Source organism: Dermacentor silvarum, chromosome 6, assembly GCF_013339745.2.
Source record: "Dermacentor silvarum isolate Dsil-2018 chromosome 6, BIME_Dsil_1.4, whole genome shotgun sequence".
In the NCBI taxonomy this organism is placed as follows: domain Eukaryota; kingdom Metazoa; phylum Arthropoda; class Arachnida; order Ixodida; family Ixodidae; genus Dermacentor; species Dermacentor silvarum.
The window spans coordinates 185,039,962-185,100,909 of record NC_051159.1 but is presented as its reverse complement, the minus strand read 5'-3'; the positions used below and the strand labels follow the sequence as shown (position 1 = coordinate 185,100,909).

General features: G+C 46.7%; 1 protein-coding gene across 2 annotated transcripts; it reads right to left on the bottom strand.

The window, feature by feature from the left end:
- Nucleotides 1-795: 795 nt before the first annotated feature.
- On the bottom strand, nucleotides 796-45,803 carry LOC119456539 (uncharacterized). 2 transcript variants are annotated; one of them, XR_005193146.2, is made up of 4 exons: nucleotides 45,670-45,803; nucleotides 10,300-10,629; nucleotides 4,174-4,221; nucleotides 796-1,631 (listed from the first exon to the last, which is right to left on the bottom strand). XR_005193146.2 is itself a non-coding variant. In XM_037718370.2 (4 exons), exons 1-4 carry the CDS (start codon nucleotides 45,676-45,678, stop codon nucleotides 1,595-1,597), a joined length of 411 nt encoding a protein of 136 aa, XP_037574298.1. In that variant the 5' UTR covers nucleotides 45,679-45,803; the 3' UTR covers nucleotides 796-1,594. The 2 variants fall into 2 exon arrangements, 1 of the variants encoding a protein (XP_037574298.1); XM_037718370.2 differs by having other exon boundaries at nucleotides 10,313-10,629.
- Nucleotides 45,804-60,948: the final 15,145 nt, after the last annotated feature.

Below are 60,948 nucleotides of genomic sequence, written 5' to 3'. Positions count from 1 at the left end.
AAGCTAATGGGTCTATAATTCTTCAATTCTTTAACGTCTCCCTTCTTATGGATTAGTATAATGTTGGCGTTCTTCCAGCTCCCTGGTACACTTGGAAGTCGTGAGGCATTGCGTATAAAGGGCTGCAAGCTTTTCAAGCATGATATCTCCTCCATCTTTGATTAAATCGACTGTTATCCCATCTTGTCCAGGAGCTTTCCACCTGGTCATGTCTTTCAAGGCCCTTCTAACTTCATCGCTAGTTATAGAAGGAGCCTCTGTATCCTGTTCATCACTACTTCGAATGAAAGTAGCTTGGCTGCTCTGGGTACTGTATAGGTCAGCATAGAATTTTTCCGTTGTTTTTACGATGTCATCGAAATTTCTGATGATATTACCCTGCTTATCTTTCAGTGCATACATCTTGCTTTGTCCTATGCCATGTTTTCTTCTCACTGATTTCATGCTGCGTCGATATTTTACGGCTTCCTCAATCTTTTCCACGTTATAATTTTGAATATCCCACTGTTGTTGCATCCACTGGAACACTGTTATTGCATTCTAAAATATCCCACCTATGAGCTTTCATCGCGCCATATCCTGCGCCACTACTCGTCTCCATTTAGCCGAATAATTAACACACAAAATATCCTGGTGGAAGAAGGGGACTGACGTTCGAACACCGTATACATTTCATAATCGACTATTGTGCTACATGTTTTTCATTAGATTGGCTAGCGTCAGTTGGAACACCCTGTATAACGTTTACATAATGTAAGTGGACGCGAAGGCATCAGCAAAAAGTAAACGTGGCAGTTGTTGGACAATTCCTTCTTTTTTATTTTTGACAACATGGAACAAATATTAACAACAAACTAGCAAACAAAAGCCAACTTAAGATTGAACGAAAACAACTGGGTATAAAACCCATCAAACAAATGATTTGTAGTTGTAGCGCACGAGAGACCAGTGTTGGTAAACTATAGAGTGTGATTCCCAAATTCCAACTCTTGCTCACACGACGACGTTTAGAAGGAACAAGCGGAGAGTAAGAATGAGGACATATGCGTCTTCCTTCTTACCGAATTCTTTCAGAAACGGTCTATGTTGGTTGCTAAACAGCCTAGAGCGGTCATTACTCATCTTCTCATGTATTAAGGGCAGTAACTTGATCAACAGCGTCTCGACAAAGTAACACGCCAAAAAGGCGTGCGTATCAAGGATGTCGCAAAACTGATCATCTCTAGTTATGTTGCTATAGTTGAAATAAATTATTGTTATGTCTACTCCTTACTCGAAATGAAGTTTATGGGCGTTCAAAGATCCAAGCTCATGTAGAAGCTAAGGACGTCACGTATTTGCAAAGTTTTCAGATTTTGACTCCTGTGCTTCTGCGTAGATACATTTATAGGCATTTAAGATTACGGGCAAAAGTGTCAAAGGTCATGGAAGTTGTTGTTGTAGGTGAGCAGTTTGCAAATCTGTTGCGCCCGGTGCTTGAAAAAAATCATTAACACCGACAAATGGTGCTTCTCCAAGTGGTCATATCTTGCTTGTTTTGCGCTGTTGTTCTCTTTACGTCTGAGAGAGTGGCTGCTGCTGCAGGCGTCCGCCTTTAGACAATCCACACGACACCAGCAGGAACCATGTGACTGCAAAGATAAGGGAATGGAGCGAGATAGTTTTTTAATGTGAAAGCCAGTGCACAAACCCGTGCGATTCATGGAAGCAGTATTGTTTAAAACAGTGTTATACTATATAGTGGCCTCTGAACCGCAGATCAGGCGACCTAAGCATGTACTTTTTCAGGGCATATCAATCACAGTGTTATCATAGTCTTCTGTAGCATTTCCTTACCTTTTCCTGCAGGCCTTGCTGCAGACCTAGATGTTCTTTCGCAGTTATCAAAGCACAGCAGGTTGTGGCTAGAATGTACCGAAGGCCGAGGACTTGTGTGGGCTGTTTAGGACCGAAGTTTGACTAACAGTGCGGTTTTATGTAACTTGGCTTTATCTTCCCGTTTAGTAGGAAAATTATGCATAGGATATCATCATCATCAACAACAACCCATTCTTTTTTTTGTCCACTGCAGGACGAAGGCCTCTCCCTGCGATCTCCGATTACCCCCGTCTTGCGCTAGCTGATTCCAACTTGCCGCCTGCAAATTTCCTAACTTCATCACCCCACCTAGTTTTCTGCCGTCCTCGACTGCGCTTCCCTTCTCTTGGTATCTATTCTGTAACTCTAATTTCCCACAGGTTATCCATCCTACGCATTACATGGCCTGCCCAGCTCCATTTTTTCTTCTTAATGTGAATTAGAATATCGGCTTATCCCCGTTTGCTCTCTGATCCACACCGCTCTCTTCCTGTCTCTTAACGTTAGGCCTAACATTTTTAGGTCCATCGCTCTTTGTGCGGTCCTGAACTTGTTCTCGAGCTTCTCTGTTAACCTCCAAGTTTCTGCCCCATATGTTAGCACTGGTAAAATGCAATGACTGTACACTTTTCTTTTCAACGACAGTGGTAAGCTCCCAGCCAGGATTTGGTAATGCATGCCGTATGCACTCCAACCCAATTTAACTCTTCTGTAAATTTCCTTCTCATGATCAGGGAACCCTGTCAGTAATTGACCTAGATAAACGTACTCCTTTACAGACTCTAGAGCCTGACTGGCGATCCTGAATCCTTGTTCTCTTACCAGGCTATTGAACATTATCTTTGTCTTCTACGTATTATTCTTCCACCCCACTCTTAGACTTTCTCGGTTAAGGTCCTCGATCATTTTTTCTAATTCGTCCCCATTGTTTCTGAATAGGACAATGTCATCTGCAAACCGAAGGTTGCTGAGATATTCGCCGTTGACCCTCACTTCTAAGCCTTCCCAGTCTAAGAGCTTAAATACTTCTAAGCATGCAGTGAATAGCATTGGAGAGATTGTGTCTCCTTGCCTGACCCCTTTCTTGATAGGTAAATTTCTAGTTTTCTTGTGGAGAACGGAGGTAGCTGTGAAATCCTTGTAGATATTTGCCAAGATATTCACGTATGCCTCCTGTACTCCTTGATTACGCAATGCCTCTATGATTGCTGGTATCTCTACTGAATCAAATGCCTTTCATAATCTATAAAGCCATGTAGAGAGGTTGATTGTACTCCGCAGATTTCTCGATTAACTGACTGATGACATTGATATGATCTATCGTAGAATATCCCTTCCTGAAGCCAGCCTGTTCTCTTGGTTGGCTGAAGTCAAGTGTTGCCCTGATTCTATTGGAAGTTATCTTGGTGAATATTTTATACGATACTGAAAGCAAGCTAATGGGTCTATAATTCTTCTATTCTTTAATGTCTCCCTTCTTATGGATGAGTATAATGTTGGCGTTCTTCCAGCTTTCTGGTACACTTGAAGTCGTGAGGCATTGCGTATAAAGGGCCGAAAGCTTTTCAAGCATGATATCTTCTCCTTCTTTGATTAAATCGACTGTTATTCCATATTCTCCAGCAGCTTTTCCCCTGGTCATGTCTTACAAGGCCCTTGTAACTTCATCGCTAGTTATAGAAGGAGCCTCTGTATCCTGTTCATCACTACTTCGAATGAAAGTACTTGGCTGCTCTCGGTACTGTACTGGTTATAGGATATACAGGCCATTATTTATCAAATGCTTTCTTGGATCCACAAATTCATGTCATATATTTTTGATTCAGTAACCAAGAGCAGCTTAACAGAGGGCCTAGTTGGCATATACTTGACACCACGAAAGAAAAGTGGATACGGGACCACCGCCTTTCTTGTGTTAGAGTGTGCTACAATCTAGTACACTCCACTTTTGTCCACTCTTATTGCTTTTGCGTCCATTCCTTTTCTTAAAAAAGTGTATGCGAGACCACTCCTTTTCTGTCGTGGTGTTTTTTTTTTTTTTTTTTGAGGGCGGGGGGGAAGGGGGGGGGTGGGGGGGGGGGCTCTTTAATCACGTCAAGTGGAATATCTGTTGGCTCATAATTTGTTTACGCCGCTGTGGTGTAATGCAGGTACTATAAAGCTCACTGTTGCATTGAGAACGACACATTTTCTAGTGTTCTGACAATTTAGGAAGCAAAGTTTTCCAATTCCCATAACGGTTAGCTTAAAAAGATTGCAAATAAGTTTTTCTTTGTATGCAAACAATTCGCGCAGAAAGTGAGATATTCAACTCACCGCAGGAGATTCGCGCCAGACGGCCATGCCTGCAGATCTTCGGCAGCTCTGAAAAATATGTATATGCATAGTGGGCTTCTTGTACTGAATGTTTTTCATGCCGTTGATTTAAGCTGTTGTCCTGGTTACAGCGAAAGTGGTGACAACTATCGCTACTGTAAAAACATTTGTGTGGAAGTGAGTCAGTTCTTCATGAATACGAGAATTGCACAACACGTGTAATCACGGGTTGCCCCGTGATTACACTCCTTGCAGTGAATGTATCTTATATAAGAAAGCAAGAAAATGCGAAGCTTCTAGCATGCTGAAAAAGACGGTTCAGGCTCGCGCTCGAAAGCGGCCTCGACAAGGATTCGATAACGCGCCGTGGTTGCTTAGCGGCTATGGTGTTCGGCTGCTAAGCAAGAGGTCGCGGGATCGAATCCCGGTCACGGCGGCCGCATTTCGATGGAGGCGAAATGCGAAAACATCCGTGTACTTAGATTTAGGTGCACGTTAAAGAGCCCAGATGGTGCAAATTATTCCGGAGTCCCCCACTACGGCGTGCCTCATACTCATATCGTGGTTTTGGCACGTAAAACCCCATAATTTAATAATAAGGATTAGATACAAACTAAAACATTCACTAATAGGGAGAAGATACTTCCGAATCGTGTAAGTAAACATGATTAACATTATTAGTTATTTGCATGGTTGCTTTTATTGGCAACATTTTGCACGCAAGTGTTTTCGAACCCGTCTGTATTATCACAGTGCGGTGCCAAAGAACGGACCGGAACAACTACGAGCGTGGACTGCTCTCCCATCTTGTATGGCGCTTAAGCCATTGTAAAAATAGCCTGAAAATACATTTTATACCTCTGTCTGCTTTCCTTCAAATTATGGTCGTTCCTATAGCGAGTTATTGCGGTCGGGAGTGTTGCAGCAATCATTGAGTTATGTAGTATCAAAATCACCATTTGTCACAATAAATAAACTTACACTGACTTATGCTGAGAGCACGAGCATCAAGTTGTGTCATCAATAATAGCTGCGAAACGCTATGCCACTTTTGTTTTGTCTGCAATAATCTAATGCAGCGTATAGCTGGTATTATGAAATGATACTGACTTGCAGAAACGCGCAATTCATTGCTCGCTACAAGCACATGTAAAATAAAAGCTCAATGTCATCTCTCTGTAAATTGGTTATTTAGCTTCCTTCAAGCGTGAACAAATGTTAAGCGTTGTGTGCGCTTTTTGTTAAAATATATCTGGCGCTTTTTTTAGCACCATGCGTTCTTTCCTGTTTACCATCAAAGTGTGGGCATAATATTTGCCCAAGCAATTTCGCTAACCGGGCTTGTTGCACAAAGTCCGCATGCTTGCGATGAAAATATGGCCGCTTTTAGCTCTGTTATTATTATTATTATTGTTTTTTGAACGTGACGGAGTACTATAGTAAGTTTACTGAATGCTAGTTTATTTAATTGCTTAAGGTAAGAATGAACATGCACGTATCACCAGGCAACGAAACGTCTGGTGATACGTGAATGTTTGTGTGTGTTCCAACTTATTGACAAAAAAATATAAAGGATTGCGAGTTTCGCCCGAAGGGCGAAGCATTGAAAGAGATAGCCAGTTTATCGTTGCGCTGAAGCTCCTCGGAGAGCAGTTTAGTGTCAGTTTCGCTTAGACCAGCGCATGCATGCACACAGCAGAAACGCTGGTGTTTGTGCGCAGAACGCTCAAAGTCAGCAACGGAACACTGCCCTGGCTGCGATGCAGAGCCGACTGAGCAGACTGAAACGGTGAGTCCATTTGAATTCGTTGATTTTTTTCAGTCAAACGCGTTGCGCGACTACACCCCCCCCCCCCCCCCCCCCGCATTACTTCCTCCTCCTCCCACCATCTGGTTGGCTTTGGAAGGATGTGCCAGTGCCTCTTCCCAGCCTTTGACGTCAAGCTTAGCTCTCTCCACTTTCCTCCTACCACTCTTTCGTTTATCGGGGCGAGGAGGCCTAGTTTTGCCTCGGAGATAACCACAGTGCTATCGCATTAAAAAAAAAAAAAAAAAAAAAAAAAAAAAAAAAAAAAAAAAACGTGACATACACTCGTTCTAGCATGTGTCATTTACAGCGATAGGCTGTTAACTTCTAATGCTTCTACATTAGATTCGTTTTCACTCTGGAGTCTGCTGAACACTGTACCGCTTCCATTCTCTCATAACATCTCCTTGTGCGATGACGGCCTCATACGAGTATTACTCCGTTTTCGGTACTTAATCCTTCAAGTCTCAGTGGATACAAATGGAACGACACCATTTAGCTGCCTGCACAGATGTACCAAGGAAATTTTACAGAATAAAACTGAGATAATTAGAGAGGCTAAACTATAATTTCCCTATGCAGATAACACTACGCATATCATCAGCTGAATGCTGCCATTTGTATTATTCATCAAGAACTTCGCTGCGGTGGACTTTCACAAGTACGCGCACCGCATCGCGCTCTCATCTAATTACACCTAAGAAAAAGAACTTTTCCGATAGTGGTGTTTATTGAGCTATAAAAACAACTGGCAGCGGAGTATGTTAGAAACAAAGCCACCTGTCTCTCAAACAGTGCCTCAATACAGAGAAGAATAGGGTAGCAGTCATACCGTACATGCATGGATTGTCTCCTCGCCTCTAGAAAATAGAAAAACACAATAATATTCTTGTTGCGTTTTCAGCGCCTAACAAATTAAGCAATTTATGTAGGAGGACCACACCAGGAGGAGCAAAGAAGACGACCTGCGAAAAAGATAACCGGAAAAAGCTCGTAGGGTCAGGTGTCGTCTACCAGATACCCACAACCTGCGGAGCTTGCTGCATCAGTCAGACCGGTTACGTGAGCACAAATAGCGATCTGAACAAAGAGCAGGCCGGTGGTTTTCTTGCATAGCACTGCAAGAATTGCCCATGCCGGCCCCCTCTTTGAAGATACGGTGATTCTAGGAAAAAGCCTGAACGAGATGACCAGGCTCATCATTGAAGCATATCACATCGCCACCTTCGGTGGGTCTTGTATCAGCAAACCATCCATCTCATTATCAGGAAAAGAGGTGGAATTTATGCGCATGGCATGATTTTTTATCACAGACTTCCCATTCGGTCGCGAGAGGTGCTATCAGGTTGAAGGGAGCACGTGTGCAGGCGAGAGAAGGGTGCATGCCGTGAAGCGCCAAATGTGCCTGTTCTTCCCCTTGTGTCCTGTTTCTGATGCGCTACGCCTCCCCAAACAAACGTTCACACGTTCAGTCGTCGTCGTCATCATCATCATCATCAGCCTATATTTATGTCCACTGCAGGACGAAGGCCTCTCCCTGCCATCTCCAATTACCCCTGTCTTGCGCTAGCGTATTCCAACTTGCGCCTGCGAATTTCCTAACCTCATCATCCCACCTGACTTTCTGCCGTCCTCGACTGCGCTTCCCTTCTCTTGGTATCCATTCTGTAACCCTAATGGTCCACCGGTTATCCATCCTACGCATTACATGGCCTGCACAGCTCCATTTATTCCGCTTAATGTCAACTAGAATATCGTCTACCCCCGTTTGTTCTCTGATCCACACCGCTCTCTTCCTGTCTCTTAACGTTACTCCTAAGATTTTTCGTTCCATTGCTCTTTGTGCGGTCCTTAACTTGTTCTCGAGCTTCTTTGTTAAGCTCCAAGTTTCTGCCCCGTATGTTAGCACCGGTAGAATGCAATGATTGTACACTTTTATTTTCAACGACAGTGGTAAGCTCCCAGTCAGGATTTGGCAATGCCTGCCGTATGCACTCCAACCCAATTTTATTCTTCTGTAAATTTCTTTCTCATGATCAGGGTCCCCTGTGAGTAATTGACCTAGATAAACATATTCCTTTACAGACTCTAGAGGCTGACTGGCGATCCTGAATTCTTGTTCCCTTGCCAGGCTATTGAACATTATCTTTGTCTTCTGCATATTCATCTTCAACCCAATTCTTGCACTTTCTCGATGAAGGTCCTCAATCATTTGTTGTAATTCCTCTCCATTGTTGCTCAATAGGACAATGTCATCTGCAAACCGAAGGTTGCTGAGATATTCGCCATCGATCCTCACTCCTAATCCTTCCCAGTCTAAGAGCTTGAATACTTCTTCTAAGCATGCAGTGAATAGCATTGGAGAGATTGTGTCTCCTTGCCTGACCCCTTTCTTGATAGGTATCTTTCTACTTTTCTTGTGGAGAACCAAGGTAGCTGTGGAATCCTTGTAGATATTTGCTAAGATATTCACGTATTATTCACAATTAGTATGATTTAAATTGGATATGTTGAGAGGGTCATTTGCCATCTCTGCTGGACATGTTTGAAAGGGTCGTTGTAAACTCAAGTGGAATAATAAGAGTAAATTAAGCAAGTTGGTATTGATTCATATCGAAAAATGTTGTGCTAGAAAATAGACCAAGACGTAGGGAAGAGCGTTCCTGTTTTGTTTTCTTCCTTACGTCCTTTTCTGTCTACAGCGCTAAATTTTCCCACGTGAATGTAGTGTGTTATGGCTGTTCTTTCTTTTTTCATTTTTTGTGCATCTTACCAACAGAAAAAAGAAGTACTACAATAGATCGGGATGGTCAGCACTAGCTATGTTTATTGAAAAGGTGGCGAAAAAACACTGTTTTGCATTTATCGCGAGGTCGCGTTTCAGACATGCAGCTGGAGTCTTTATATGAAGAAGATAGAGAAATTCCATAATCTGAAAAATGCTAATAATGACGGCCAAATTTGATGGGTCTTTTATACGAGATAGATGATGGATGCAATGCATGAGCAGCATGCAATGCATTCCATTCAATGTATCAACAACATTCCCGGCATCATCAGCGTTAGCTCCGCTGCTGCAGCCTACGGACAAATAAGTAAATGTAGAACAATGACGTTACTCCACTTACAGGTCCCAGAAAGCTTGGTGATCCGACCCCTTCTTATCACTCATTCAAGTGCGACGAACTCATAATTTTGGTGCCACTAACCGGTGGTTCCAACTGGAATCACGCAGTAAAATGATACCTTTAAGAGCGCATAGTCGGTGATGTTTCTCTACCTGCTTCAGGGTTATTACATAACAGAATGGGCAAGTTTTCTGTTCCGGGGACAAATTTTGATGCCCATGGCGACAACTCCGATTTGTCGAAATGAGCGTGACGTTACGTCGCGCAGCTTACACACAAGCGTGGTTTCCTAGAACTGAATTAATTATTGCAATGAAATACTGTGAATGATAATGATCCTGGATGACGTGAATAGAGGTGGGTTCCAGGATTTATTGCCCGAATTTGTAAGCGTTGGTGTGATCTCGCGAGTAGGACTATTAGGCGACGAAGTACATGAGTGATGGACCATTGTTGCGGGGGAATGGACCTATTGCGTTGGCGCGGCATGTTGTCATGCAGAGGATTCGTCACGAGCGTATTGTTACTGGAGTTACGGACACATCGTGTGTCATAAATTTTCCTGTTGTAGCCTGAATTAAGACGCAGAAAGCAGTAACCGTTTTTCAGGAGCAAAATTGTAAACAGAGTAGTCGTCCGTCACGTTGACAGGGTGGCCGAAATGAAGTGCACTTTTATGCCAACATCGCATAAAAAGTTTGTTTACGAGGTGTGAATTTTACTTTTGTCGCATGCGTGATTTCTCGACACAGTCGATTTGACTCATCCTGGGCACCCGCGGGTACAATATTGCCGTACTTGGTGCCACATGCCGCGATGCTACGGCGAACAATAATGCTTCGAGTGCACCAGCTTGCTCACCTCCACGAACGTCAAAGCTGTGCGCAATAAGCGGGGAAGCCTCGACACAGCATCTCTGACACAGTTAACAGACAGGTTGCACAGAACGCCGCATAAACTTGGAGCAGAATAACGTGTGGGGTGCGCATCCAATGGTCGATTCTATTTTCTCGATCCGAGTTTGAAGGTAGACTGACACAACGAGCCCCATCTGCTGTTCTCAAGTTTGTCCAAATGCCCAGTGCATCGTTTAGTGGGAATCACCGCTCTGTATCGAGAGTGCGCGTCCTTTGAGGGTCGGCTGTGAGCAAGTTTGTCCGCCGTAGCGTCGCGTTGGGCCTCGCTACTCACGGGCGGTGCTCACTTCTTCTTCCGGTTGTGGTCGACGGTGTGTGTCGGCCTGCGGTTGGGGTCCCCTTGGTACGGAGTCACGTTCTCGCGGATGCGACCCCGCGTGCCGACGATGTCGGTGTGATGGTGGTTGATCTCGTCGGTGGCCGAGTTGAACTGGTACTGCTTCTGCAGCTCGCGCGTGCCGAACACGACGCCGAAGTTCGTGTACATGAAGGTGGGCTGCTCAGGCTCGTAGCCCGGCGCCACCCCCGTTAGGATGATGCCCGTGCTACCGGGCGCTACCAGACACCACAGAAGGGCTGCGGCCAACAGCAGCTGGAGGGAGCTCTGCGACAGTGGAAAGAATTGGTGACACGGGAAATTTGGTCAGCTGATGTTAAAACCGCGTGACCACCCCATGTGCATAAAGCATTAAATGTCTATATGGCTGGTTTTGCGCGAAAGAGAAAAAGAACTGGGTAGGATTGTTATTGGCAATCGCTTTCATCGGTGAAGCTTCATTTCACCGAATGCACTTATCGAATGTCGCGCTTGCAGTGTATGGCGCGTTACAAGATTGAACGAGGTACAAAACTTTCGATTCAATGTGCATTTGAGTCAACACTGAATACCAAAGTTTTGCGTGCACGGGAGCGCCTGGAGGAGATGTTGTAGTAATATGTTAACTGTGCAGTATGTTCAGCACACACTTCTTCCCAAACTGGTGGCGGAAATCAGAAATGTTCATGTATTTGACTGTAGAGATCGCCAGGCGTCCTATACAACTTACTGTGTAGCTGTATAGCTGTAGGGCTCGAATATTACTTTTTCACCAGGGCCGGATGATACCGTGTCTCCTATGTTAGCTTTAACGTAGATCGATGATGTGAGTGGCTCATTGAACTAGAATTGAATTTCAGATTCACTTATAACAAGGGTCCTTTTATTTGCTTTCAATTTCTCTAGAAGCCAATAACATTAAGCACTCAATTTTTTTGTCATCTAACCATTGTCTCTGTCACCGTGGAAAGAAGAAATTTCGAAGTTTACATTGCTTTCATAGCTGCGAACGAACCGTCCGTCAAATGAGCATTGAACATTTTCTAGCTTAGGCCATGTCTCGGAGCACAGCATTCTGGCATGCGTCAGTTTTCAATGGATATTACTGGGATTTCCGGTCGGCACATGTCCTACGACCAATGCACGGGAAATCGTACCTTGTGTTTGCTGCTTTAGGCGCACATATATTTACCTCTCCACCTGATCCCTTGTCTACATATCTAACATACATAAGCTCACTGCGCTCAGCTCAAAAATATATTATACATACCCTCACTGCACGCCGTGATTTGGCCTGGCCTGTAGCCAGCCCTAGCCTATGCCTCCCCGAAAACGGCCGTGGCGGGGCTCCTACTTTGACACGCTAGTGACTGCAGCGCCATCTAATTTGTTTCATAACATGGCAGCGATCTATAAGTCAAGCATAGACACGCGAACGTCCAGTGCGCTGTGGCACATTACCAAAGCTCATTTACCATCACAGCACAGAAAAGAAGGCAAAAAAAAAACTTACATACAGTGAAAAATACAGTACATTTATGTAGATACTATACGTGTTAGTGGCAGTAGATTCCACAGAAAGAAGACACATATATTACTTAGCAGCCCCGAGTCAGTGACTGGGCTAAGCAGCCTCACTTCAACGTACCCCTTCACTTAACATAGAAAACCCAGCCTTACAACTGAACGAATCTTTACATAATGAATGCTCAAAATTGTTCTTCGAGTGAACACCACTGCTCAATAACTGTTGTCACTTTGTACAGATTCATCTTACGCTTTAGCTCGGGGGCTCCAATCTAAACATTTGGAAACGGAGAAACCGCTTTCCTCGGCAACCACTGCACGGAAGTTGATTAGTTTTGTTGCGTTTAAAATAAACAAAAGTTAGAATCTAGTGACTGCAGGAAGTGGATTCTTGCCGCCATTTATTTTTTCTGCGGAGTAATAGCGAGGAACTGCCAAATAGTTGCCCGTTCTTGATTTGTGTTCTTCCGATTGTTCTTAGCCCCGTCGCGTTTTATTTTATCAGGACATTACTAGGCCAATGATCACTTTCATGAGGTTCGATATCAGTGGACCATTGTATTCAAGACTACATCAGACGAGAAGAGCGACCAGTCCAAGCATTCTGCATACGATGGTTCATTAAATGGTCGGTGATTACTGAGAACACAGATACTGTGATAATTAAAAAGTATTCCCCAAAAGCCTTCCTCAAGGATGACTGTATTCCACGCCACAGGGTGTGAGGGACATTAAAATCCTCTCAAATTATGCCACCAGGCAGTGAGTCTAAAAGGCTCACAAACGCGGCAGTTATTGTTCTTGTCTCATGTGATGGAGGGGGCGGTTGATGTCGTCTATATAATGACGACGTTTCTTTCTGCAAACTGAATTTTTCAATCCGCATATTCCGGAACTTCAGTGTCCGTGAACACATGATAGCTCGATTTGGTTCGTTGCTCGGCCAAGCAGAACGGAGAACGACATAATTGGAAAGCCGAAACAATCGCATACTTCAGAAATGGCTAAAACTGTGAAGTTCATAAATTAATTTCCCCCAACTGTCTCTCCAAGGGGTCCTGAACCACCCTTCGGGCTTGGTGAAAAAACGCAGTCCGCGGATAGCATACGCTGATGTGAAGATCTCAGCCAAATTTTGCAGTCGTGTACAGCGCGTGGAGCTCACAAACGGAGCGCGAAGTTACCGTTTTCTCGAACACATTCTTTTCAAACAAGGTCTTCTCACCCGCTTCGAAGCTGCCGGTGGCTTGCATAGGTCGTCATAGGCAAGATTACCATATACGGCTGCTATTGGCTTGATAAACCTTTTAGAGCGCAAACAAGAGACAAGGCACAAAAGGAAGGTCAAAAACAGGACAGGCGCTTTTGCTGTTGCTATTGCTTATGCTATTGGCTGACAGCTGACATTAATAAAGAATGATGTTTGGATCAGTCCGCTTCTTTCTACTGTTACTGTGTATCTTCGTTGACGCAGTTTAATAAAGAGGCTGAAGTAAGCGAAAATCTGCTTTCGTGTTTCCATAAGAATACTGTGCTTCCGGAAGAAGCCGACTCTTGTCGGCTCACGCTCGGCCTTGGCCGCCCGCATAGGAATTCAGTTTTGACCACCCTGCTTATTGTTGTCACAGCCATTGGGTCTCGCTAATTTGGTTAGTCCTCAACTAGCCTCGAACCATGCCAACCCTAAGGTCAGACCACACGTGCGCTCTGGCTAGACGCCTAGGCAGACATCGCTTCGTATTGAGATATTTACAGCGCTTCAAAATGTGCAAGTTGGATGTAGCTATTATCTGTCGGTCAAGCTGATGCAGGCCAAAGCCGGTCCGCACCACGTGGCACGGCCAGACTGGTGCACATGAGCGCGCACTCCGGCCCTATCGAGCACAAAGCAAACGCCGCGCACACGCACTACAGTTGCATGTAGCTGGGGGGTCTGCTACGTGGGTAGAGACAGCGGCCGCCGAGAGGTGCTGCGACGAGCCCGCTCGCTGAGCGTTTGGCGCGTCGTAAGCGCCAAAATCGGTACTAGTGGTGTCTATACGGGAACATCCAAAATCAAATTTGAACTGCGCGCCACGGTGGCGTTCAGCCGGAGCGTTGTGGGTACGCCCTGCTGCGCGTTGTGAGTATGCCTTTGCAGTACAAGGCATCGAAGGAGTGGGGGCACTGTGAAGGGCATCAAAAGTAACTGCACTTCTGCTGAACGCATTGAGGTACTTTTTTCTGCAATGTATTTCTCAAATAATAATAATAATCATCATCATCAGCATCATCCTATTTTTCAAATAGTATAGTTCAAATGCATTTCTCGACTTCGATAAAGAAGTCGCACTTTTGTCCGAAATGCAAAGCACCGATATTATACAGCTATACGAGGTAAGGATAGTATTGGCCCCATAAACATTCGCTTACTGACTAAATTAACAAGCATGGTGTCACGCGCGCACAGGCAAGCATGAACACATCTCACTCGATGACCGCGGCTTTGAAAACGCTGGCGTGATGCGGCAGCGAGCGAATCGTGCTGCCTCTCGCTTCAAAACAAACTAAGCGGCGAGAACATAGCGCACACGAAGCTATCAGCCCTCGGCGCTTCTAGACTCTGAACCCATAGCACATCGCTTTCAATATAGAGGCCGCGCCATACGCAGCCGCTGCCGGAGTTAACAGCCGATGTTATCGCACTTGGACGGAACATCCCCGCGACGCCGACGGTGGAAATTCGCCTGGAGTGTCCTTATAATTGCTATCGCAATAAAACTGTTTCAGAGCCCCTTTAAAGCTATTGGCGTTCCACCAGAGTAATAATGCATCTTGAAAACGGTTATTCATTATTGCCAAAGCTAACGGTAGCATTTATTGACTTGTTCATAATTGGTTTTAAGCCAGCAGAGCACGAACTCTCGGAAGAGAGAGCATCCTACCACTGTACCACGGCAGCTCGCTTGACGAAATAGGATACTGAGACGAGGTTATGGATCGAAACGCTGGTGTGGCAATGCAAGAGACTGCTCGCTTGACGAAATAGGATACTGAGACGAGGTTATGGATCGAAACGCTGGTGTGGCAATGCAAGAGACTTTGCATTTTGTTTATGCTATGCGGGGAGAGTCTAACGCTGTGTGTACTTGCAACCATGCGACTGCAAAAAGAAAGTTGCCCGATTACGGGATGAGACATTACGCGGTGTACGTACATACGTGTAGCGAGCGATACGGGGCACGCAAGATGACATGAGAAGGCGAACTTATCTGTCACTTAGCGTGCCCAGTTTGAGCTACATATCGCTTCACTTAAGTTCGTAATCTCCTTGGAACGGTTGGAACTATAGGTACTATTGACCAAGAACATGTGGCCGTCCATCAATGACTTGCGCGTTTAATGTGTATCGTTCACTTATGGCTTGCACATGAGTTCCATGTGTCTTCACACTAGTGATGTCCTCAATGTGTCGTCGAGTGCAGCAGATAATAGAGTCACTAATAAGTAGCCAAGATATTCACCGGAAGTCTCCTGTCCTTCCGTTCAAGTCCGCTTATAATACGCGGAACTGGCCTCTGACAAACACTACAAGTGCCTCTGTTGTGAACGCTTGGTCGAATCGAGAATGACCTCCTCTTCTATCGGCTTCACTTCTCCTGTGTCTGCGCACGTTGCGAACGACGGCAAATTCGCGTTTAGCTGGCGCCTCCCTCGACTACGGGCTTCAACGTGCAAGGATGAAAGCACACCCGTCCAAGGACGGTGCCGTGTAGTTAACGCTTGCACGAGCCGGGTTTTTGTACGCATTATAATGAGAACGGCGGCGAGAGGCTGCGAAGGGTACGATAGAGCACGCTAGTTTTACCGTCTTTTTTTATTTTCCTTTACTTTTATGATTGTGGCGCGGTGAAAAAGACGAATAACGGATGGAGTTGAGTGTAATAACCAACGCTCGAAGGCATATGTGGCGCCTTTCAGCTGACAGCGCAGAACCGGCGTGTGCGGTTGTGGCGGGTATTTTTCCGTTGCGAAAATCGGTCGCGCCTTGGCGCCAACGGGTTGGCAGAATGCGTGGGCCGGTCCTGGCGATGCAACACAAAAAATACAGGTTTTGTCCGAGCTGAAGAATCGGCGTGCCGCCCAACGCCTATGCGCCGCTGCTGCCGACCCAGCAGCACACTGGAAACGAGGGAGTGTATCTAAACATTTTGGGATTCTTCCTTTACACCAAATTTGATGAGGTTGGTTGCATTGAAAAAAAAAAAGTTTAAATCTATACCGACTATAGCATGCAGATTGTAACTCAGTAATAAATAACGATGTCATAATACTTTATACTGCACCTATTAAGGCTTAAGTTAAGTATTAAGGCTTAAGTAATTTTGTGAGCATTGTAGCGACTGCACGTATAAGGTGTCAACTCGTATGTCAAATTTGTCTGCTTTAGATGCTCTGGCAGATGCATCTTCGCAGAACTGATATTATTTCACTGATTCGCAAACTTCGTGCTTCAATTTTTTTAAACTTACCAATTTTCGGCAATATTCGTAACGTTATGAGGTCCTAAATCAAAATTCTGCTCTCCACAGTTACTACAATTCGCGCACTTCCGGAAAATGCTGGGCTACGATCGCCCATTCGCTTACAAAATGTTCGAAACTGACAAAGCGCCTGGGCCCTTATGGTGGTTGAAGTTCAATGCGACAAAAACAAAACGCGATGAAATGAGAGACAGAGAATAGAATGTAGAAGGGAAACAAAAAACTAGTGAGCACTGTAACGATGGCGACTTCTCGAGGCCGGATAAGATGATCCGCGTCAGAGGGTGTAGCAAACAAGAAAAGACTGTGCAGCACACAAGACAAGCAGCTGAGAGTACAGTGATGGCGAAAATAATCCCCATAGTGTCATACACGGTGACGACGGAATATAGACTGGGCCCCAGACAAGAGGGTTCAAGACAGTACACACCAAGGACAAGTCTAAAGAAGACCCGGAAGACGTCAGGAGGCATTTGGCTAACTAGTAGTAGTGAAGAGAAGCACCGCCGAAGGGATAGCTGACGCTCGAGGAACTGGTTTTCAAGTAGGCGCAGCAGGAGCGGGCGACCAGACAGAATGGGTCAGACCAGCAGAACTGCAAGTCACGGGAGCAGCAGCCGGAACAGCAGCGCACTGTTTACCTGTTCTTCGCAAGCAGCCACGCGTAAACACTGAGCTGGCAGCAGGAGCTACAAAGAGCCGAAAGAGCGAAAGGGTCAGGCGAAGGTCGACACGTAAGAAATAGTCACCGATGAAAATTTTGTATGCTACCATAGCAGTTACCAAACTGGTGCCTCCTTAGAAAGTGCGACAACGCCATCGACAAACCACGCTCGTCTCTCTGGACGACTAGCTAAAGGACTCGTCCGACGACCAATTGGGCGGAATTATTCCCCGAAAATCGCTGCCGCTACAGAAAAGAAACAACGTATCGTGCACATGAAGCTGTTTTTGAAAACCATCTACGAGGCGAAGCATAAAGAAGCTCTCTAAGAAGAACGATAGAATTCTTCCGTTTGTATATAGCGGCAAGCAGACGCCTTCTGCAGCGTACTGCACCACTGGCCAAAGAAGTTGCGTCGTTTTTTGGAGCATATGAGGCGTGCGGTGGCAGTTACGCTATTGATGCTCGACTTCGAGTAGACGCGATAATGACGTCAGCGTGACACAACAATGGCAAGAAAGGAATCGGGAGTCGACGCGGGTTCTTGTCACTGTTTCTGTTACACTGCCCTCATAATGAATCATGAACAACTATCCCAGTCATCAGCTCTGTTGGCATACGCAGCTGCTTGAAAATTTCAAGGTTAAGTAATTTGAAATTTAGACAACATCATTGCTGCTCGCAAACTAGACTAATGAAATTGCATTATTTGACCTGGTGGAAACAGTATAGAAACATCAGTTTCATAGATGTGCACTCAGTAAAATAGATACGCTAATTACCATTTAATTGCAGACATTTATATATTGTGAGCCCTAACTGTGCAGTTCATCATCGTCTTCATGTGTATATACCCATCCTCATAATCATCATCATTCTGTCGGATTGGTGTTCGTGGGCTGTCTCGCGCTGTGTGACAATACAAGAGCTCTGCCTTCGTCCCGGGCGTCGTCTCACATTTGATTGCGTTTTGATTTCCCGCTGAATCTGATCGCCAAAATATAATGTTGTTGCAGTTCTGAGTGGCACGGGCTTCGGTAAATCGGTGACGTACGATACGCTTTGTTTAACAAACATGTCCTGCTGCGGTCGACACAGCTATCGCTCGAAGAGTTGCGCCTTGCGGCTTGCTTTTATTTTAACGAGCGGAGTCGAGATGTGTGGAGATTTCTACGCCATAACTTTTCATCGAATAATCACCGCCTTCAACTATGAAACAGAATTATAATTCATTCCCATTTGTTTGCTATTGAACTGTCGTGCACTTCTGAATTGCTTTAGCGTGGCTACTGCCTGCTACTGCTGAAATAATGCGTTAGTGTGAATTTAATTCGCGCTTGATGTCGCTTACGAAACTGTGCGATCAAGTCTCACTAGCAGTTTTGCAGCACCGTGTGCGATTCACCCCGATCGGCTATAGTAAACGCAACGTGCGCAACCCTATACGCAGCGTTAATTATGCGCGAGAAAGTCAGTGGCGCTATACATATACGCCAGAGGCGAGCCCGCAGACGTTCCCAGAGCGGGCTGGTGGCCCTTGTTATGCAACTGCCTGTCTCGACGCGTGACGCGGTACTTGGGAATGCGCCCTTTCGCTGTGCGTATAGTGTGCGACCTAGATCTGAGGCGGGCACGACTCTTTCGCGGGGGTCACGCCGTCGTGAGCGTGGCGCAGATACTGAACGGGTTTCAGAAATTTACCACTCGGCAGCGCTTGCCGGAGGAGTGCAAACTATCAAAGCTTGTTTTACAGATATTATACAAAATGCACAGTAATCAGGGTGTAAAAGCCTCGCCACTTAATCCTCCATCACACCGCATAGCCCTCCAGCGCAAACTACCAATAAACGCGGCAGAAGCTCGACTTAGTGCTTACAACCGCAGCGGCCCCAAATGCTATACCTCAAGAACGTAACCGTAACCTAAGTAGTAGCAGTAGCAGTAGCAGTAGCAGTAGCAGTAGCAGTAGCAGTAGCAGTAGCAGCAGCAGCAGCAGCAGCAGCAGCAGTAGTAGTAGTAGTAGTAGTAGTAGTAGTAGTAGTAGTAGTAGTAGTAGTAGTAGTAGTAGTAGTAGTAGTGAAGACGTTTTATGAATACGAACAAATACCAACTCTGTCATGAAGTAGCACACGATAACGTAAAGCTATTCCATTCTGATTGTATTACATTTTCGCAATTAGCTCCCCCTATGATTCACCAAAAATTTTCAGGCCACGCCAACTTCGCCCGTCTTTTACGCGACGTCACGAAACCACGAAAACTCCCCGTTTCAAGATGACGTGTACACGCTGATTATGCAATATTACGCCTAAGAAAAGAGACAAAAAAAAAACATTCCCGATGCTATGTCTCAGTAGCCATTAATTAGCCGTCCGCGATTGGTCAACAATTTTTGGGCGCAGCACAAAGTCATAAAAACCGCGATAACTCACCACATCAAAGTAGTGTGTATGCGCTAATCACGCACGCCATTATTTCGAACAAGAGGACTGTTCTCTTTCCACATATAGCTGGAGCCTGCCCCTTTCCGAAAGGAATAGCAGGTGGCGCTGCCCACCAATTGCGCTGGCACTGCAGTTGTTCGGAGCCGCCGGCGAGAATAGATTTTGCCCGACGAGGCGTTTCGAAGGTTCATCTACTAGACAAGCCTGTGCAGTGGTTGCATTGGTTGCGTGACGAAGGGGCCAATGAACTCACTAGATATTCGATCGATAACGACATTTGTGGCTTTGCTGGTGAGTGGAGCGATTGACTTCCCTCGGCCTTCCATACCTGCTAGTGCGCTCTTGCGGACGTACACATTTATCGCATCCCAAACACGCAAAGCGGGCCATCAGAACTTTCCAGCGCATAATGTGGTTTTGGCCAGGACAATGCAAACTAATCGAAATCTACGCCTTTAAAAATCGGAATAATTGCATTTGCTTTGAAGTATATTCGAACCGATTTTGCTTTGAAAGGTTATAATTTCAGTAGCATGCAATTGTTTCGTTTATTGAGCGTTTCTGGAACTTAACAAGAAAAGCGATTATGTAAGGCTCACTGAACGCGATCCGAAGGAGGAGCCTGTCTGGACAACCGCGAAACATATACATGCGCCAGCCGTGGGCGCGCGTCAGCGACTGCGGTATTTCTCACGTACTTCAAATCAACGAGGGTATATATGCGGCATGCTCCGAGGCTTAACTTGGCGACTGCTGTGGTTGATAAACCAGCGTATGATACAGCTGTGTTTGCCAGTACCGGCTCTTTGCCCTGAAAAGTAGTAATATTCGACAAACATTGCATAAAAAATAATTCGAAGGCTTTTTGTCAGTACACGATTTCCGCAGAACAGGTAGTAGCGTGGTATATATAGGGCAGAAAAAAAATTTGGAGGACGCTTAAGCTTCGCCTTTAAGAGTGGAATGCGATAGCATTAAAAGATCCCTAGCTGCTTATCAGGTTTTTTTTTTTTTGTCGTATATTCAAATTACAATCCGACGCTATCACGTCTGTAGGTGGTGGTTAAGTCGTACTTAACGATTTTTCTGACGGTTTTACTTTGAGAAATTCAATTTTTGTTCACTAACGCCTTGCGTCACGTGAAGGGCCCGTCCGGTCGGGGTGGTTCGGGACGATTTGGTTCGGCATTATTATTTCCGCCAGACGCCGATGCTTACAGCGACGCCGGATTTTCGCGACACGGGGCCCTTGACGCTATCGCGTTCAAATATTTTCGTCTCGCGGCTGGTACGGCAAGTTCATATTACTAATGCAAACAATTTTGTTCGGAGGCAAGAACAGCGTCTAACAAAAAGAAACAAAATGTATCTACAAATAGCGCAGAGTTTAAATGTTGTAGATGTACACGTCAAAACCGCGCCCACCGTTGTTACGATGGACTCGTATGTCTTTTGCACTACTCATTGGTGCTAAACCACAGTTTAGGCAAAAATGCAGGGCGAATGTTGGAACGAGAGAGCCTTCCAGGGGCGAATTTGTAGAAACACAAATCACCTACGAGACCGACTGTAAGCTCAAAGAGGCGCACACGTATCGTAATGGGTGCTCCGTCCACCTCACCGATAGCAGGAACTCCGGCCATGTTCAATCAAATCGCTCTCAAGAATACTACTTCTCACAGACGGATTCTCAACAGATAAGACGTCACGTCAAACTATGTAGACCGTGCAAGCCTTAAAACAACCAGCAGCAGCTGCAGTCGCACGTGTATTATAGAGACCGAAGTTGCGTGCTAAAGGCCGTGTTGTGGGTGAGGCCAGCGACAAACATCCAACATCTTTAATCGGGACAGCGCACGCCTGGAGCGAACGCGCCTGATTGGAGGAGGGCGTCACGGCAAAGAGCATTCGCCCAAGACAGCTGTTCGGCGCAGCACCCGCAATGTGGCGACGCATTGGATAAATTGGTCTGTAATCCCATATCACTGCAGAACCATGCTCGAGTTCTCGTGTTGATAATAACACAGGATGACAAAAAGTCACAGGCCTGTGCGGCACACGCAGCACAGTCGCATCGTAAGCTGGTGGAGCGACTCAAAAGTAGCTCCAATTTCTGCACCACGCACAACAGGGTATTCGCGGCAGTCTCTTCGCCTCGTTTTGACGAGAACGATCTCGCCTGTCCGCTCGGCGTCGACGGCGAGCTGCAGCTTGTAATGCTCTCTGCACAGCAGTCTGCTAAGCCCAATGATGCCTGGTTGTTGCCGCGCACGTAGCTCTACGATTTGCTTCTTCAGCAGCGGTTCGTACCTTGCGAGGAGACACCATAAGGGCACCGAAGAGGTATCCAGAATACGTGGCGCACATCTCACATCCCTCGATCCGTGGCATGGTACGTTGTTGTTGATGATGATGATCGTTTATTGGAATCTTCAAAACGGGCTGGTGACAAATATTCACCTAGCCTGCTTGAGTTAACCAGGTACAGTTAGATGCAGCATGCAATTGCTATATGCAACTTACATGTTCGACACGCACGTTTGCAGGCGCCTGAACTAGATGGCGCCACCATACTGGCGGGCGCTCAGGATCGCGTTGATTGCTCGCCTCGTCTGAATCTCGTCCTCTGCGCCTGCGCGCTTGTCTAGGGCGCGTTTATAGGGCATTTTTCTGCTGCCCGATAGCAAGCGCTTGCGTGGCTCAGTGGTAGAGTATGTTGAGCCCATAACAGCTTACGCTGTAAAAAGTGAAACCAAGGCCGGTATTTTGTAGCGATGCCTTTTGCGATGGTAATGCGTTGTCGTGCCTTTCGCGCTTGGTCAGCAGTCAGAGCGGCAGTCCGCCCACGATATCAACGGGATCAGCCGGCCGTGAGCGGCGGATGATAAGACTAGCATAGAATAAAGCATAACGCATCGCTACAAAATATCTTTCCAGGCCTGCAATTTTGTCGCAATGCCTTTCGCTTGATTCTACTTCACCCTCATCTACAGTTCTCGGCGGGCTAATCCCATTAATTACGCGGGCAGAGCGTCGCTACGACCGCTGGCTTGCGTAAAGAGGTCCGTGATTTTGTAGCGATGGCTTATGCTGTGCAGTTCATTTTCGCCCTTTGTGAGTGGTCAGCGACGCTCTGTGGAGGTTATCCTCGGTCGAAAACTCCGGGGAACCGAGCACGTTCGCGAGATTTTTAGCGTGACTCGGTTTCGAACACGGTGTCAACATGGATCTGCGTTTCTGCCTATATACGACCGACGTGTCGGTTGCTGGGTCGCACATAATATCGCAAAAATTATCTACTAAACGCACCAATCTTGGTACGTTGAGCTATTGTCATGACATTTATGTCATGACCTATCACTTATGTTCGTCATACACTCCTGTCATACTATGCCAATTTTGGTACCTACCAAGTTAACGAAACGACCATGAGAACACTAAGACGTAGGCGGCTGTTTCATGACCTACATGACATGCATGTCATGACATTCATGTCATGACGTACCATTTATGTTCGTCATAGTCTCTTCTCATACTATGCCAATTTTGGTACATACCAAGTTAACGAAACGACCATGAGAGCACCAAGATGTAGGCGGCTAGATAGATAGATAGATAGATAGATAGATAGATAGATAGATAGATAGATAGATAGATAGATAGATAGATAGATAGATAGATAGATAGATAGATAGATACTTTGAAAGTAGCAAATGTTCGCCAAGAAATGCTTCGCATTTAAAAGAGTTCGCTGCGTAGCGCAGCCCCTGAGTGTGACAGGATCTCCACTACTGATGAGAGCTCCCTGCGCGCGCAAGACTAGCGGCAACTGGAAGTTAGGAATAGTTGTAATTATGTCGCCGGCTTATATCGCAGCAGCACCAATGGGCACAACAATGGGCTCGTGTCGTGTCCTTCTCCTCCGGGCCTGTCGTTTTGTTCGAAACCTCGGTGACCTATATAAATGTGATGGCGGCGATCCGCTCATACAGAATAATTATTGCAATCTCTCTGGATTTCGAAAGTAGATAACGAAAAGAAAGCAATATTCCAGCAATACCACATTGTTCCGATGAGGAAATGCAGGCGTGACAAACCTCTAGGCCATCGAGGTTTCCGCTGCCACCCGTGCAATGTGGGACAGCGTTCGCGGGTTAATCGGGCGTGCAGTTGCGGCAGGGGGAGCTGTTTCCGAGGAATTCCCCCAGCGGCGGGCGACACTTGCTCCGTGCAGCCATCGGGGCCGAGTCTTCTCAATGCGAGCGCTTCTGTGTAGACTCTGTCGCTAGCTGGTTTCCCGGCGCCTATGTCAGGGACTGATAAGGATTAAGGTAACACATACGAACTATAAAAACAGCCGTATAATGTTGGGCTTCTCATTAGTTTGGACCAGCTATTGTTCTCTAGAGGTAGTGAAAGTATATGAATGACGGATGTTTTACAGGGAATAGATTTTACTGTTGATTTAGTGGTTGCTACGTGCCTGCGTATCCAACAACGCTGCCATCTGTATCGAGTGTTTTTACAGCGAAGCTGTTAAGGGTTCAGTCTCCGATGGTCGTGTCCGCGTGTAAAAAAAAATGTGGTTGATCCCTCTTATATAGGAATCGGTATAGAACACGAAAGTAAAACGTGTCTTCACAGAAGTAGTGTAATGTTTATTGCACATTGATATATAATGTCTATTGGTGTTTTGTGGCTAAAGCGCCCTTAGGCGTTGATGCACCCACGCTGACGCCTGGTGGCACGTCTCCTCCATCACGACTACCAACGTCGATGACCATGAGCAACCGTCGTGCATATGGAAGCTGCACTACGCTGCACACGCTAGCACAACGCGAAAGACGAAGCACGTAACTGACACACTAATACAACGCGCAAGACAAAGCACGTAACTGAATCGTCACCGAGTCAAATCAGCGCGTACAGCGCGTCGTAATTGCAGCCTCCGCGATCAACTTCAGAAACATTTTCAGAGCTAATTGCAGAGGCCACGCTCCGCTGTGCTGAGTACGGTGAACGCCACTACCAACGCCACCTAGGTGGCGTTGGTAGTGCTTCTTGATGCCAGCGTCCCTTCGAATGCTGGCATCGAGGCGTCGTAGTGATGAGACCACCGAAGCGTTCACTGTCGGTGCGCGTTAGTGTGATAATGCAGTACTTCTCTTTTCTGCTCGTAGGCGGCGGCACCGCCCCGAGCAAGAGCGCGGGTACACGGAGGAGTGTTAGATATATAAGGCGCGTCTGTGTAGCTCTCTGCAAATGCGTTTGTGGCGCAATGGGTTAAACGCTCGGCGATCTATCGTCGCGGACCGAGAGGTCGTGGGTTCGATTTCCAAATTTTGCATGTTTGTGGAACTTTTTCTTCTGGTTTCTTTCTTTGTATTATGTTCTATGACGTATTTCCGTGACGGAAATACGTCAGTGAAGTCTTGGTGGACCCCGGAATAAAACACTTTCGTGTTAAAAAAATACTGTCATTGGCCGTATGCTGTATGTGTGAGTGAAAGCGCGCGAGGGACGCGCGCTTTCACTGGGAGCAAATTAGGAAAGCGGGAAGGCAGCGCGGAACGGAGGGAGTGCGGGTTTTGCTCTGCGAGCAATTAACTGCGTACTTATACTTTGCGCGGCGACGGGTGGTCGCGCGCACCGTATCTGGAAAGCGATCTGCAACACGGCTCCCTCCTACCTTTGTATGCACTGTGCTTTCGGCGCTCAGCTTCCGTTGAAGCGATAGACCGCATGAACCTTCGCTCGCTGCTGCTGGCGCGCTTGCTCGCGCCAGCGTTTTGACAGCGCACGTCAGCAACACGCAGAACAATTGATGACGGCGACGTCATTTTGCCCGCGTTCGCACCGAACGCGCGCGGCGTTGGTGACGTGTTTATAAAGAACGTGCCAACATTTGCGGTACACCCTACGGCGGTGTACCGTAGCGACCATAAGGCTGGTCTCTTCGCTGGTCTCTGTGGTCACTAAATAAATGAAAACCACCGGATCATATATATTTCTCATTCTTTAATTGTTTAAATAACCAATTACAGTATCATATCTTAATAGTCATAGTTGGAAATACATAATTCCCACCATATTACAGCTTCGCTGGTCTTCCATCTCCACCCCAGTGGAAGGGCTGACAGTTTTCTATTTTTTCATGACTTACCTCCCTTGTTTAGGAGGCACAGGTCAAGGCCAAGGTGTTTGTGATGTAGATTAAAGTCAAGTCATGGTTGACTCGAGCTATGATTCGCGAAACTCTGAGGGTGGCTGGCAGACTCCTAACTCCACCTTTGCAAAATTGCCGCATCTTGCAAGAAGCAGTGTTAGAACAAAAAAAATTGTCGCAGTTTCACCCGAAAGGCGGAGCATCAATTGCGATAGGAAATTAGTAGAGAGCTATGCGGAGTAAGGATAGTAGTTTTATCAGCTATATAAACTTGGACATGCGGCAGCACCAGCAACGCGCAGAACTCTTGTCGACACCATCGGCGTTTTGCCCGCGTTCGCACCAAACGCGCGCGGCATTTTTTAAATACAAATACGTATTTGGTGCCGCAGCTAAACGTCGCCTCCCCTCCCTCTTTCCCGTCCCCCCACATCCTTTCGCGCGACGGAAAAAGTTGCGTTTGCTTTCTATCCTTTCCCCTTTCCTCTCTGGAAAGGAGGAAAGAGACGCTTAATTCTGCAGCCCTTCAGGGAGCACGGCGCAGAACGCGCGTTTGCTCTCCCACGTGCGTTCGCTCCCCGTGAAAGCGCGCGTCCCTCGCCCCCTTTCACTCGCACATACAGCGTCCGGAGCGCGGCGACAATTTCTTCACCGTTGACGTCATACGGAACCTAGGGCGACGGCGACAACGACGCCGACGGCAGAAATCCGCTTTGGAGTGTCCATATAATTTTGCTATCGCAACAAAAACTACATTTTATTTCACTGACAAGCGTAGGTGGGCGTTTTTTTTTCGTTAGGTTGATGCTTTAGAACGTAATGTTTCAGACCGCATCGATATACGGCCAAGTAAAAAAAAAATTGTCGCAGTTTCACGCGAAAGGCGAAGCATCAATTGCGATAGCAAATTAGTAGAGAGCTATGCGGAGTAAGGATAGTAGTTTTATCAGCTGTATAAACTTGGACATGCAGCAGCACCAGCAACGCGCAAAACTGTTGTCGACGCTGTCGGCGTTTTGCTCGCGTTCGCACCAAACGCGCGCGGCGTTGGTGACTGTTGCCAGGGCCTCTGGGGGCGGCTCGGATGTTTTCGACGAGATCAGAACGGGAAACTCGTCGAGCAGCGTCGGTAGCCTTTACCACTTTCTAGCCTCGCAACGTTTCTATATAAATACGCATTTGGTGCCGCAGCTAAATGTCGCCTCCCCTCCCTCCCTCCCGTCCCCCACGGCCTTTCGCGCGACGGAAGAAGTCGCGTTTGCTCTCTCTGTCTCTCTCTCTCTCTCTCTCTCTCTCTATATATATATATATATATATATATATATATATATATATATATATGGTGATTGTAAAGGAGGGAAGATACGCCTAATTCTGCAGCCCTTCAGGGAGCACGGCGCAGAACGCGCGTTTGTTCTCCGCCGTGCGTTCGCTCCCCGTGAAAGCGCGCGTCCCTCGCGCCCTTTCACTCGCACATACAGCGTCCGGCGCGCGGCGATGATTTCATCGCCGTTGACGTCATACGGAACCTCACGGCGACGGCGACGACGACGCCGACGGCAGAAATCTTCTTTGAGTGTCCATATAATTGCTATCGCAATAAATAGATTAAAGAAGACAGCAATGTATTAAAATGCATTTGTCCAGCAAAACAACGTGAGTGCCGACGAACCCCCAATATCACTACAGGCGAGCCAGGAATCTCAAAGCTAATCGGCGACAGCAACGAGGTAGTACGACTCAGCGCACAATCGGACAGGGACGACAAGAGACGAAGACAGCGCTGACTGTCACTGCAGCAGCGGTTCGTGGCCAAATCTCCCGCAAACTTCCGATATCAGGATGGAACAGAAACTACTCCATGGTGCGTCGTCGCGGCACATGGTCTGCCTCCTTCAGGCGAAACGGGTAGCCGTTTCTAGCCCATTTTCCCCCTTTCATGGGAAGGATGTGGTAGACATTCGGCTACCCTTCATACCACCTCGGCAGCAAGTTCTCGGCGGTCTTCTTGAGATAGGTTCTCGATAGTACGGGCATGAAGATCTAGCTTATGGTGACGGCTGCCCTTGTCACCAACTTGGATTGCCGTGACTTTGAGCAGCTTACGCTCTTCTTTTTTGGTTGTAGCCCGCGCCTTGAAACGATTGCAACACCAATTGACGTCCACAAACCCACAAGTGCGACAAAACATTTATTTTTATAAGACGCAATATTGCACGATAATTTTGCGCCATTGAATATACGTCATAGACATGCACTAACTAGCTAGTACATGGTATAAAGTGCCGCGCGACTAGTCGCGGCACTTCGTTTTGCGGGCTTTCTTTAACCCTTGGAAAAAACTATTATGTAGCACTTATCTACTGAGCAACAGAAAGATGGATCCATAATTTTTCATGGTGTCCTACAATTTTCTGATTGACAATTTGGCTCTTATTATAATATTTGAGAAGTTAATTAATTAACAAGAAATTATTATGTAATTAGGCGGAATACAAAAAAATAGTCTGTCTTGCTCCAAGCGACGGCAAACAACATTACTTTGGTTCTGTCCAGCTACGTGGGGCTTGCAAATTTTTAAATTTTGGCACCAGTTTTGTGGGACACCCTGGCCAACTCCGCGCACGGGATTTCGCGCTGACAAATAAATATCAGGAACGATATAGCTCGGATAGCTAGAGAAAACACCATTCTGACCAATCACGCGAGGGCAAGCGGAACGGTTCACTTTTCGAACCGTTAAAAGATCGCCCTGGCTGCCGATCTCGATTGCAACTTAATTGGGCGCACTATACGCATTAGCTCTCGTTGTTATCCGCGGTAGCAGCGGGATCCTTTTTCATTAAGAGCAGCTCGGTGCCTCGTGCGCCGCCCAGCCGACGGCTCTGCGCAGCGACAGTTCCTAGCCCCGGTGTACGAAATGCCTGCTTTGTTTTCTCACGCACACATAAGTGCTTTGAACTGTCTGATGGAGACTCTTCTTTTGACATTCAGGCACTTTTTTCCGGGTCGGAGGCAAAAACATGAAGGACCCGCCGCGGTAGCTTAGCGGCTATAAGCACGAGGTCACAGGTTCGGTTCCCGGCCGCACTTCGATGGAGGCGAAATGCAAGAACGCCGAGCATTGGGCGCACCTCAAAGAACCACAGGCCGGCAAAATTAATCCGGAGTCCTCAACTACGGCGTGCCCCATGATCATATCGTGGTTTTGACACGTGAAACACCAGAATTTAGTTTAAGGAACATGAAGGAAATACATTCTGTAGCTGTGAACATTTGGGCTGACATAACGTTTTCAGCCTGCTGCTGACTAGGAAATCGCGTGGCCACAGTTATATCGAGTGCCAGGTTTTACAGGTAGTACGCAGATTTATTATTATTATTTTTTTTACTGGCTCCGAACATGTTTGTCGCGCTCCTATTTTGTCAGTGTCTAATTTTCAGGCCTCTCTACAGCCAAATTACATCTGCCATTCGCCATTCAGATTCACAACTGTGACTTTGTCACGTTTTTACCTTCGGGAATCCTTTCATTGTATTTTGCCTGGTGCTCTTTGGCGCCATAACTCGCCCTTGCGCCAATAAAATCCATAGATCATCATCATCATTTTGTCAATGGCGTGGGAATAAGACGTCACGTGGAACATGCTAAAGACGTCGGTGCGGATATTTGGAACCAGTCTTGACGACGACCAGTTTCCTCGGGCTCTATTCTGGACATTCCACCATTTTCTTCAAGACGTGACGTAGGCGCGACGCATACAAAATGGCGCTGATGGCCCCGTTTTGCTTTGGTAACGTGACGCAAACTTGACGTTTTGCCTGAGAAACTGAAATTGAAGCACTGCGCTTAACGTTCTTGATAAAGCAAAACAGTTTTCATCCTTCTACCCTCCCCCTCCTTCTTGGAGTGCTTGGCTTCACTCGGACTCGGCGGATCATTAGCGGGCCTTAGCGGGGCAAGCGCTCTTCTTTATACTGGGCCTTAGTGCTGGCCTAAGATAAAGTTTCTTCCTCCTCCTCGTAAAAAGAAGCTAGCTCAAAGCGTACGATTATTACTTCGAAAACGCTTCTCGCTTCTGTCGTCTGCTGCGTGCAAGCCGTCGTCTGCTTCATTAGCCAGTATGCATGTCCCCGAGAACCAGAAAGCGTTATCGTGTATTGGGGTGAACGCGCTTTTTTTTTTTCTCCCTTGAGACAGCATACGTGACCGACCGGTGGTGATGAGCGCAATTTCTAGGCCGCGTTATCGCTATCTTGTGAAACACGAGTGACTCAGCTCGACTCGGCTGACTGAGAAGCGGCCGAATGTCACCAATAGCGTTGCGCGCGCCACAGATAGCCACTTGCGCGACGCAAGCGCCGGCGCTGCCATCTCTTGTTCACTTCGCTGCTTACTCGCACCGCGTGAAAAAGTTCAATATGCCGCCTTACGTACATTTTATTGCGATAACAATGATATGGACACTCCAGGCGCATTTCTGCCGTCGGCGCCGCCGTCACTGTGAGGTTCCGAATATAGTCCTAGGGCAATAAAATCGTCGCCGCGCGCCGTATGCTCTACGTGCGAGTGAAAGCTTGCGAGAGTAAGCCGGCGATCGCGGCTGCTTACGCAATGACAGGAATCGGGAAGGAAGCGCGCCGACCTCCAGTCGCGCGCAACGCTCCAGAGGGAGAGTAGGGAGAGTAGGTGGGCTGAGGGGGCATTTTCTCCGCGACGCCCGAGCGACCGCGCACGCCCTCCGGGCGGCAAGGCTCCACAGTTGGGCTACAGTAGTTGGGCTCCGGGAGGAGTGTAGGGAAGGGGGAGGCCGCGTACTACGCCGCGCGCTTCCGACCGGGCGGCTGTATCTTGAAAGCAGTCTGCGGTGGGGGCAGAGTCCTTCGTCCCTGCTATTGGGGGCGAGCTCCACCACTGGAAAAGCTGGCGCCACAGTCGGCGTGACGTGATATGAGGGATCACGTGGATACAGCGGTCGCGTCGTCTGCTTCGGAAGCGCGGAAGCGAGCTGAAAACGAAAGTTTAGTCCCACCTGCGCTACGCTTCTGATTAAGTGTGGATGTTTTCCCGCTTCGGGTGTCTGCTTGACAACATTTGAAAGCACTATAATAGGTAGTGGCTGCCTTTGAAGGCGTCCGACATGGTAGGCTACTGCTCGGTACCGCAGTGCCGGACGCGTACGCAACGGAGCCCGGTGTCAGCCTTCACACGTACCCGCAGGCCAACAAGCTGCGTGTAGCTTGGATTGCGAAACTTAGAAGCCGCAAGCAGCCATCGGCTCGGGTGTGTAGCAAGAACTTCCGCGAGCAAAATTTCTGCTACGGCGTTGGGGCTGCGATGTAAGGTGAGTAGCAGAAAATGTGCACTAAGAAGCTCGCCCGCGCGCTGCCCGGTTAATGTCATAAACATTTGGTCTATGAACTTGTTGATGTTAGATACTGGCAAGTTCACCAGAATGGAAAGGGAACGGTAAGAAGCACATTGAAAAAAGGCAAGGCATATGCTCATGTTTGTGTTAGCACCAAGCAATGAATGTACTGGATTAACAAAAAGATGCAGCGGGAAATTCCCCGCTGAGAAGACCGATAAACATACAGTGCGACGCAACTTGAGAAATAACGATGTTGAAACGTCCAATAATTTAGAAGAAAAGAAAAAAAAAAGATTGAATCATCGCGATGGCACATCACGAGTCGCCGTGTAGCGTCGATGATGAATAAACTTTATCGTACGAAGAGTGGCCTGGTTAACCTCGGGTGGAACCCTCTTGTAGAGCGTCGAAATCTCTAGTTGTAATGAATTTATTTTTGAACAGCTCTGATAGCATCAACGTGACAGTGGTTGCTTGTGTACTGTCAAATGTTCATATCATCATCATCAGCCTATATTTATGTCCACTGCAGGACGAAGGCCTCTCCCTGTGATCTCCAATTACCCCTCTCTTGCGCTAGCTGATTCCAACTTGCGCCTCCAAATTTCCTAATTTCATCAACCCACCTAGTTTTCTGCCGTCCTCGACTGCGCTTCCCTTCTCTTGGTATCCATTCTGTAACTCTAATGGTCCATTGGTTGTCCATCCTACGCATTACATGGCCTGTCCAGCTTCATTTCTTCCACTTAATGTCAACTTGAATATCGGCTATCCCTGTTAGTTCTCTGATCCACACCGCTCTCTTCCTGTCTCTTAACGTTAGACCTAACATTTTTCGTTCCATCGCTCTTTTTGTGGTCCTTAACTTGTTCTTGAGCTTCTTTGCTATCTGTTATGCTCCATTTGGTTATAGAGACAGCACACTATAAGAACATATTTCACATACTCTGCTCTTAGCGACTGCCTACCTTTCACGCGAGGCCGGTTCGGGGGACTCCATCACGGCGACCGCGCGCAATAGGCGTTCACTGTACGTATTCGCTGACGAGATAGCGACTGTAAACTATTCTACGCTTTCTCTTTGCCCAAGATTATTATTTTGACAGTAACAAACTTCCCTCGTTTGGAGAGTACTTACGTAAATGGCCAGGAGGGCTCCCGCGTGGTGTTTTGATTGAGCGCCGACAGCCAAACATATAGTATGAGGAGTGTATGAGGAGTGCGCCGCGTTATCCCTCATACTATACGCAAGCGAGGCGCTTCCGACAGATGGCGACTCCGTAACTCCTCGCCCCCAATAGTGAACTGTACACTGTATCCCTGCGCTGTGCTTTCGCGGCTTAGCTCGCGTTGATGCAAGCGACGAAGGTCAATTCGCTCGATGCTGCTGTCGCGCTTGCTCACTACAGCGAGTTTCCGCGATCATCGAGTGAGATGCGTTCGTGTTTGCTTGTGCGCGCGTGTCACCATGTTTGTTAATTTAGTTGGTATGCCCATGTTTACAAGTTTACACGGCCGATAAAACTACTGAGAAACTGAGACTTCTTTTTTTATATAATTTTGAAAGCCAGCGTTGCCTTAACCTCTGATGATGTGAAAAGTAATTGATCTTGATTACAATACAAACGCAACAGCGAAAACTGCAAAAAGTTGTAGAAAGTTTGTATTGTTCAACCAATGTTATTTAAAATAAACGTCGTTAAAAAAAATGATGGCGCAAAACACAAATGCCAACACCACCCGAGAGCGATGGAAATGCTATTAGCACGGGTTATGAAAAAATATTTCCATGCATGGTCCTTTTCATCGCCATTGCATATGGGCGCTCATTAGCATAATTCGCGTGGCTCGTCGCTCCACAATTTATGCCGGAAAATGTCTGCAATGGCGGCCCAGTGCCACGTCACTGAACGTCAAATTGACGTTTACGAAACAGCCCTTCCTGTGACGCTCCTCACGGGATATTCCTTCAGCCAATCGGCAAGCTGACATGGCGCGCCATGTCAGACATGTCAGGTCCAAGATATATCCGCGGCTATCTTGGACCACCATCACATATTCGCAAAATTGCAGATGCATTGCACGGGCTTCTGTGCGGCACCGCCCACTTTGTTTTTAAAGCGCTAACGTCGCAATATAGCTGCCAAGGACCAGAAAAATATTAGTCGATACAATTTGCAGATCCACGTCACAATTTCACCTTGATGAAAACGCAAAGTTGCACTTTACAAAACTTCCGCGTCCCGGCACAAATTTCAAAACAAGCGACCTCTCGACAACCAATCAGAGAGTCAACATGGCGGATAATGGCGCAGCCGCCATGCGTGTCAAGAAGAGAGCCCCTGAAGCCAGGAATATTTGCGCGCATTCTTGTTGGCATAATGTTATGTTAAAAACCCCAGTATTATCGGCTCACTCACTGGCACAAACAGGGCTAAGCGAACAAACAAAATAAGCGAACAAACTAAGCGTGCACTGAACTATTTGCAACTGTAAATGGAGGTGTTGCAGTCTGATGATGCATCAAATTTCAATCTTGCGAAATGCCTGAGGCAAACTTTTATTTGCTTCTGGCGAGTTTTGTACACCTTTCGCGAGCCCGCTTTTATCTACTTAAGAATGCACTAAATATCGCTGGTGACAATGCATACACAATATGCTATTATGAAAGGGATTACAAAAATTTATTCATAGCCACCAATTTTCATTCGGGAGAGGTTGTTCAAGACGGGTATTTTTGTAGCAGATGCTGAGATTGCGGCTTATAGGTTTGCGGTAATCGCTATTTTAACTCAGATAAGTAATTCCTTTTTATGCTGGTACTGGGTGCACATATTATATTGGAGACCACGTCAACAGCAAGAGAGAGAGAGAGATAGATAGATAAATGAGATGCGAAAGGCAGGGAAGTTATCCCCATAGTTCGGAAAACACACGCTTGAGTCGATTCACTCAGACTCACTCTGACCCGTGAGTCCGGCTGAGTAAAATTTTGGTGAGCCTGAGTCCCAGTGAGGCCTTGAGCGAAAAGATTTAAAAGGTGAGTCTGAGTAACTTCTGATTATTTTGCCAGCCCTAGACATATCCATCACATCGTCGATGCCTTAGAAAGTCACGTAAAGTAAGCCTGCATAAATGCATTGCAGGCTTCAAAGCGCAAACGTGGGCCTCTAATCAGCAGTAAGATGACAAATGTTCACTTAGGGCGGGAAAACCAGAAGGCGAAGATTCATGCAGTGAACTTCCCCTGCGCTATATTCTCTGGAACTTTGTAACAGTATTATGCACCCGTCGAAATTCAGAAGCGCAAGTTCCAGTTGTGTAACATTTTGATGGCCTCTCTCATATTCCTAATGTAGAAACTCACTAGTACACAGTAGCTTCATGAAAAAAAATGTAAGGCTTATTGTAAGCAATTTCACATGAGCGTCGAACGTAAGTTTCTAATTCCAAAGACACAGATGGGGGATTTGATGTGGAAGAGTGAGGAGACAATGTTTATTTATTCTCTGCATGCAAAGCATATCGCCAGACGTACCTAGTAATAAACACGTCAGTCAAAGTCATTTGAAGTGTTTTCGTACGTATACCCAAGACCATGCAGAAATATTGTTTTTGTATATATGAGTGTGGCTGCTTTAACAACAATGCCTTTGCTATCGCTAGTCTTTGCTATCAGCCCTGCGACGTGGACCACACGAACAACTGGTATTCGTGATTGGAGAAAGATTTCTCGCATGCGTGCAATTGACTGAGAAAGGACACCACGTGACATTTCAGTGGCTTCCAAGTCATTGCGGTGTCATAGGAAACAAACACGCCGATAACGCTGCTCGGTCGGCTCTTCAAGGCGACGAAGAGGAACGAATACCGTTATCAAGGACAGATGCCGCTAGAAAACTTAGAATGCTCACCCGGGATATCACGTTCTCCCTCTGGAACGCAGGAAGTTTTCAAAGCAACCGGCTGCACAACTTAGACTCCTCTCTACGCCTTTGCATCCCAGCTGGACTCTGCCGTCAAGAAGCTACCCTACTTTTTCGAATATGGCTAGGAGTGGCTTTTACTAAGTCTTTTACATTCCGAATCGGATGGGCCGACGACGCCTCGTGTGATGACTGTGGTAGCGAGGAGACTCTTCAGCTACTTCTCTGTGACTGTCCTCGCAAAAATTTACAGAGACGATCACTCGTACACGCGATAGCGCGTTTTGACCAAAGACCTCTAACAGAGGAACTTATTTTAGAATGCCGACATCACCAGCTATCGCAGCGGAGGGCGACGAGTGCACTGTTGCAGTTTTTAAGGGCAACATACTTGGACAAGCGGCTGTAGCCCAGACAGATGTTTATAGTGCTGCAAGTGCTGTACCACCTGTGACCGATTGTGATTGTGTATCTGTGCTCCTTTCCTTATCTCTACTTTCCTGTCACTTTACCTCCCCCTCCCCGTTCTCCCCAGCGTAGGGTAGCAAACCGGATCTTCCTATCTGGTTAACCTCCCTGCCTTTCCCCTTTTTTTCTGTCTCTCTCTCTCTCTCTTTTAACAACGACACAGCGGCCAAGCATATAGCTCTTTACAACCACTTAATGGTCTAAACGGAAATGAGATAGTCAAACTTTCTGGCAACATTTTCAAATGACTGAGAGCAGCGGCTGTCACCGCCAAGGATTGTGCAATGTCTGCAATTTAGTATTTTCCAACCAGAAGAACACGATCATATATGTCCTTATATCCTGTGCTTGTATACGTGTCAATATGATATCTCTATAGTGTCATATATATATATATATATATATATATATATATATATATATATATATATATATATTTGTCACCCGGCGGAATGTCTGCAAAATACAGATGTGCGGGAATGTGCCGCGACATCTCGACCGCTTGATACGCAGTTCTCCTGGAGATGCATAATTTTGTTGGCAGAGGCGTGCGTCGACTCGCGAAGGTGCTTCGCGGCCCTTGCCCATCTCAAGATAGCCGGCATCAGCCTCGACGGCAGCAAATTGTGTAACAACCTTTCTGACCTGCGCGCGCGGCGGCTTCTGACTGCGCCGATAAGCGATAGTAGTACATGTCGTGCGCCTACAAAAATCCGGTCGCTGCTCCGGCGGGGGTTCACAGAGCGCGTACCCGGAAGCGCCCGTGGGCACTGCGGGCTGAATCGCTCTCGTACAACATGGAACTTCTCGTAGATCTCGTCGCTCGATAGCACCTCGGCCGGATGCCATGGCGTATCAAGTTCTAGGACGAAGCGAGGCGTGAAATCGGCGCGTGCTGGCTCTAATGTGCTGTGGCGTGCGTCTTGAAACTTGTGCAGCTCTCTTTTTTTTACTACGGCAGCGGCTTTGAGCTGGGAAATGTCTTCCCGCCGTGGTAAGTCAGTGTTCTGATGCTGAGCACTAAATGCACTGCTGAGGTTCTGTGAGTCGGTGTGCAGTGAAAGGCGATGCGTACGCACGTACTTTCCGTGCAGGAAGTTGCTTCGCAACGTCGCTTTCGCGTCGACTTAAGGAATAGGCAGAAGTGAGGCAGCACGGGAGAGCATGCGTGCACTTGGACAAACGTGTCGTTACGTTGAGTCCATACTGTGGTAGCTCGTCAGAAGTCGAGGAAAATGAAGAAGGAAGCAGGGATACGATATTAGTGGGATAGATTAGTGGTATTTATCATATTTCGCGGGGTTTCTTTTATCACTCGAAGAAAATGAGTACGCAATTAGTACGTCGCTGAAAATACCGCAGTTAGATGTCCCACCCAGCTGCCTACAAACGCCTCATTGACGCTTTAATAATTGTACAGTACTTCTCGAGTTATGTAATTAATTACAATTACATAATTAAACCTTATTAACGAAAAAATTATTAGTGGCTACTCCAGTGTACTGGGAACACTATGTGCTAGGTTTGCTTCGCGTAACGCCATTCCTCTTTTTTTTAATCGTGCTGCGTGATAGCTGGGACACCCTGTATATATAATATACAGGGTGTTTCAGCTAACACTTTCAAAAATTTGGAAAGGTTGCCTGTGGCAGATAGCAGAGTTATAGTTCATGAGCTGGTCTACTCGAAGAGGGGGACATTACTTGCACAAGAAATCAAAATGCATAATCGAATAATGAACAAAAATTTACTAATTAAGTTTTTAACTAATTACATTATGACCCATATTGCAAATTGCAAATTCTAGCCGTGGAGTTCGCAAGGCAGATACACTTGTAACGAATTCTCAGAATGACACCAGTTTCGAGATACTAATTCCCTAACTTTTCGGCGAAATGCACTGGCGTTCCAGTTGCTTTCGTGCTTTAATGCATAAAACGATGTTTTGTTAAGAAAGTAACTGGAATGCCAATGCATTTCTCTGCAAAGTTCGGGAATTAGTATCTCGAAACTGGTGTCATGATGAAAATTCGTTCCAAACAGTGGATCCGCCTTGCGAGCTCCACGGCTAGAATTTGTAAATTGCAATAAGGGCTGCGTAAGGTAATTAGTTAAAAACTTAAGTAGTGAATTTTTGTTAATTGACCAATTGTGCATTTACATTTCTTGCGCAAGTAATGTCCGCCTCTTCGAGCGTCAGCTAGAATTGTGCTATCTGCCACAGGCAACTTTTAAACAGTTATGAAAGTGTTCGCTGAAACACCCTGTGCATACGATATACATGTATACTACACATATTAACTGGATTTTTCAATGGACCAAGCGTATTTAGAAAGATGAGAAGCACAACTTCGCGGCTATCTTAGGTTTATTTAGCCAACAGTTTCGGTCGGTGGACCGACCTTTTTCAAGGGACCTTGAAAAAGGTCAACAGACAATGACACCAAGGAAAGCATAGGGAAAATTACTCGCTTATTTATTCGAAATGTAGTAATTATAAATAAACGAAAATAAAAGCGGACGAACGAACAACTGGGCGCGATGCTGTTACCCATTTGAGCTACCGCGACGCCATTTCCCCGTACACTTTCTTGTGCATGTGTTTGTGTGTACTATAGTTAAACAAGGGAGGGTTAACACTATATGTAAAAGACCCGTTGTAATTTCTTGGCCAGATAGACTGGTGGAAGAGAAGCGATTTTTTTGGCGTTGTTCTAGAGCAGATCGCCGCAGATACATTTCTTTTTCGAAGAAATGATCACAGCGTATCAAACAGTCAGATTAATTTTATCTGTTGCGATCGTGTTCGTTGATTTTTGCAAATCTTTTACTATGTGCCACACGTTCGCACAGAGCCAAAATAGTAATAAGACATCGAGTATCTCTCAGTTCATTGTCATCATCAGCTCGTATGCAGCGCGTAACATCGGCAGCGCGTTAGGTTAGATGTCATTTCAACGTGCATTGTCAGCGCGTAATAGGTGGGAAAGGCCCGTTGTCCTACGACCCTTTCTGTGGCTGAGATTTTTTGAAGAAACGACTGCCGGCAATTTGTCTGCGGTGTAAATTGTAAAGCAAAGTCACCGTTTTTTGAATACCTGAATATCATTACGCTTTGCCTACATCGGAAACAGTCATTCAGATGCCTCTTTGTTAGTGAAAAAATACAGCAAGAATCGTGGGTAGGAAAAACAAAAAGTTCTTCAGATCGATTCTGAGAGACGATGGCGGAAATGCGAGTACTGTGAACACCCAAGCGTTGTTCATGAAACAAAAAGGAAGAAATGTTGGTCAGCGGCCTTCCAAGCCACTGTAATGCATTCACAAAGTGTCCAGCTTGGAAGATCGCTTATTTTTCCACTGGCCTTGGATTGCAAGGACGAATGCGCACGCCAAGCATTTGCCTGCTTGGCACACGAGGCCTGCCTGACAAACGGAGGTGCTCGGTCACGCGGCCGAGGCGTGGGACGCGTGCAGCCTTCGTGGCATATCGACGAAGGCGTTGCACGCGGAGCGCTTCCAGTCCGCCCAAAAGAAGTGCGATTGGCACACACACCAACATCCGCTTGAATGATTGCTCGTTTCGACTTATTCGCTCGCGCGGTGCTGCAAGGTTTCCGTGCGCACAGGTTACGGTGCGTCACATCAGTGCTACGAATTTTCACGCATGCCTCGGTGGCGTTCAGCTCCCCGTACTCGCGCAGTCATTTGGTTTCCATATCAGCAGTCGGTCAAAGAAACATTTTCAGAGCTAATTGCAGAGGCCACGCTCCGCTGTGCTGAGTACGGTGAACGCCACTACCAACGCCACCTAGGTGGCGTTGGTAGTGCTTCTTGATGCCAGCGTCCCTTCGAATGCTGGCATCGAGGCGTCGTAGTGATGAGACCACCGAAGCGTTCACTGTCGGTGCGCGTTAGTGTGATAATGCAGTACTTCTCTTTTCTGCTCGTAGGCGGCGGCACCGCCCCGAGCAAGAGCGCGGGTACACGGAGGAGTGTTAGATATATAAGGCGCGTCTGTGTAGCTCTCTGCAAATGCGTTTGTGGCGCAATGGGTTAAACGCTCGGCGATCTATCGTCGCGGACCGAGAGGTCGTGGGTTCGATTTCCAAATTTTGCATGTTTGTGGAACTTTTTCTTCTGGTTTCTTTCTTTGTATTATGTTCTATGACGTATTTCCGTGACGGAAATACGTCAGTGAAGTCTTGGTGGACCCCGGAATAAAACACTTTCGTGTTAAATATTAGAATGTAATTTCATGGAGACGTGACAAAAAAAAAACTATTGCTTTTATCAAGAGGCGCTCTTTAATTGATCCTGGAGTGTTGCCTGGCGGCAGGTGTAGCATGCTACTCCAGAGGATGAAGAACGCGAAGTGCACGACAGATGCACAACACACACACCTTGAATCATGACAGCAACGCTGCGTTAGGCGCTGTACTCCGGCCTGTTTCCTTATTGTCGATGAAACTGGTCGCGTAATCGACCAGTTAATTCCCGAAATCGCAGTTCTCACGATGGCTTGCAAAAGGATAAAAGTGTTCGGCAGGGCGCAGTACTGGTGTGCCGGCGCTGCAGTGACTACCGTTCCAGCTGGTGAACAGGCTTTAGGAGCTCGCTTCCTGGCTAACACAGAACTCCAGCTATCTGCGATGTGCGGTTCTACGCGAGGCTTTCAGGTATGACCCAAGTGCGACGTAAAAACAGCAGCGCTTAACAGAACTTCCGCTGCAGCCTGTTGTGCCATAGCAGCTGCCATCATCGCCACCCGTCCCTCGGGGTCCTGTCGACGAGTCGCCAGGGGGACGCGACGACACAATGCGACGCGAGTGACGTCAACAACCGTCCCGTCTTCCTCCTGTCGCCGCCAAGGGGATTTAAGGAAGAACCGGCCCATTGTTAAGCCAGAGAGTCGCCACCGGCCGCCCCGTCGGTCTGGTGCGCTCTTACCAGCTCTTACTGCTTTGACCAGCTATCCCCAGCTAATGGCAGCTATTACCAGCTATTACCTGCTATTACTGCTATTTCTGTACATATTTGTACATATTGTATAAAGCTTTCGTCTCCTCTTCGCCTGCTTCAAGACTATAAACCACTATAAACCTTCCTTGAATGCCCATCCACTTTGCGGATTTATGTAAGACTCATTGTTGTTGCAGATTAACATCAGCCAACTGACCGGCTACAACTGCGAAAAACAAAACTTCTGTACTATATATATGTATGTGGCATCTGTCAAAATTCACGGAAAGTACTTTGCTCAAAAAGAGGTTCTGCGACGGCTGTGCAAGCGCGACGTCCTTGCTCAACCTCATGGCGACGGCGGCGGGACCTGTGTTTCGTAGCGCGTTTCATCCGTCGTGATCACCGTTGTCGTGGCCCACTGCTCACGTGGCCGATTGCTTCGAGGGGGTGATACTTCAGGACGTGGCGCCTGTTACGTGACATCGAAACGGTGCCGTGTTCGCTTCCGGCCATGACTTGAGACCCCTTTTCGTGCGGTATTACAGAAGGAATAAATCTAGCGGACGCAATTTCAATGCTAAGTCATTGAAAGACCATTAACAGCTGGCGAAAGTCACGTGTTCATCGGACTGCAAGAGAAATACAATTTCGCTCACCGAATATCACACGCAGGTCAGTGCGGCCAGGTGCAGTTCGGAGCGCGATTCGAAGAGCCCAAGTTTGGCTTTTTTTTGGTGCTTGCGGCGGGGTGGCCTCACAAGTGTGGCATCGTGTTGTTCTCACACATGTCGAAAGCAATAACGATGCGCTCGTGCTGACATTGATTGTGCAAAACAAAACTTGAATTAACTACGATGAAGAATGTTCACGAACAACTGGCATCGATTATTTTCCCACCGCTCTCCAACGTACGATCGATTTCATTAGAGACGCCTTCCTGTGATCATGCAAGTCGCATAGCCCGCCGCACGGCATGGCACGCAGGACGTTTCCATTCCAGCGTAACGACAACGAAGGAGTCAGCTCGATCCAGACGCGCACGCGCATGTTTGTCGCAGCGTAGCGGGAGAGATTTGATTGTTTCCGGGGCATTTCCTTCACGCTCTTGCGTGATATTTCCGGAACCAGCCGAACAGTATGTCCTAATCAGTCAACATTATTCTTCCTTCACGAATAAAGTCGCTGGCGTTCCCCTAAGAGGAACATTGTCAGAACTGTTATATTGAACAACTGTAATAATGGTTATTAAGATCACCGAGGACCACTCCTTGTTGAATCTCACGATTTCAGTGAACAGTGTCATTTAGCTGTGCCTGAATGAGTGCGTCAGTAGAGTTTTGCGAATTCTGTAGTCATAATAGCTTGTAGAACAACTGCTCGGAGCGTATGTTTCACATCAAGGGCGCATATTTTAACCGTTGCGTAATACCGCGATCAGCTTAGTTTCTGAAATAACTTTGGTGTGATACTTACTCAGCCTTTATCATGGGAGAAAGCATGCTCAACACGTATGCTCAATCGAGCTGCAAACTCTGGAGGGCTTTATCGCTATCACAAAACAAGTAATTTATTAATTAGCTTTTTTGTATCATGTTAATATGTGTTAGGCCGTATCAGAAGATTACGTTGAAGCAATACGTAAGGATTTTTTACCCCCAGAACGAAAAAAAATAACACTTCAAATTGTGGCTGACATGTTTAAGAGCCAGCCAATCAAATATATTTGCCGTACTTATGAAATTCAATTAACCTATTCTTTGGGTGCACATATAGTTTGATTAACAAAGACGACGTATTCCTCCCCTTTATAGCTTTGCTAAGCAGCGGATCCAACACGACGTGCCCTCCTATACAGGGTATCGCAGCTATCAGGCAACAAGTTAAAAAAGAAAAATCGAAGCTTTTCTACGTACGGGGACCGAACCAATCGTATGTTGGCAGCAACCAGAATAAGCGTCCAATATTTTCTTTTCGAGTTATTTTGCAAAGGTTAATTAAGTAAAACTTTAATGGACCCATTTATTTCCGAGTGCATTGTTCTAGCGTGAACTCAAAAAGATCTATTTCAATTTTTTTTTTTTTTTGCGCCGCGCTATCTTTTGCGTAGCTCGTTTTTTCCCCGCGCTTGAAAGAAAGCCCGCAAATTATACATACGGGGTGATCTATTTTAATGGAAACAGATTTAAAAAAAAAATAAATAGGCGTTAAACGATGGGATGACGCGTTCTTCTCTATTTGTTCTTTCAGCACGGCGGATGCTAGATGGTCGAGTAGCCGTCGCAGTCTGTGCGCTAATTAACGATTATTTAATAATTAACTTATTTATTACTGATTTTAACGCCAGTATTGCAGTGGTAGCATTGGCGTAGGACGCCGCAGGAGGCAAAATCAATATGCGCTATTAAAAACACCGTCTATTTTTCACATATTCGTCAACCAAAATTCGCCTTTCTCGCTTCGCGATACCGAGACAGAGGGCGCAAATAGCGCTGGAAGCCCAAAATTGCGGGCAGTGCCACCGAAGCACTTTGGCCGAGAGGCGACGCTGCACTTTTCGGTGCCGTGTCGTTGCACATTACTTGTGTGCTGGTGGAACGGCTCTAATGTGGCGCAGGTTATGTGCTGCCGTGTACTCTCAAAGGCTTGCGAATCAGGGTCTTATTTCGTGTAGCTTGAGGGGTTTCCAATTGTTAGTGAAGCGCCACAATGTATGCCGCGCTCAGCACGCAAGAGTCGTAACACGACTGGCGCGTCGCAGTTCCAGATGGGGTGGCTGCGTTAATTCTTCGCATCATTTTTCAGTGATCGATCAAGTATTTTTCACTTGCTCAAATATTGTCGTTGTGCGATCTGATGTACTCGAAATCAAGACTTGCAATTTCTGATATGAGACGAAACCTCTTTCCCCCCGTCCAAAGGAGGCAATATCGTTGTTGTCCCAGCTGTGTTTCCTGCGTCCACTGTTAGTCTCTAACGTTCTCGATAACCAGTGACATTCAATTCATCGCTGACGCCGTAAATATTTCCGGTTAGCAATAAGGTATCTATTTATAGCAGCAAGGCAAGAAGATGTAACTTTAATATGTGATTGAGAATAGCTGTTTTGCGTGCTTGGACAACGAGTGAAACGTTAATTAACCAGACTTGCTCTTTTTCTGGTATGTTCGCATTTTATGCCCTGCTTATTTCTATTACCCTTCCTTTCAAGATGCATGTGGCTTTGACAATCCAATTAAAGGCACGTACATCGTGTTATGCCAGCAGCATCTCGGTCCACCCCCGAGGCCACATCCCCTGGGGATCAGCACGTGCGCGGGAAAATGCGGTACACTGACTGGCAGCTTTTCGACGAGACAGGCCATTGCTTCGCTCCAAGGGCATCCAGGTAAGCAATGAATCGTGCCCAAAGTGCTAGAGCGTTTCTCGCCTATAATCCAGCGCACGAAGGCTTTCCTGAAACTTAGTCCCCTTGGCAATCTTTTTCCAGTTGTTGTTTTGAACTTAATGTTGTCACATCAAATTTGCCACATGGAAACTTTTAGCCTCACTTATCCTCTAATTTCTGCCATCGTATTGTTTTAAGAACAATACAATTGAGAGAATTCTTTAAAATACCTAAATTAGTCACCCATTTTGAGTGACACTGCTCCCCCGCCCGCTCCTCCCCCCCCCCCCCCCTGCCCCAAACAAAAGAAAAAAATCAGAACAAGCAACAAAAAAGAAAACAAAAACCATCCAGATGAAATGCTTGGCAGTGTGTAAGACACCATTGCTCCAAGGAAACATTGTGCGACTCGTAGACACTATACCTGAGCCACACATAACAAGATAACTTGTAGGGTGATTCCTCAACGAATTCATGTCAACTAGCAGAAAAATCCACGTGCTAATTCCCCTGTTCAATGAGAGACCTCAGCGTTTCCCTCTATTAAATTTGGTAGGGACTGAATCGAGCAATCGCTGCAATGGCTGCAACCGAGCAATGGGCTGAAACGAGCAAAAGCACCTCGGCGGCTACTGGTGTAGTCGCCGGCCAAGTAAAGTGCTGATTTTGGACGCTAAAGATGTTTGCACTATATATTAAAGTGGTTTACACCATGTTTCACGTTCTTGACATATGTCTCTTACACAGTGAACTAATCACACAGCGTACGTTGGTCCTTGATGAAATTGTTTTATGACACCCCGTTCCAGGTCTGTACATATATCTCTATGATTAAACCTCTATCGGCGCTTTACAGGGACCAGTGATGCGATAACCGCGAGCCTTTGCTTGCTCTGCCTGCTGTCGCTTTCTTGAAATGCTGAGACGATCCTTAAAGGATTCTTAAATTACTTATTCGTCTCAGTGTCGATACCGTGGCAGCACGACCAGTCCCGAGTGTCGCAATAAGACGTTGAGTTTAACAAGACTGAAAAATGCTCGTGTACGATTACGTGCTCGATTTAGGCGCACGTTAAGGAACCGCAGGTGGTCACAATTAAACCGGATCCTCCCACTACGGCGTGCCTCACAGTGAGGTCGTTGTTTTTCATGCAAAACCAATGAATTAAGCTTTTTTTAGCTGCTGGAGGACAGAGTTGAAGAATGCTTGAACAGTGATCGGTTTTTGAAACTGACGAGTGGCATGAACAAACAAAAAGAAAGATCAGTGTTCGTTGCCTGATGTTAAGAACGAAATAATTTTCGTCTTCTTTAGCGGTTCTAAAGCTCAGCGTTTTGCCTATAGGAACGGCGTTCCGTTGGTACGCAGTATGCGCTCTGCTCTGTGGAAAAAAAAAAAAAAAAAAAAAAAAAAAAAAAAAAAAAAAAAACCCGGCCCCAACGGGTCCCCGCCGACTAGTCCCTCAGGACCTCAACAAAGTTCATTGTCTGTCTGTCTCTCAGCAAAGCGTTTTGTCTTGTTTTTACTTGAGAGGCCTATCCTTATTCTCATGCTCTTCCCATCAGCAATAGCTGCCCGTGTGCGCGACTCGCTGTGGATAGTGCCGCTCGGTGGATTAGTTACCGATGCGAGGAGGCATATCGCCTGCACGAGCGCTGCCCTCTTCGTGACTAGAATTTGTCGCTCTTCTTGAGCTCTACCGAGCCAAGCGGGTGGCTCTACGCGCGAAGGACGACGCAGAAAGGGCGAGGATTGTCGCAGTTTGTGTGGCGGAGAAATTAAGCAGAACGGCGCATGCCTTCTCCACGCACAAGACTACCGCGAAAGCCAGCGCACGCGACTGCTTGCCGCACTGGCATCGCGTCACCTGAAGGCAGCGGTACTCACCGGAGTCATGGCGTTGCCGGCAGCAGGCGACTGACGACTGTGCTCAACGGCCGCGCGTAGGCACCGCTCTTTCCGGCACCACAACGCTCTCTCCGATCGACCCCTTCTCCGGTTCACTTTCCTGACAACGAGAAGCCATCATCGCACAACCGGAACGTCGTCGTGTTGCCCGCGCGCTTTGTCTGCGCGTTGGCCACTGCACACCCGTAACATTGCACAATGAGGAATGTTGAAGGTATACACGTGTGAATATAAATACAAGAAGCACGAGATCATGCTACATGTGTTGATTACTTCTTTGGGTCCTCGCTTCTTTGGCGGAAAGAAAACATCGGGTAGGCTGTATCGGGGACGCAGCACGTTGCGGGAAACGTCTTGGGCGTGCTGTAGACGGTGTATGGGTACTAAAGCACAGAAATTGGGCGTAACCAAATACACAAGTTACATTTATTCACGCATTAGAGAGGTCACATGTCTAACTTATGTCATAGCCAGATGGGGGTCTTCCTGTATAATTTTTTAATCGTGCTCACTCCCTATCCGTAGTGGGCCCGTTTGTTTCGCAGAGGGTGCTTGGGCGTAAAGACATGACCGCCTCTGTATTTGTTGGCGCCCGAGACTGCCCCGAATGCGCCTCTCGAGCCCGCCGCAGTCGTAGATGATTGTGGCTCATGCGCTTGCCTCCATCTCCTGCGCTCCCTATGCAGACGGACACGTTCCGCCCTGGTCAGATGGATTGGATATGCCTCTTACCTGCTGCCCCTCACCCCATTTCCGGATAGGACGGGTCTAACGCAGAGGAGGCCATAGCGGCGCAAGCGCGAGATTTCTGCACCAAATTGTACACTTGTAGGTCTTATAACTCCCGATAAGCACCAGTTTGAGTTGGAGAAATTATATATACTCTGGCATAGCGAGCTCTCTCAAACGCGACTACTGCTCGGATCGAAAAACGTATACTGCCGAGTTAGGCCTCCCTAAACGCCGAGTCTAAATTTAGCTCTAATTGCGTCATGCGCGGCGCGACGATGATGCCATCTGTGCACGCGAAACATGGTATGATCTAGTAATGGCTTCTTTTTCTGCAACCAAAGTGAGTCGCGTGGCTGGTAGGATTACAATTAATGATAATGCTATAACATGATTTCGTAACATGGGGTTTTAGGAAGCGACCTCCTCTGACCGATTCTAAAGATCTTTCATGAGTAGAAAAAAAAAAGAAAAAAAAAAGAAAGAGAAAAGAAAATGAAAGCAGAGCAAAAGAAAGAATAGAAAAGAAGAAAGAAAACGTTTATGACCTCGTAAAGTCGCGCGTGCCTGAAGCAGCGTTGGTAGATACTACGGTAGATAGGAGCAGTTTGGTAACTTCGCGGGCTCGACATCGCACCCTGGCTGCCGCCCAAAAGGACGTGGCGCTGCGATCAAGAAGCGCCCTGCTCCCGAGTCGTCGGCTGTTGCAGCTCATGCGACGCGTTAGCCGGCGCACACCTCTCGTAGCACCTTGAACTTTTCCGAATTTACCACATTGGTGCTTTCCGCGAGATGTATAGCATTGTCCTGAATCTCCTGTATGGTGTGTAAACGACGTCCTTTGAACGTGGTTTTAAGTTTGGAAAACACGAAACAGTCTGCTAGGGCTAGGTCCAGAGAATACGGTGGATGGGGCACAGCGGGAGTGTGATGTTTTGCTACATAGCTGCGGACAAGGAGCGATGTGTGAGCCTGCGCATTCTCATGATGCAACACCGAAGTCTGGTTTTTCCACAGTTCAGGCCTCTTACTGTGCACAGCATCCCTCAAACGCGCTAGAATTCCCTGGTAGACTTCCTTGTTTACCATCTGAACACGCTGTACAAATTCCTTATGGACAATGCCTTTGCAGTCAAAGAACACAACCAATGTGATATTGGTCTTTAACGCATTCATGCGTGCTTTTTTGGACGAGGAGACCCTTTGCTCACACACACTGCACCGACTGCACCTTCGTTTCAATCGCATAGCCATAAACACATAAATATCCCTGTGAAATTTTTGCGAACTTTGTAGCAAAATTTCACACACATGCACGTTGTTCTTCAAGCTCTTCAATTCTCACTTTGGCACTAATCCGACAGACAGCTCGCGCACGTGCTCACTTCATCGGCTGGAGCTCGCCAACTAACGGTCAGAGCGAAACGGGGCAAATGGCAGTTTGTTGTCTAAACGAAATATGCGTACAATCCTTATCGAATGAAACGCGTTCGTCTTAGCGCCGCTGTTAGGCCTTCAAAGCGCCGTTGCATGAAAGTTTCGCTTTCTAACGCTGCCGACATTTAATACTAGAAGGCGGAAGCCGTCGGTTCTGCGCTGTAGCCTTCTACGATGTTCAACCAACGAACCCAACCGGTTACTCTGCTCGAAATTTAATCACTGCGAAAGCCTAACGCGGCACACCTTATTATGACGGTTATTTGCCCAAAGTGAATCGCAAGCTGCAGTTCACTCGCAGATGATAGCCCCTCGCCTTTGCTTATCGTCTGCGTACACGTTCGAGAGAGCAGAACCGCGCAACACAGTCGTCGGTGCTGACTAGGCCGAGCGTGAAAGCACACTCGATAACATAAAGCTTTGTCTTTTTCTTTTTCTGCTCGCTGAAGATAAGCAGCTGCGTTTATTTGCAGCAGAAAGAGCTATATAGCCTGCACTCGCCATCGAAACAGATGGTCCCACGAGACGTGGCCGCAGGTCGATGCCAGTGACACACTATAGGGTGGGGGACAAGTAGGGGTCATCTAGCCTAGCGCGTTTTCCAACTATCCGCATCTAAAAACATTGACCTGAAGTAAGGCGATGCCTTTCTTGCCCTCCACAGATCTCAGAAACGATTGCGCGGTTTCACGAAGGTACAATTATCTGGCTTTTCACGGGTTGAGGCGCTTTTCAATGGTTGATGCTTGGGGAATGGTGGTCAAGTTGACTATTTCTGACTTTTTCGTGTCATATATAGGTTTGACGTGATTCATTCTCTTACTTTATTCCCGTTGCCGAGCCAGTCTGCGGCACATTTATGCAAGTGACTGCGCATAGCAGGTGCTGCATGTAGCACTGCTACGCCCATAGCTTGATGCGCAATGTTGCTTGCGGAAAGCGCGAGTAATACCCGTGCCACACGGGCAAAGTGCACTTTGAGCGAGTGCAGTTCGCGGCTAGTGTCATTCGCAGGCTGCCACACGGGAACGCTTAGTGACACTCACTGCAGAGCGCACTCGCCGGTGAATGTGTTCGGCGAACTCACTTCGCGGCGGCGTCGTTAGCAATGCTTAGAAGATACATAAAGTGATATTAAAAGAAGAGTCGGGAGTAATTTTTAATAACATTGTTTTAAATTGCTAACGTTACAAGATAATAAAATGTACCACACCACAAAAATAAAAAAATAAAAAACAAGAACAGCAAAAAACTGCTCTCGCTCTCGGGTGTTCACGACCACGCCGGGTAATGGCTGCGCAGTTGTTTGGCGGATCGAGTCGTTTTGACTGTTGCTGGTCAAGCTGCCGTCGTTGCCGGCTCTTGTAAAGGTGGATTGTAAGTGTTCTTTCTAACAATAATAAACTGTTTTCGTGCACACATGTTTATATTAACAAATATATGCTTTCCCGTCTCACTCCCGGTCGCCATGGCCATCAATTTAAAAGAACACTTTTCTTTCTTGTATAGCAGCGCGCCGCCAAAGTGACACTCAGCGCGCTGAAGTGCACTCGCTCAAAGTGCACTTTGCTTTGCCCGTGTGGCACAGGTATAAGCAGCGACGTCCATCCTGGGGGGCTATTCTGTAAGAGTCCACCTAGTGGACTGTCCACTTCAGCTGTCGCCATTGGGTGCCGCTTCACGAGCGCGAAGGTGGCAGCTAGTCTCCTTCGCGCTCGTGAAGCGACAGCCAATGGCGACAGCCGAAGGGGACAGTCCACTAGGTGGACGTTTAGAGAATAGCCTCTCAGGATGGACGTCGCTGCTCCATATTTACATGTTTAAGCAATATAATAATAAATGTAATGTGTTGAGCTGCTTATACAAATGTAATATTCAGGCTTGCTTCGAATTTCGTTTCTTTTCAGCGATGACCTAAAGGCGTCACGAAACAGCGCACGCACGGCGGTAGGAAGCACTGGGGTGGTGAAGTCTCGAAGGTGGAGGAGGGCCATAGATGACGTGTAATGGAGTATAAGCGATGTTGCGTTGAACAGCAGTATGATAAAAAGGTGACGAAGGGAAGAATCATATCCCGGCTAGTGTAGTATACATGTATGTATATGGGCCGATGTAGTACATAGAAATCATGCCCGACAGAGTTCGGTGGAAACATTCAGTAAGGTTTTTTGTCGGGGTTTGGTATCGCGTTCATGAAACTCATAAAAAAAGAAATAAGTTAAATTCTGAGGTTTTACGTGCCAAAACCATGATCAGAATTTGAGGCACGTCGAAGTGAGAGACTACGGTTTAATTTGGACCACCTGGAGTTCTCTAACGTGAACCTAAATCTAACTACACAAATGTTTTTGCATTTAGACACCTGACTCACCATCATCTATTTACCCCTCCCTTCACATGATGTAAAAGACGTCCACAAATAAGCACCGCCCAAAGCTTGCTAAACGCCTTCTCGTATAGAAACCGAGGTTGGTTCTTCATAATTTTTTAACTAATTACTTTACGGCGCTGTGGTTTAACGCTTCAGGCCCATGCTTTTGTTTTGAGATGGCAATTTGCATGTTCAGCGCTCAGGATTGGTTCTTCAGTGACACAAAGTTTTAGCAAATATGTAGGGGGGGGGGGGGAGATTTGATACCAAGTTGGAAGCTAAATTTGCAGGACTGGTCAATGACTCGTGAATGATTGAATACACTTTTATTTCCCTGGCCGGGGCGGGGGGGAGAGGGAAGTTTGTGTGCTCAAGTCTCAGCACCTTAAGTTGCCAGACGTCCACCTACCAGTCATGGCAGGCCTCCGCTACCTCCTCAGTCCACCTCAGGACTCGGTCCTCTAGGGTACGGGATCGGGGCTGCGCAGGGCAGTCTCCCACAGCTCCTCGCTACTAATTAATGGTTTGAGGGTGCGGGGGAGGGGGGATATTTGATGGAGCATTTCCACATGATATGGGAGAGATCTGCTGTCTGGACAGGGCAGAAGCGACACTTGGGTGTCGGGTATGTGACGGGAAAGAATAAGTGCAAACTGCGTGGGCTAAGAAAAGTGCAAGTTGTAGTTGGCGCCACGATATTTCTCTCTGGCGCGTGCTCGGCTATGGTGGACATGTTAGGCGTTGGTGTTTGTAATGTGTGCAAATTTCATGGAATGTGAACAACTCATTACCATGCACCTCATGGGCTAAAAAAAACATCATCTTGCTTGTTTGACCATGCTCACGAAATGCACTCCTCTTCCCAGCGTAATACACATTTAAATGCCACATACTGGCAAGCATATTCCTCACTTTCACAGTTTTTATGGCACTTGAGCAGTGGCCTAGTTTGGTTAAGAAGTCACACTGTCCTTGTTTTATTGCGATAGCAATTATATCGACACTTCAACCGGATTTCTGCCGTCGCCGTGAGGTTCCGTGTAGATTCCAAGGACGATAAAACCGTCGCCGCGCGCCGTATGCGCGAGTGACCCGCGCTATCATGGAGAGCGAACGCACGGCGGAAAGCAAACGAGACCGTCGCGCGAAAGGCCGTGGGGGTATGAGAGGGAGGGAGGGAGGCGGGGCGACGCTGTGCTGCTTCACCAAACGCTTATCTTGCAACCGGGCACAAGGGGAACTGGCCACTCAATCTCGCACGCGAAAGCAAGAAAGCGGGAAGGCAGTGCGGGAGGGAGGGGGGGGGCAGCTTTTCCTCTGCCAACAACTTCTCCTCTGCACAACTCCTCTGCACTTTGCCCGGCGCTGGCGGTCGCCCGCACCGTCTCTTATCTCCACACGGCTCTGACCTTTGTATGCGCTGTGCATTCGCCGCTCAGTTTCCGTTGAAGGACTGACCGCGCGAACAATTCGCCCGCTGCGGCGGCTGCGCTTGCTGCCAGCGTTTTGACAGTCGTTGTCTGCGGTCATTCGGTGTGATCTATTTTTGTTTGCTTGTGCGCGCTGACACCACGCTTGTTAATTCAGTTAGTCCAAAGGTGTCCAAGTTTATGCAGCCGATAAAACTACTATCCCTACTCCGAATAGCTCTCTACTAATTTGCTATCGCAATTGATGCTTCGCCTTTCGGGCGAAACTGCGACATTTTTTTCTTGTTTGTTTTATTTATCTCTCCAACGGTAAATAGCCTGAGCCTCCTGCACAGGCTGGAAACGTGCCTTTGTGAACAGCGGGCAGTGCTCGGTGCACTGTCATCGCTCTTTTCCTCGCGAGTCTGTCGGTGGCGCTTTCCTGACGCGGACGACAAAATGACCACGAGCGGCGCTGTTCGCGGGTCGATGGTGGAGACTCCTGGCGTAAGCAGGGCGTCTCTAGAAGCGTATTTTCGTGTCCAGCATCCAACGCACAGATGTTCGTGACTTTGCATTTTGGAACGGTTCGCCGCTGTGACGCATCTGCTGCACGAGTATACAGGCCACCACTGCAGCTTTTGTTGTGGTCCACTGATGTACGCGGAAGTGGCAAGGCAGGCTCACAGAGTGGCTTTTCGTTTGGCTTTTTTGTTCGCTGCAGAAAATGCGGGGATGCGCTCCTTCCGGACTTGGCTTCTTCGCTTCCCTTCCTGCTCGCTCAGACAACCGCTGTGGCCGAAGAGGCGGCGAGCTCATTTCCCGCTTGTTGGGCATCGAGATGAGCGCCGTGGCTGGATGCGTGACCGCGTTTGTTTACTTCTCGGTTGACCCGCTCTTCGAGAGAGCGGTCATAGATCATCTGCGGTGCCTTGAAAGATTCAAACCTGGTTTTCTTTTGCCGTACAGTCACAAATTATTGCGACTATTCTAAACCCAAGTTTTAAGCTTCACCCCGCTGTTTGCAAACTTAATTTCCTCTTCTTTGTTAATACATATTGCGTTTGGAACCCGTACAAGGCATTGGCTATGGGTCCAAGCATACTATGTGCACATGTGTAGTTAATTGTGCGTGCTGGGAAAACTTGCTTCATGAAGTGCTTGAAACCGTTATCAGTGCCTTGATAGAACCCGTTTCCCAGTGTCTTGAGAGAACTCCGTACGTTGCAAAAGTGTTAATGTTTTGGTGAAAACTAGGGGCATGTGTTTTGAGCAATGAGTGGCAAAACCTTCTTTGTGAACTATCTATAAGCTTTTGAAATAATTACGAAACCATCGTTTGGTCCCTGTTTTCATGTGTTATGTGAGACGCCCGTGCTGTCCTCGGTGAGCAAACTAGCCATCCTTTTTTCTTTCGTGGATCTAGGGGAAATGTTTTGGGTTAAGTGGAGGCAGTGTTTTATGTGTGTGGTTAATGCAATCACAAACACATAATTTACCTCGTCACCCTGAGAGAACTATAAGCCACCGCAATCAAATTTGGTGAAAATTGGTGCAAGATTAAGTGCAAGCGGGGGAAGTGTGGGTGAAGTATGGTGTTTGCGAAAATTCCTTATATAGATATAGAAAGAACTTATTTGAGCTGGGTTAGTAAATTACCATTCTTCAATAGCGTAAAAGCCTCTCTTACCGCTAGAGGTAAGCAACAAAAGATGCGAAAACTAAAGACTGCTGGTTACGCCGCCTTGAACTTCCCACACCGGCTTACCCTGACGTCATGACCTAGCGAACTTATTGTCAATAAAAGTGGACTAAAATGTATTATAACACAGCCAAATACTGAATTGACCAAGTTTCCAAAACATTACGGAGTCACAACGTCCGGAATAAAAAAAAAATGTACTTTAAAACCGGTGACGTCACGGTGACGTCCGGCGCTTAGATTTCGGCGCAAAATCGAAAATATCGACGGCACAGAAAAACAAAAACACAAAATGGCGCGATGACACCAGCGCCGTTTCTAAAATGAGCCCACACCAACTCACTCAATTGTCAATTCTTCTTTAAAAGTTCAACTTTGATCTCCATTTTGTGTGACGCTGTTATCGCGAAATTGATAAAACTAGTGTTTTGAAAGAATACCTCATCAGTTCAAACTGATCTAATTTTTTTGTATCCATATAAGGAAGTGCTCGAAAGCGTTATATGCGGGCAACGGTGCAAACGGTGACTCATATATGGGAAATGTTTTAAGTGTGGCGTAATTGTACAAGCAACTACGAAGTTTTTAATACAACTGCTCGAAAGAAAAGCATTCACTGGGAATCAGGCTGTGATTTTGCGAGGTCCCGCAAGTCTGCAGTTGGTCTTTTCTTCCTTTTTTTTTCTTTTTTTACTTTCGAAAATCCTTTAGACTTCAGTGATCCCTGTGGATGGGTCACTTTTCAGTTGTCAACGACGTGCGAAATGGGATGAATTATACGTGTGTCAATATTATTTATTCTCATTCGAAGGCAACGCTAACGGCTCATGAGCTGTGCGAGTGCTGCTTTTATAGATGTTTCGTGCTTCCCGTTCAGATTACGTGCGTGAACCATTCCTATAAACAAGTACGTCATTAACTAAAATTCACTGATTAACTGTGTAAGGAACAACTTAAGCGGCATGCTGTAATGCAAAATTGAAGCCATCTAATACACTAAGCATACTAATTTTCTAGGTATCTCGTACCTTGCACCAATTTTGATAAATATATGCCCTCCAATTATACGGCGTATTGAATTGGTATTCTGACGCTCATCGTGACGGTATTTTTCGAAAGTCCCAATAAGTAATAACTATACTAAACTAGCTACAACTACATAGTGAAAGTTGTGGCAGTGATAAGCCAAAATCTGTTTGTAAACGCACCTGCTCTGCATCCTCCAGTTTATTTTACAGCCTATTACAAACAATTGTGTAGTGTAAGACAGATTTTCTATAGAATTTAACAAATCGACAACAAATATAAATCACGATTACACACACACACACACACACACACACACACACACACACACACACACACACACACACACACACACACACACACACACACACACACACACACACATATATATATATATATATATATATATATATATATATATATATATATATAAGAAAGGAAACCGAGGGGCCCGATTTTTATCAATCATATCATAAGAAGCTAACAAACAGTGACAACAAGGACAACATAGGGGAAATTACTTGTACTTACTAATGAAGAAATTATAAATTAATAAAAATGAAAATGGACCAAAAAGCAACTGGCCGCAGGTGGGGAACGAACCCACGTCTTCGCATTATGTGTGCGATGTTCTCACTATTGAGCTACCGCGGCGCCGTTTTCCCATCCACTTTCTGGGGTATTTATGTCTTACAACTAGAATTAACCCTGGGAGTGTTAGCCAGTGCCACCACTCATATCTTATGATATGATTAATAAAAATTGGGCCACTCGGTTCCCTTTCTCCTTGTTCATTATATAGCGAGGGCTCGAATCCGGCAACATTGACATCAGGTAGCAACATCAGGTAGCATATGTTGGTTCCACATCCGCCGCCTAGGTTTGTGAGTGGTGATGCTGGCTAATACTCCCAGGGTTAATTCTAGTTGTAAGACATAAATACCCCAGAAAGTGGATGAAAAAACGGCGCCGCGGTAACTCAATGGTGAGAGCATCGCATGCGTAATGTGAAGACGTGGGTGCGTTCCCCACCTGCGGCCAGTTGTTTTTTCATCCATTTCCATTTTCATTAATTTATCACTTTTTTTATTCAATTAGTAAGTACAAGTAATTTCCCTTATGTCACTGTTTGTTGGCGTCTTATCATATATATATATATATATATATATGCGGAGAGAGGGGGAGGCGTGACAGGGAGGGGGGGGGGTATCTCTACGGGCCTTCGCCCCCCCCCCCTCTCTCTCAATCTCTCTCTGTGTGTCCACCCGGCAAAACGAAAACTCTCCGTGTATGGGAGGAGGCGTGACATATAAGCGAAATAATGCTACAGAGGGGGCAAAAATGGAGCAGACAGCACAATTCAGCCGTTGACTACACTAACACGAGCGTCTCTTGTGCGACCACATTTTACACGGGCATCGTTCCTCGTGAACTGAAGCGCTCAGTTTTCAAGTTAAGTATAAGTAAAACAGCGGGAATGGCTGAGTTACATTGAAACAGAACTGAATTACACTGGTTTATACCAATTTGCAGTGTGCCGCTGCATTTAGAGCGCTACATAAAGCAAGGCGTGTCTCCGTTTGGTAATTCTGCAGTGAGCAGAGGCGCGTGAGGAACGGGAATGGGTGAAAAGGTATCCTCGAAACCAAAGACGATCACAAACATGGCATGCATACCCGAACGGATTATTGAAGCACTGTCGTCTGAATGGTGCTGTAGCCGCTGCGAACTGGAACAGAGTGAGGAGGTAACGCGTCGTGCCTATGTCGCCCTGCCGCGGCCTCTCGTTCCCGCAATGCGGCATGCTTGACGAAAGGCACGATCGGCTTTCTGCTCCCGAACTGCGGGTTGGCGTTGTCGCCTTGGATCAGTCTCCTGCTTCAGCAGTGCTGGCGGCTCATGGCGTTGAACTGCAGCATGCATCACACGCGCAACAACGTGTTCCTGCGCCTGGGCACGCGTGCGGGCTCGTCTTGCTTTCACGCAATAAGGTTTCGCTTGAGGTTCTCGGATGGTGTTCTAACGGTACGCGGGAGTGACATGTTATTACGACGCAGCAAGTGACTGAACTGCTGCAGTCAGGCAGGAACAGCGCTGCCGTGGTGATGAGATCCGCCGGAACATTGCAGGCACCTCATCTTTGCACCTCTATGGTGCACGAGATAAGGCGTGCGTTGGTTGAAGCTTCAGCCAGAGGCTGGTTCTGCTCAGAGCCTGTTCCAAGGCGTGATACGTAGTCGGCTGCTCAGCAGGGACGCTAGTGTGTGTGCACAGCCGCGGAAGGCGGAATGCTGCAGCTGCAGAGCTGATTGAGCGGACCGTGCAAGTGCGTTGATTTCGCTTCGTTGCTTTTGCAGCCAGACGCACCGCGCGCCTCTCGCGTCTCGAGACCCTTTACGCCGTCGATGCCATCATCGCAAGGGCGGCGCCGGTGGTGCAAACGCGTCTCGAGTGTCTGCATCATTGCTATTACAATAAAAAGAAAATCTCGTCTAAAACAGGCGATGCCCCTCGTTACAGGGACCCAATCGCATCACAGAAGAAGAATGGAGCTCTGCCATCCAGAGCTCAGAACTTTCACGACCAACTTGGGCTGACCACAGAGCCCACGATGCAGCGGTTAGGCTCGGCCTACCTGTCCCCACGGCCCGCAGCTCTGCCCTAGGGCAGGGCTTCTCAGGACCTTGTCAATAAAGTTCTTTGTCCGTCTGTCTGTCTCGTCTAAAAAAAGCGCAGCATTCTAGAAATACTTGAATATTGTCCCGACCGTGAAAGACTACTTACGTGCATCTCTCTTTGGTTTCGTTATAATGACTACTTATGGCATATTGTTGTCCTTCGGTGTCATTGCGACCAACACAAGCGCTGCTGTTCACACAAAGCTCGACACGCCAAGGTATTCAAGCCACTCGCAGCTGCTTGGCAAAAACGCTACATTCTTTATCGCTATTAGCAACACCACATTCTTTATTGCTTGCGCAACAGGCCATATACAATGCAGTCATAGCTGCTCGCCCCTTGATAACGTTGACGGCGTTCATATACCGACTTGGTCAGTGCTGTGAAGCACCTGGAACAATGTTACCAAGACCATACGCACATGTAGATTGATTCATCAGACGCTACTAGAGAGCCTCGTCGGCTTGCTCATTGGCGATCGTTACAGATGCGGAATCGGTCGTGTTTCACGTGCACTAGAGTGCACAATCGGAATCATTATATATATAGCTCTAACCTCCAGTCGGACTCCCTTGTTGCGATGCAACTCTCTTGCCTAGGATTCGGAGTTGCCTTCATGGAAGCCTCTTTCTGCCTGATCGAAATGTCTGCGGTTGCTTCGAAAATCTGAACAGGGACATTCGCACTCCTGCAACTTAGCACAAATGGAGGACCGGCTTTTATCTACGCACAATATCCAAGAACAGAGACCTGGCTGTTTGCTCGTTTAATAACTTCTGAAGGCGCTACTGTGTCTTATGAGATAAACCGTTGAATGGGGCCATCTTTGACTTTCTTGTGCACGACTTCTTTAATTGTCCAGGGAGCCTTCTCGTTTTCTCGCTCTTTCGATGACCTCGTCCCCCTGTATAGAGCAGCGAACCAAAGATTTTTCCGGTTAACGTCCTTAACTTCCTCTTTGCGCATTCTCTCTCACACAAAGGCATTACAACTCGTCCCCCGTTTCCATCAAAGTCTACTGGTTGCAGGGTAACAAATACTATAATATTGTACAGTAAATCTCTCTCGTTCACTTGACAGGTCGCCTGGCTCCCTTCACTGCGAATAAAGCTCCATCCTTTTGACCGAGAAGTATATGCTCACATGTGCGTTCTAATCACCCTGTGTGTCCACTCCGTTCCCTGCAATCTCACCCGAGCGGAAGGAGTCTCTCTTCAGAGACTTCGTGCCGGGGTTTCGTAAACTGGACTTGGGGCCAGCACCTAAAGACTCCGTGAACGTGATGTGCTCCCGCGTCCACAGCCGATGCTTTCCCTATGCTCTGGTTTTGTCCAGAGACAAAGGCCACACGAGCGAAAGAGAGAGAGATTCTAATCAGACAAAAGTGGAGAGGTCGGCAGGAGTGGTGTGACTCTAGCCTGCTACTCCACGTTGAGGAAGGGGTTTGTGGAAACGACAGGGTAGGAAGGCGAACGTGGGCGAAAGGTTATGCTCGTCCGTATACGGAAAGAAGAACCTACCGAATATGAGAATCTATTCATGACAACAAATGAGGCAGGACATCGGCAGTTTCTACACGGCATTTGAATGCACCATGCTCTGCGGCAACTGGCGCGGAAAAAAAAAATCACGTACCATGATAAGCCACCATTCCCTGCACAGCGAAACTTCAGTTGCGTACGCAAAACTTCCTTGACAGCCTTCACGAGACATTTAAGGAAAGTGGGCCTCACATCGTTCATCTTTTGCACATATAAACACAAACATTCACATACATACACACACAAAAAACAACAACAGAGGGAACATTGTTGCGCCTATTACAAAGCTCACTCCGTACAGCATGTTCTCAGCAACTGTTACTCGGTGCCACCGCCTCGAATCGCGTTTCTACAGGGCTGAGTTGCGTTCGTGGAGAATGACATTACTCAAGTCTTCTTGCTGCGGTGCCGTCAGTCAGCTTTGCGTTAATACTGACAAAGCAAAGCTCACGCGTGTTGTAAACCACTCATACAGGTTCGTTCACAGGCAACTTGTCGGCATTGTCATGAGTTCAGTCCTTTATGGACGATATCCGCAGAAAGAAACCTCCAGGATGTCTCCTGTAGGACATCGTGCTGGTGGCTCGTTTGAAACCTGCACGAAAGCAGAGATGGTGGGGGAATTTATGCAGGCTGGTCCAGACGTGTTCCTTCGAGTAACTAATGCCCCACTTTCAGCAGCACATTGTGCAATGTTGAAGCAAGGGAAAGAAACCCCAAAACATCTAAAAATGTTTCATCATTTTGTGAAATCTCAAGTACTGTTATATATATGAAGAAAAGGCAATGGCATAAATTAGAACAGTTGGTTTATTCTTGTATCAGATGCCTCTTTCTCACTCACGGTTATGCCGCTGAATGGCTGTGAACAGTCTCAGGTTCCCCCCTTCCCCCGACGGAGAAAGCGCCAGTTTACTGGGACAATAATTACAAATACAACAGGTCCTACATATGATGGACAGAATTACTAAGCAGAAATATCGCATTAAGGAACACGAATGAGCCAAAATCATGGGGAAACCATTTACTCTGCAATTATGTACGCGCATCATTGCCTGCATGTCAACAAATCACACACAGACACACACGCACGCACCCTCGGAGTGGCAGCCCATGCCGAGGACATTGACTTACAAGTGGTCCCGGCACACAACATGATAGAAGGAAAAACAAATGCGCACAATGAAGCTCAAACCATTGACTAACACCGTCCAACTAAGGTTACAAGAAAGCAGAGCAGGGGCAGGACGAAGAAGAAAAACCTTTCGTGTACAGGTAATATCTTGTGTGCTTAGTTTGGGCGCAAAACAGGAAGCCAAAAGCTGATTTAAGGAGGGTGGGGGAATGCAGGGGTATCGAAGAGCCGAGTTAGGAGCACGAAGTGTAATGGGAAAACAGCAGTAAATGTTAGAAGAACTTGCTGTTGGGCTAGTTGGCAACTCATAATGGTAAAACAAATGAGAGCGCAGTAAACACACCCGCATACACGCACACACCGACACACTCCAAAATCACTGTTATGTCTGGGGGGTCTTTTTGGAACGATTGCCTGTCTGGGTGTTTCTTGCACTCTAATTTGTTTTACAATAAGCAGTCAATAAATCCACATTTGCTGTCGAAAGCGAGAAGAAAAAAAAAGGTCAGCGTTAGAAATAAGTAATCGATGAAGAAAGAGAAGCTAATATTGAACGAACGTAAAATAAGAAATCGAAAAAGATAATAAAATCAAGCAGGGCTCATAATAAAGGAAACGGATATGTTTATCGCTGCTCTGACCAGATATATACGTGGAGAAATCGAGCGCGGCGGTTTACATTCGTGTTATTAGTATAACTAGTAGATATCAGCACTCACTTTAAAGCATTAATGTATTTTGGTTATAACATGTCGAACTTGTCGTGAGATATGAATCTGTATTTTTTGTTTCTGGAATAAGGAAAGTGTGACTGTTGAATATGATGTTGAAGTTACTTGCCGTTGTAACCCTGAAGGCGGAAATGTTCAACTGCTTTGAGAAATTTGTTAGTTATATATGTACAATGTTCGTTAATTCTAACGGTCACTAGCTGTGCAATTTCATCGATGTTGAATTTTGTGAGTAAATGATTATTTAAGCATGTAATTTACGTAAGAACTAGACCAGGTGAAGCTGGATTTGCTTCAATGTATAGTGATTTGGAGTGCCCTCTATTTTGGCGCTATATATTAAAGATGCTTGCATGTCTGAAACTGGGCGGCTTTTATTTTGGCGGTACACTGAGGATTGACACTGCACATGCACTGACAAGTTTCTATTGCGGCAATAGGTGACTAACCACATTTCTAAAGCTCTCATTATTCGATATTACTCAATATACTGTTTGT

What these genes read in the sequence shown, in the direction of transcription:
- LOC119456539 (XM_037718370.2), bottom strand. An exon ending in GACCACAACCGGAAGAAGAA is followed by an intron (nt 4,222 to 10,312) that starts GTGAGCACCGCC and finishes CATATTTTTCAG; the next exon opens with AGCTGCCGAAGATCTGCAGG. An exon ending in TCTGGCGCGAATCTCCTGCG is followed by an intron (nt 1,632 to 4,173) that starts GTGAGTTGAATA and finishes TTATCTTTGCAG; the next exon opens with TCACATGGTTCCTGCTGGTG.